This window comes from Chiroxiphia lanceolata, chromosome 8 (genome assembly GCF_009829145.1).
Source record: "Chiroxiphia lanceolata isolate bChiLan1 chromosome 8, bChiLan1.pri, whole genome shotgun sequence".
NCBI classification, from domain to species: Eukaryota; Metazoa; Chordata; class Aves; order Passeriformes; family Pipridae; genus Chiroxiphia; species Chiroxiphia lanceolata.
This window is the reverse complement of record NC_045644.1, coordinates 19,784,173-19,845,120: the sequence shown is the minus strand read 5'-3', so window position 1 is coordinate 19,845,120 and position 60,948 is coordinate 19,784,173. Positions and strand designations below refer to the sequence as shown.

At 46.8% G+C, this 60,948-nt stretch overlaps 2 protein-coding genes and 2 long non-coding RNA genes across 4 annotated transcripts in view; 2 read left to right on the top strand and 2 right to left on the bottom strand.

Moving 5' to 3' along the window:
- Positions 1–2,003: 2,003 nt before the first annotated feature.
- LOC116790301 lies at positions 2,004–6,501 on the bottom strand. Its single transcript, XR_004358306.1, has 4 exons — positions 6,392–6,501; positions 4,433–4,550; positions 2,815–2,878; positions 2,004–2,337 (listed from the first exon to the last, which is right to left on the bottom strand). It is a non-coding gene; the product is annotated as an uncharacterized LOC116790301 (long non-coding RNA).
- Positions 6,502–6,567: 66 nt separating this feature from the next.
- Positions 6,568–11,400, top strand: LOC116790306. Its single transcript, XR_004358307.1, has 3 exons — positions 6,568–6,618; positions 9,997–10,076; positions 11,137–11,400. It is a non-coding gene; the product is annotated as an uncharacterized LOC116790306 (long non-coding RNA).
- Positions 11,401–19,478: 8,078 nt separating this feature from the next.
- SCD (stearoyl-CoA desaturase) lies at positions 19,479–41,167 on the bottom strand. Its single transcript, XM_032694915.1, has 6 exons — positions 40,800–41,167; positions 36,756–37,041; positions 29,464–29,594; positions 25,876–26,081; positions 24,446–24,678; positions 19,479–23,228 (listed from the first exon to the last, which is right to left on the bottom strand). Exons 1-6 carry the CDS (start codon positions 40,824–40,826, stop codon positions 23,029–23,031), a joined length of 1,083 nt encoding a protein of 360 aa, XP_032550806.1. The 5' UTR covers positions 40,827–41,167; the 3' UTR covers positions 19,479–23,028.
- A 15,666-nt stretch (positions 41,168–56,833) lies between these two features.
- The window catches only part of PKD2L1 (polycystin 2 like 1, transient receptor potential cation channel), a 17,970-nt gene continuing 13,855 nt past the window's right edge, over positions 56,834–60,948 (top strand). The window contains exons 1-2 of the mRNA XM_032695534.1: positions 56,834–57,592; positions 60,283–60,396. Coding sequence (XP_032551425.1) covers positions 57,298–57,592; positions 60,283–60,396 — 409 coding nt within the window. The 5' untranslated portion in view covers positions 56,834–57,297. The remainder of the gene's footprint in view (positions 57,593–60,282; positions 60,397–60,948) is intronic.

Here is a 60,948-nt window from a genome sequence, read left to right as displayed (position 1 = left end):
CCAGGTCAGTTTGCCCAGCTCTAGTGCAGAGAGACTAACTGGTTTGGAATCTCTTTTGTGAGGTTGACAGGAGGAGGTTTAGCCGAGGGATTTACGCAACCCTGTGATCTTTTCCATCTCTAATTTGCTATGCAGTCTAATGACCGTGCAGCGGCACCTGGAGCCCTGAATTACCCTGTGATTGTCCCTCTGACGAGCCAGCCCGCTGTGTCAAAGCCAGCAGATGGTGCTCCCAGCTTGGCCTGCAGCCGGGCTGAGGCTCAGTGCTGCCGCAGAAGAGCATCCTCGGATCGCAGGGGTTCAGGGAAATACTTCTGTGCTGGACATGAACATGTCCAGCGCAGACAACAGGATCTATAGGGGATCCAAGCTTAAAAGGTGTCCTTTCCTCCTCTCTGCTTATCAAGACCAAGTATCTTGAGGCCTCAGCGTGGGCAAAGTCCAAAAATTATTCTGACTGGCTGTGTTCACAGTAGTGGTGTGGAGCTGCTAGTGGCTGTGCCCGTGGGTGGAGGACAGCAGCACCCCGGTGTGAGTTCTCTGCTGCAGAGTGCCACAGGGCAGCCACCACTGGCGTGCACACTTCCCACAGACCAGCACCATGGCAGCTGATGAGTCTTCTACCAACACCTGGCCTTAGCTCAGGAAGGATCAGATGCTCATCAACTCTCAGCAGGGAGATGGATGTAAAGCCATCAGCAGTATGAACAGTCTGTATCCACACACAAGTCCTCAGACAAACGCCAAGGTCTGGGACGCACAAATCTGTCTCAGCTCTTTGCCCTACAACAGCAATAAAAACTGCTCTAGGATGAGTCCAGTGAGGTCCTTCCTCTTTGCCTACAGATGACTATCATGACTAACCTTCTGCATTTACCTGCAATGAGTCAGACCTGCAAAATCGTTAGACTGGCTTGAAAATAATACACAGCGCGAGCTATTTGTGTCCAAGCCTTTAAGGTACTCTTGGGGCTTGTTTCTTCTGGAAATGGTAGGGCTGGGAACATGCTGTTCTCTCTCATAAAAGGCAAGCTGACAGTCTTGGACTCTGAACAACTGGACTTTCCAATGAACACCCAATTGTCAAAAGGCTTGCCAGAAATTACAGGAGGTAGCGAGGCCGAGCAGGCACGTAGAACCTCTCTGTGTTGACCAAGACTTGCTGAGTGTGGGTCCTGGCTGTTTGCCTGAGAGAACTCAGATGTTCAGAGTTCGTACATTAAAATATGGGATCTTTTTTGCTCTGTCCTTGGCCAAGAACTTCTCTTGGCCTTCAGTGTAATACTTGTTGCTACTCTTCACTTTGGGAGTGGCTGCATTTTAGTGGTGAGCATCAGATCAGCCCATGGGGTGTGGTGGCCCCCAGCAAACTGTAAGGAAAGATGAATAATTTCCCAATAAAACCCAGGGTGCGGGATCTGGCTCTGGCTCCAGCATTCCCCAATGTCATGTGCACTGACTGGGACCATCTCTTTTGCCAGAATAGTCAGATAGTCCCAATAAATGGTGGTGATGATGAGCTTGGAGGCTGAATGACGGCCAAGATGAAGAAAGCTCCAAGATGGTCAGGATAAACTGGCACCACAAAATCTATCATGTAAGTGCCATTGTTGTCAGGGCCACTACCCAGCTTTCTGTCAAAATCTTAAGCATGAAGCACTTTTATTGATGGCTGTTGTAAAAATATTGCAGGCACACAGTTGTTGGCCAACAAGTGTCCCAAGAAACCAGCATAAATAATAAAGCATCACTTTTGTTGGCCTGTTGGGGACAAGCCCCTTGGCTTTCATTCTGCCAGCCAGGACAAGGTTTCATCACTGATGAGGGCCACCACAAAGAGGTTCTTTATTGAAGCGCAACACTCTCTGGAGATGTTTCTTTTCCAGTCTAATGGACAGATATTTTGGTTACAGGCTAAGAGCATGACCTGTGTACCAAGCAAGATTTTCCCTGAGTCCTAAAAATCAGATCCAGAGGGTGAAGGAAAGAGAATTGTGGCTAGAAATAATAAACCTTTTCTGAGTGCCACCATTGATTCACAGGTAGGAAAGATGGCTTCATGCTGGTCAGGTGCTGCTGAGGGGAGTCAATGCATGGTGACAAACTTGGTTCTGGCCAGTTACATTCATTTGCCATAGCTGACAGCAGTCAAGTTTGCTTTGTATGAATGTTTTACAAAGTCTTCCTTATCTCACCTCCATCACTGCAGCATCCCAGGACATGGTCTACTGCAACCTCTCAGTACACTTACGATGTGTCAGCTGTTGACTAGAGGCTGGTAACTGAGGCTTGCCCAGATCCAAACAGCAAAATGTTATCTCACGTGGTACATCTGAGCTGAAAACAGACCAGAGAACAGCCTGCTATTAGGGAGAGGAAGAGGGAGCTGAGGGTACCCATACAATATATCACAGCTGAAAAGGGGGGTACCCTACAGTAGAAAGTGCAAGAACATCCTGGTTTCTGGCCAGAGGTTGCCGGGTGCTGAGACCTCATACACTGGGATGGCACCACCTCAGGAGCAAAAGAGGATCCTGTATGAAGTCAGCTCTTCCCAAGCATTGGTGTTTATATGGGGACCTGTATCTGGTGTCAGAATGAAAATCAGCAGCAAAGTTTGCACTGGTTTTACGTTAACAAATGCAAAGTAGGAATGAGCCCTATGTTTAGAGGACAAAGCAGGTGTTGCCACACCAAGAGAGAAGGGGGCAAAAACCCCAACCACCACCACATTAGAAGAAACTAATGTTCATATTTATCCATCATTGGGTGGTATTTTCTGGAATGATGTACTTTAGATAGCTTTATCCTTACCTGTTGCCACTGTGAAAGATGTGCTAACTCTCAGACTTTGTGTTGTCCGATTACATCGCAGTACCTGTTTGGAGACAGAGTCCAACCCTTCCTCTCCACATTTGTCAGAAATATGGCAACACGGGTCAGACCTCGGGCCATCAGGGTGACCAAAGAGGAATCTGTAATGCACTGTGGTACTGCAGGCACCAACCTCCGACCCCTTGCCCCTGCAGTTCCCCGTCCGACTGAGGGATGGCAACGCTGCCTCAGCTCTTACTTCATCTAATAATGCACACAGTGCACTTTGTGAAGGGATTTTTTCATTAGCACCACAGGGTGTACTGGTAGATGATTGCATATGACAGGAGTCATTCTTACAGCCACGGTCCACTTGCTGTTGCTACGTCCGAAGCCTTGCATGCAGCTGCTGGAACAGCCCTTACCCGCCCATGGATTGTAACCAGAGAAAGAACAGAATGTCCTCAGAAATTACGCGTGGCTTGTTTCTGGGATGCCTTTTATTATGAGCATTTACAGACTGTGTCAGTCATTGGTAGGTGGTTATGCTCAGAGGAGATAACAGATCCCACCCAGGACACCGGCTCTTGTAATTCCAGCTTAGTCTTTGATCATGGATAAATTATTCCTCTTTCACATGCTTCTGTCTCCTTCCCCATTCAAGTGTCTACTTAGACTGTAAGATTTTCGAGACAGTGGGTGTATCCTAGCGTGCAGATACAGAATGTAGTTATAGATACTGTATAGCATCCAGAACAATGCAGCCCTTGATCTTGATGGCAGCCTTCATGTGTTATCTTAATAGAAGCATCAAAGTCTATATATGAAATAGTTTACTCGAACAATCCTTTGGCCATACTGACTCCAGATCAGACCTGTGACAAGAACTGACAGAGGAAAATGTATGTACATAAAACCATTCTGTATGTTTGGAATGACTGAAGATCATCTGGGTTCTGCATGGAGGTGACTGTCCTCCAAGTGGCAGCACTGCACCTTAGACACAATGTGTGTGCCATCTCCACAGCCTGCTAGAAGCTTTCTTCTGTGTAGGAAAAAGAAGTCAATTCCAGGTCTTGGATCCCAAAGGGCAATCTTTTAGCAACTGTAGTGTTGCTCTGCAGGTGGCAACTCTTTAAAGGCTCGACTAATACCACACTGGCACAAGAGAATCAACTGATTACCTCCATTACAGAGGGAGACTCTTGACCCATCCGAAGAGGGAGCAAAAACCAAAGACTTGAGGAGACTGGACCCTCCAGCCATCCAGTCCCTTTTCCATTTTTAACCACCCACTGGAAACACCACAGGAGGTAGAAGGCATCAGTTCTTAAGGAAAACTCCCTTTTGACTAAAAATTCTCAAAAAGGACATTTTAAACAGGAGGTTTTGACCAGGAGTAATGTGAGGACCACTAATACTGCTCGACTGCCGCTAAGGGATTGAACTTCCCTTCTTGTGCGGCAGAAGAGCAGACACCACTGTGCACCTCACCTCCAAGCTTACATCTTCCAGCTTTGCTGGGCTGCAAGGAGCAGATCTGTGTGCAGCCTCTACCAAAGAGAGCCTATTTCATTGGCATACTTCCTCTCTTCATCAAGACATCTGTCAGTCTGACGTGGTGGTGTTTTTCACTGTGCTTCTTCAGGCCAGATTTGCGTCTTATGTCTCCTCTGCCCCAGCTTGGCAGACCCACATCCACACTGTGCAGGATCTTTCTGGCAACACTGGGCATCCTGGAGCAACAGTGAACCTCTGTTAGTCATTTGCCAGCCACTTTCTAATCCAAGCCTTGCTATTTTTATCCAGTTCAGATTTCTTCATTCCTTTAATAAATATATAATGTGGCAATCTACCAAATGTCTGGCCAAAGGCAGAGCAGTTTGCAATCGTTTCTGGCCCTACTGCCAGAAAACAACTAACTAATCAAATGACATCTTGTTTGCTAAGTTGACCCCAGTAGCAAAGTCTCCTCTCAGAGGAAGGATCTGGATATCAGGACTCTGTCAGTATTTCCACACAACTGGGGGTGTCTCCACCTTTTCTCCCAAATCAACTACATTAATGATGTAGTAGAGGAGAATTCAGCAGTATCCTATCATGCCCACCCAAACACCAAAGGAGCAAGTGATCTATGTGTCACAAGGAAGACTGTAGGTCCTCCAGTAAAATCACTCAGTCTTCTAACATTTCTACCCTTGATGACCCAACAAATAAGGACACATGGCAGTGTCCACTGCCATGTCCTCTTGTGACCTCAGCCCCAGTGTGTCTTAGACGTGGTACCTCTCATTGAAAGCTGAGTGACTCTTTTGGTTTGGACCACCAGCAGATACTGTTAAGTCTTCATCTGAGCTGAGTAAAAGCACACACATTCAAAATGTGCTAAGCGCTATAATAACAGGGAGAAGGTGACCTCAAATATGTTGTTTGTACCATCAGCTAAATGCTAATTTGGAGCTGCTCTCCCTCCCACTTTGCTGGTTTATCTTGACAGAACAAAAGCTAGAATTCCCAAAGAACTAGCAATTACTAGCAAGTTTCCAAGGGTAGAACTCAAAATAATCTAAGGAAAAAAAACCTGGTCATTAAATCTCTGATTTCCAGGAAAAAAACCCAGACCCCTGATCTCTGAAAAGCGTGTTCTTCACAGTATCTTTGGCAGGATTTCCAAAATCACCTGCATATATAAACCTTGGTCTGGGTGACCTCTATGCAAGGCTAAGATGGTGGATCATTCTCTTATGCTCAGTCAAATGTATGAATAAATTTCTTTCAGGCATAGTTAGGGTCTCAGCCTATGCATTTGGGAGATTTTGTAGTGAAATTAGCACAAGGTCATAACTTCTCTGTTGAGGAAAGTTGTACCTGCTCCCCCTTCCAGATGGGGAGATTTGTGGGGAGTAGAGGGTAGCTGAGCAGTGGGACTTTCCTATAAAAGGAGCCCGCTGGGACAAGAACTTCTGGAAGGTTATTTGGGGGATGTGAGTATATAGGGTGTTGATGATGTGTACTAGGGGAATGATGGGCTGCAGCAAAACTGTAGTGCAGGTTTAGAGATTAAGCCTCAGAAATTCTGCTTGCAGTTTAGGCCATTGTTTAAGGCTGGTAAAGCAGCTGCTAGAGAAAAGGGGAAGCAGAGGGAAACTGCTTATTATAACTGGTACTGTGTAGAGGATGGGGAGCAAAGTAGTGCATGGTCTGCTCTTGGGGAGGAAAGCATACTTTGTTGAATAGAGACTTATCTTTTTTACTTCTCTGTTGTGTCTGTCCATTTCCTGTAATTAGGTATGTTCTGGGTACTAAAGGGAAGATTTTGGCTCTGATACTGGGAACCTGAAGCAACCCTGAGGCTCCAGAGCCTGTGTTTCTGACAGTTTAGAGTGCCCTGCTGTTGAAGAAAGCAGTGCCCTTGTCCATGGCCTTACATGTAATGATGGCTTGTGAAAGTCTCTCTTCTGATGATGACATGGCAGCCTGACCTCCCATGTGACATTTTTCTGCTCATTGCTGGAATATCATCAAGGTCTAGAATCTTATGAATTAGTTCTGGGGACACGGTTGCTATTTTAAGTACCTTTGTACCCTCTTCTAGAGGCATAGGAAAGCTTTGTTTTTCAGGTCTCTGAACATCTTAATAGTTGATTTGAAGGCTCTTCCCAATGCCAGAGCAGGTCTGCTGTGGGATCCCTTTGGCCAAGTCAGGAATATCTCAGCTGATGACCTCACAGATAATGGAGTGGAGGGTCAGAGTCTCAGAAGTGTCATCTGAGGTGCTGGAGACTGAGGCCATCCTTTGATGAGGTCTGTCCCTGAGCTGTTATCTTGGTTGGGTGATGTCAGCCTTAGGGGGTGTTTGTGTGCTGGCAGTGCCTGGTGAGGACATTTCACTTAAGTAACCCCTTGCTCCTCACATGTCAGTGAGTATGGGTTGTGCATCGACCAGTCCTTTGCCTGGCATCAGTCTTATCTAAAGTTTACTGTTCTCGGGTTTCTGTGGTCAGCCAAAGATTCAGAAACTCTCTGGTGCTTGCAGACAAACAGAAAATCTGGCACTTTTTTTTAGCGTGACCATGTCCCTGCAGTGGTTGACAGGATGTCCTGTCTGAGGGAAAATTACAGATGTTTGATCTTCAAACAGTATCCATAGGGACTCCTACTAGATCTGAACAGCTATCATATGTCCTCTGATACCAAAAAGCAGATCCTAGCTGAAAGGCTTCCAGTGGCTGTATCCTCTGTTGTTTCATCACTAAGCAAATAAACTAGTTGCAAACCTTTTTATTACACGTTGTGAAATTTTTAAAGGCTTTTTTGGTCTGAAATTTACTTTTTTCTTCATCTGCAAAAAGATCTTAAGGAAGAATGTAGAATCAAATAGGCTGTGGGATGGTTCAAAACCAATTGCTTTGCCAAGCCTCTGGCCATCTGGGATAGGTCCAACTTTTCCTTTAATGGATGCAGCAGTATCACAAGCTGCAGCAGGGGTTTGTTGCATAAGACTCAGTGTGATGGAGATTAGTCCTTCTTGTGAAGAAAGAAGAAGACATGACTGAGGTTGCTCACTGATTAATGGCAAAGTGGGAATAAGTATCCAAACGTCTTGTACAGTTCATGTTTTATACATAAGGTTAAAAAAAGCATATTTTTTTAATCTTCGTGAATCTAACTGAGGGAAAGGGGAATTGTAAATTTCTACTTCATTGATGGAGAAGTTGATATGCTCATCTTGTTGCATACAGAGCCAGACCAGAGACACTTCTCTGAGGGCAGGGAATGGATGCCACTGGAATTTAACTTGAGTAGGTGTATAAATTACCTCATACACATTCCCTCGCCCACTCCATCTGCACTGTAAGTCATTCAAGTCCTAAAGTGATGGGATTTAATCTTAAGGTTCTTGTTGGCTCCTCTCTGGCATGTCTGACAATACAGACTTGGAGAACTCTCACTTGATACCCTAAGGCTTTTTAAATGCCACAAGAGGTGGCATCTGTTTGGGTTGCTGGTAGCAGCAGTTTGAAAGCTTTAGAGGGCACTGGAGCCATGCAATCAGTCACCCTACTTGATGGTGCACAGAAGTAAAGGTATGTTGCTTTCTGAAGTAGGAAGGTTTCTTTTTGAAGTGTGGGGATTTGACAGTGCTTTGACACTGGTTCAGAGCTAAAGGAGTTCCTTTAGCTCAACAGGTGCTGACACTCCACAGGCTTTCCTTGAAGTCTGAGGTAGAGGTGGAAGTATCAAAGCTAAGCAAAGTTTTCAGGACTATCTCAGCAGGACTGATGTCATCCGTGTTTCGTGCAGATGAAAGAGAAAAGAGGAAAAAAGGAAAGCAAGCTTTGAGAATACTGAGTAAAAATTCATGACTAATATCATTAAAGCATAGCTGAGCCAGCTCACTTTCCCCCATTCCTCGATCACCCAATTTGGCTTCTTTTACTTGAGCACTAATCAAATCCAACAGCAGTAGGCAATGTGGGGGCTCAGAAGGTCCCACAGCTTGAGGGACCTTCTTTTGTTCTCGAAGTGTGGCACCGGGCACAAAAGCAAAGCGTTTCATTGTCTGCCTGTGCAGGCAGGTGACAGCAGGAAGTCAGCTGCTGATTGCAAATGTTTGCTGACCGCAGCTTGCCGGGAGTGCCGGCTCTGGCTGCCTGCACCCAGAAAGCTCTCTAAGCCAGGACCTCATCAGTGAGGACAATGAGGGGGGGAGGGGATTGGGGGGGGGAGAAACACTGGAAAAGCTCTGCTCCTTATCTTTAATATGATGTTGCTGGTATCAGTGTGCTGGTATCGAAGGAGATACTGGAGACAATAGGAATATGCTCATCAAACAGGAAATTTTGGCTGAATAGTGTTTCATCTGGGCATGTGTAAGTGCCGTGCTCATGCACACACAGAGGTCAGGTGTGCATGAGGAATTTCAGTGATCAAGCTGAAACAACACCAGAAAAATCTGGAAGGATATTTCGTCTGTCAAAAACCTTTGTTTCTTTAGTTTAATCATTCCTGTCATGTTTAGGACAGATAGTTTTGAAAATACAACCTAATGGCAAGAGATTGCATTTGATTCTCAGCTTTGCCGCAAATGCTCTGGGCTGCCTCTTGCAAGGCAGCTCTGTGCCTGCATCTGTATATGGGGGTTTTGCATCTTGGGTTATAAACTCTCTTCAGGGTAGGAGCTGCAAGATTGTGTGATCTGCTCAAACCTTTCAGCACTTCCATGGAAGAGTGAGGTTGTTGGTAGTATTAAAAATAGAGGTCCAGATATAATATGACTGTTGTTCTATAGGGCTCAAAGCAGCTGTTGCTGGCTGTGGTTAGTCAGAGGATACTTTTGGTCTGACTCAATAAAGCTAGTTTTGTTGCAATAGTTACTAAAACAACCTCACATTCTTTTTATAGATGGAGAAATCTGGCTGTTCCTTAATAGGAGGTACAAACTTGACAGCCCTGGAGAGGTGGAAATGCAGGTTACCTGGAGGCAGAATAAGGGGGAGGCTTACAAGGTAAAATGTTGTGGGTCTCATTTATTTGCAACACTTGCTACTTTTCTGCATTAGAAGTGCTGAGTTTGCATCTCTGTACCTCTGTGGCAGCCACAAGGCATTGCCTATGGTGATGCTTCAATAAAACAGCAGACTTGAGCAATGCCCCATGTCTGTAAAGTGACCAAGTGGCAGAATTGGGTCTGCCAGTTCGTGGACCCCAGCCATCCATTGAAGCATGCACCGGAGACAATGTGTAGGTGGTGGAGCAGAAAGCACTTAGCTGGCTCTTACATAGGACCTTCTCCCTTTGAACAGATCTTGCCCTTACAAACACGCACATAGTTCCTGTCAAGTACCTCCCCAGAGCTGAATTTCACTGAATTTCCTATAGCACATTTCAGAAGGAGGGGCTTTCCACAAACCGTTTCATGGCTGTCCTAGCTGGGTCTGCAGGTGCCACCATGAAGAAGTATGAGTAGTGTGCTGTCTTTAGCATGTTTTTCCCAAACAAGTGGAATAAATTCCTTTTTCCTTTTTACAGAATACTGTTCAGGGAAAACACAGTTTACAACTGCTATTTCTTAAAATATCTTTTATTCATTAGCTGCTGTTGTTAATAGAATCAAGGTGTTATTAGTAAAAACAGGTAACTATTCACATAACACACCAGTCATTCACACTTGCTCACTAGCTGGAGCAGCTGTTAGAAGGCCAACCCCAATGTGCACACTCGGAAGCAGAAGATCATCCTGGTGCACCACTGCTCTCTAGGTAGGTCTTTAGAAATTCCTTCAGAAGGCACTTTGTTTCACCACCTGTATACATAACTCCATATTCTTAATCTGCATAGAGCAGCCACTGCCCTCCTGCGTGTGACCCAAGTTATACAACCCATTGCAGATGCTAATGTGTGCTGACAGCCTTGTACACCATTAAACCCTGGTGGTCTAAGTTGATCATTTCTTGCAAATTCATCAGAATTACTTATTTCCAAAGACTGTCAGGCCCTGGGAAACTTTCACATAATATCTTAGCATATATCTATCTTGACTTTGGCCTGTGATGTTTTCTGGTCACTATTTCTCCATCTGAATCTACAGAAACATATAGAACTTAAACACACAAACTTGTTCAAAGGCGTCTTTTATGATACCAGGAAATGGTACTTTACTGGGGTGGTGGAAGGTGTATGTCCTCTGCAGAACACGATATTGTGGCATGAGGTGGGCTTGAATTCATGGGGAATAAGCTGGAGGGATATCAGTACTTGGGCACACTGATACTGTCATCTCTACAGGAGCTGACATCTATCTACTCCAACTGTTTTAACAGCCTGTATGCAACAAAGAAAGGCTCCTGCCACAGCCCCTTGTGTTTTGCAGACTACTTGGGGTCCCCACCCTTCCTTTGCTGTTCCTTGGACCTCTTCACCCTTTAGAGATATATATAAACATATAAGAAGTCCAGGTAAACCACTACATGGAATTGAATCTGGACACGCAGATGTTTTTCCCCAGCTCTCATACCTCGAGCAATGACCTCCTCTGACTGCTGTGTTGCAATGCCCAGCCCGACTGCTGGTGAAGAATAGAGTTCCTTGTAGACACTAGAAGGGTAATGAGGAGCAGTGTAACTTTGTGGCACCCAGCAGACAGCAATTTACATCTCTGCCCTATATGGAAACTTAGCAGAGTGGGATGCCCCAAGCTTTCAAACCAGGAGAGAGCTCTCTGGGATCTTTGCCATATGTCATATGGTGCTGGTTACTCGTGAATGGGTTTGCTTGGGGCTTTCCTATACGTGTGGTTAATGAAAGAGTCTGCTCCTTCAGCAGGTCTCAGTCTGGTTCCTTTCTGAGCAGCACTGGCTCAGACTAGTGGCTTTACTAGTGCTCTTGGTTGGCTTTCCCTGGTCTTGCCCAGATGAGTCTTGGTCTCCAGCTGCAGAAAGAGGAAACACCATTTCTGGCTGCACAGCAAGGGTTTCCAAAGAAGTCTGGGCTGTAGTTGATGTGTAAGCCTGGCAAGCCTGAATGTAACGCCAGCCAGTAAGCCTGGAGAAAGGAGTGTATCATCTTAGGAGTCCACAGTGGGAGAAAGGGGTAAGTATTCTGAAACTCTTCCTAAATCCAGCCTTGCCTTTTCCCCTTCATTGAGTCTGCCCCCTGAAGAAGCTCCTGTCCTGAGCAGCCAAAGTGTCTGGGAATGAGGGCTGGGTAAAGGGGCACCGTAACAGAGAAGTCTGTGGGCTCCTGATCACCATTATATAAACCCTTCCCTACTGCAGGATTACTCTGATCTTGTTCCCCACCTTACTAGGAGTGCTGACTTTCAGTGTAGCTGCAGCAGACAGAGAGGACCCTGTTGGTCTGATCTGCCAGCAGCCTGATGCTCTGATCCACATTACAGTCAGTAGCTGGGGAACCAGGATGCACAGGGGGGATCTGACTAGTGTAACCAAGGAAACAGGAGGAGTCAGCTTTTTAGGATGAACGAAAATGGAGAAACACTCTGAATGAATAACTTCTTTCACCACATAACATGGTGGAGAAAACTGAGAGGATTGTGTTGCTGTGCTTGACAACTAACTGTGTAGATATTACCTGTAGAGGTGAGCTCAGCAGGTGTGTAGGTCAGACATTGCATGCTGGCATTTTCTGTTAGGTTTCAACAGCATTCAGAAGTCCTACATGGAATTATAAATCTAAAACAGGCAGTAGTTTGTGGTTCATATGATAAAAAGTATAAACCAGCAGGAAAATGTGAAAAGGCCATGCTGACATGTCAGTGAAGAAGAGTCACTAGCTGTGGATTTAAGTGCTAAGTGAAGTGCTACAGGTTGTTTCATAAAGCCGAGTTTCTTATCCAGCTTAGTACAGAGCTGTCATTTGGGAACCCAGAGGCACGTGCAGCCCTTACTGATAGACCATGCTCTGCATTGACTTTACTGGGGGTTTGCAGTGCCAAGTGCCTTTTCTCTTCTTTTCTATTTGTTTGCCAGTGTGATAGACACCCTGCTAGCCCTGGCAAATAAACCATTTATCTGTCATGCCCTTAACTGGAATTAGCTCCCACCCCATTTCCCTGCTGCCTCAGTTGAGCAGCTCCTCAGCAGCCAGGTTATTTCTCAGCCTCTGCTGCCTGTTTCTTGGCGATGGCACTCTCATAATCACTATCTTGCAGTAAGAACACTCCTGTGTCAGTGTCCCTATCTACCCCAACAGGAAGAGCTGCCTAACTCTGTCCTCTCAGCCATGGAAAAACTATTTGCAAATACATGAGGAAGGAGGCACTTTTTCAGTAGTTATAAATCTGAGCTTTTACTGGTAGGTGCTTTATCTATGCTACCTAATCTAGAGTGTCTCAGTACTTTTCACTGAGGGGAGGAGTTAGTATCTTTACACTAATTCACTTTCTAAGTGAGCACTGCTCTCTTTTACTGCTGCACTGTGGACCTCTTATGACCCGGAATGCATTCTTTCTACCCAGTAGCCTTTTACAGAAGTGAAGTCAGTGCATTTAATAGGCTAATGTGCTCTGAAGTGGGGTTTGTGTTAAAGATGCTATGCCTGATCCCAGACTGACCTTATAAATAATTAAGATTTGATACACCTTGAGCAGTCCTATGCATTTAAACATTGGCAGTAAACAGCAAGCACATTTATAAGCATGTGTGGTACTACCCTTTGTGCTAGAGCTGATGCCATGAGGCCAAGAAAGCTCTCCACCCTATCTTGGGGACCAGAGAAGGTCAGAGGCTATTGGCACTTACACCACACACTCTGCCCAAGCAAACATTTGAGTTGGAAGTGTCTGTATGTGCTGGCCATATGGGAGGAAGGTGTATCTTAATGGTGCAACTAAAGGGCAGAGGCTGAGCTCAGAGTTTGCCTGTGCCCCAGCTCAGTGACTGTGCTGCTGGGTGGCAGAGCAGGGCTGGGCAGGAGATGAAGAAGGGTTTCTCCAGCTGAATGGAAATCTGTCACAGCACGACACATACTGTGGCTGAATGAAAGTAACTCATCAGGGCAGGGAAAATTCAACTGAACTGGTTACTGACAAAATATGTCGAGCAATTAGTGATCCTTGCAGTATGTCCTGTACCTGCTCAGGTAAAAGAAGGAGATGACAGTAAACATGCTGTTAAGAAATGAAATGTGTCCAGTTCCAATGGCAGAAGCATTTATTATCAGTCTGTGCAGTTCTGTTAGCTCAAGACATCCAGATAAAGATGCAGGCATAGAACAAGCTAGGAGAGCTGCACCTCAACTCATCAATCATTCAAAAGCATTATGTATTTAAATCTGCAATCTGAACTAATTTGAATCTCTTGAGAGACAAACCTGTGCATGCACCTCCTGGAAGAGGGTGCTTTAGTTTCAGTGCTTCAGTGTCTCTCATTGTACAGGAGTTTGGTTATGGCAAGGGTTTCTGCAGTAGCAAAGGATGGGATACTATGGTTTTCCTCAAAGATTGAGGGATGGCTGAAGACCTGCCTTGTGAACTTCACAGAAACAGGAATGGCTGAAGTCTAAATAAAGCAGTAAGATGGAAGATTTCTAAGATGGCTGTTTGTGTTATAAGATCCCTAACCATGCTCTGGCTTCCCTGTGCTAGATGTGGAACATGAAGTCTTCTATCCACAGAGCACAGCAGAAAACCTGTGAAGGAGGAAAGCAGCATCTGGCCAGATTCCCGGAGGATTAAGAAGCCTGCACAGCATCACATAAGAAGCCAACAGCAGAACCAAAGAAATTCATTAGTAGTGATTTGGACTCCAGGCTGGCCCAGCCCAATGGGTATAAAATTGCATCATCCTTGTGACTGGCTAAATTCCACTGAGGGGGCCACTTGCCAGCAGAAAATGTGGTCATCATAATTGAAACATTGCCTGAAACCAGAAATATCATCTTAGAAGAGAAAAAAATGTTCTGGCTGTTTTAAAATGTTCTGGTTTGGGCATTTTCAAAATGAAATGCTTCTATGTGTTGCTCGGAGAAGACGTCTCAGCTGTGTCTGTGCGCAAAGGTAGTGATCATGTGGAAGGGATATATTATGTGGAAGGGAAGGAGTAGAATCAAAGACAGAGGAAAGCAAACACTGTTAAGGCTGAAAAAGAGAACTGCCTCATGAATAATCAGCCACACAAGAAAGCTGGGAGATCACAGCTTTTTGTCTGTTTTCAGAAAAATCCAAAAAGTTTGTAAAGTTTTTCCTTTAATTTTTCACTTTTCTGAGTCCAAATGAAAGCTAGTTGTGAAACAAATATTTCCATTTTTGATGCTCCTCTATTAAAACTTCTTATGCTCTGCCTGCATGTGACTCAGCTTAACTGGAATTGGAGAGACTAGAGACAAAGAAAAATCTTACAAATGCAGAAAATAAATCCCACACAAATATTAAAATAATGCTAGTGCATTGTTACTAACTGTTCTAAAGAGCTTTGATATTTCCTGAAAACTCTCATGTGTCTGCAGTGTATCCCACGGCATCAATCCCAGCATGTTATGTGGTCATTAGTCCAAAGAACACATTCATTTATGAGTTTGAGATGGGCTTGTTATTCAAGATGGCATACTCAGTTATGAGCTTTATTCCCAATGATTCAATATTTACTGTGTGCTGTCAAACATCTTGACAGTTTGATGGCTGACCTTCTCAGAGGCTTGGAGTATTAAAAACAAAGCCTGGTGAAGAGAACTGGAAGATCTGGAAGGAATGGCATGGAGGAGTAGGAGTGCTGCTTCCAAAGCTGGGTAGGATCTTGGGGCTGTGATTCCAGCCCTCTGTGTCCTATGCTGCAACAGAGGCCATCACAAGAGCAGAATTCAGAGCAGGGTAACTACTGGCAACTATTCCTCATCCTGCTGTACCTGCCTGACATGTCATATTTTCCATCAGTGGCAACCAGAGAGGCTGTTGACAGAGAGCTTACAAGCTGTTTGAGGCTGTTTGAGGTCTGCTCCACTCAGGCCTGTGCCCACAGATCTTTTGTGTTTTTGTGTTAGAGGGCACATCTCTGCTTTTACTGTCTGGTTATAGACTTAGTTTACTGTGAGGCTCCCTTAACGCTTGGTGAACCTGTTGGTGCTGTCTGCTGCCATGACGTCCTATGGAAACAATTTCCAGAAGTTTATCACCTCCACTATGAAAAAATAAAAGTGCTCTTATATGTCAAGTGCACCTAAAAATTTCCAGTTTCAAATTTCCAGTAGTTCTGGGGGCATTTTGAACCCCCTTAGCTTCAAAGTAGGAAGCTTACTCTCAGACTGAAGCCACCCGATGACATGTTTCTCACTGTGAGCACTCAGAGCCCATGCTTAGAATTGAGAGCTCTCCTCATTAAAATCCAGGTGTGGAACTCACTGCACCAAACTCATGATCTAGAAGACAGGCATCCAGAAACCAGTCCAGGTGACAGTATATAGAAGTTTACAAATGCACCACCAGCAGATGATTCACTCTCTTCTAAAACAGGTATCTCAGATTACTGCTGTGAGTCACTGTGGGAACCGCCTCCCTGTCTCCCTTGACTGGAGGATGCTTATTTAACCAGAGTGGATTTCATACTTGTTTAAAATTGCTGAAGTTAGTTGAAACCTGCCCCCACCATCTTTGCCCTGTGAAAAGAGATACCTGAATTCTAAATCATCTTATAAGACTTTTGGCTGAAGGGGGATAGTGGGCAGGTGAGTGTAGGGCAGCCTGATGCTTCATCACCTCTTTGAGGTGAGAAAACATCTTGGCCTCAGTCATGGTCTTTAAAATTAATTATCTTGGTTTTATGATGATGCACTTACCAATGCTCACCCAAGAATAATGTATCAAAACATAGTTTCTTTGGGATTCAGGATCAGGGCAAATCTATCTTAGGTGACAAAATGGTAGTAAAATGTGTGATATTTGAATCACCAGTATTCAATTAGACATCTAAAAAAGACAAGGAAGAAGAGCAATATTATGATTGCATAAGTCTCCTCCTGTTTTGCATGTTAAAAATCACATGGCAGGAGTTACCCGAATTGTATGATTAGCTTAGAAACCTTTAATTTTATATAACTGTATAAATGTGACAGAATGTCAGACATCTCTGTAGATGAAGGAAGAAGTATTTAGGATAATTTTTTCAAGATGACAACTTCACTTAGTCAGCATATAAAGTGCCTGAAGGTCACAGGCATTTCCAAAAGGGATAGGCATTTCTTCTATTTGAGTGATAAAGACCAGAGTTTCGCAAAAAGCTATTTTAGGAAAACTAAAAAAAAAAAAAAAGTAAAACAAGCAGCTGCATTTGTTACAAAGCCAAAGTGGCGTGTAAGAGCTGTCGTCACCATGGTTTCTATTATGAAATACTATTTGTTCTGCAAAGTGCTGTATCTTTCCATGCAGTTTTAAAAAATAATAAAAGACACAGTTTTACAAGTTGCTTTTTTCAGTTAAGAATTTCAAGTGAGGACTAGATTGTTTTTATGTAATGCCAACTTTATATAGAGTCGCAGAATGACAAGATTACAACGTAGCTAAAATTTATATGGGTGAAAATCGTATTTTCAAGCCTCACTCCCAAGTATAGTCCTTTATGATTGATATCAGTGTGTTGTTTATGTATGTTATGTGTACATATTTCCGTGTTGACTATGTGTGTCTACACACATACCGAATTACAATTTTTTTTTTTTTTTGCGTCCTGGGTTTCTTTTATACTTTTATACAACAGTCTTTTTAAAGCTAAAACCGGAGCTCATTTTTAAACGCAAGTTGAAGTGCTCGCATTTCCCACGACTCCGGCATCTGACGCTTTTTTCAGAAAGTCCAAAGGCGGGCTGGGGCATGGGACGGGAACGGGGCCGGGCCGGGGCCGGGCGGCGCGGCGGGATTGGCCCGGCTCAGTCAGGCGCCGTGGGCTGTTGTACACACGCGGTGCGGGCCGGGGTGACCGGCAGTAACCCCCGGGGAAGCCCAGCCCACTGCGGGTGTTCCCCTCCATCCAGGCCGTGCACCGTCAGCCGGTTGTGGCCGTGGCGGGGCGGGGGCTGGGGCTCAGGGCGCAGGGCTCCGTTCTCCCCCGAGGGAGGGGCACGGCCGGGCACGGCCTCCCCGGCCACAGCCCGGGGACACCTCGCCCTCCGGGGGGATGTGCTGCTCCCGCAGCCCCGCTGCTGGCCGTGGCAGCCATGGCCGGAGCGCTGCCCACCGCGGCTGCCCAGGAGAAGAGGTCTGTCAGGGGCTGAGGCGAGTCGGCCGTGCATTCAGCAAATGCCACCCCATCTGTCCGTCTGCTGTACAGGGTTGCTGTGGTGCCATCTCCTCCACGTGCTCTCCTAGGACTTTGTTCGCTCCCCACAGCCTTCCTGGAGTCCTGGCCCCTCACAAAGGGTCAGCAGCAGCTGCTGTTTTCTCACTGTGGTGGGAGCCTATGGCTCAGTGCAGGGCTGGTACTCAGCCCTGCTCCTGAGCAGCTCCTGGTGGGACTCTCTAGGACACCCTCCCTGGTCCTCTCCCAGGGTCCTGGGCTGAATACGATGGGCTGCTCACAGATGTGGTCACTGCATCTCAGCTCTGGGGAGAGGATTGCAGCTAGAACCTTGTCTCCCCTAAAGACCACACTGGTATCTTCTGCATGTTGTGTTCAGAGCGAGAAGATGCAGCAAACCCTCCCCTGACAGCGTGCAGCCCTCCCTGCTGTCCCTCCCTTGGGTCTGAACAAGTAGGCACTTGTTTGCCTGTCCTCTCCTACCCAGCAGAGCTGGCTGGTGTATTAACTCTTTCATTCCTTCTCCTTCCCTGGTGGGTGGGAAACCTTGAGAGGAGCAAAGTTGGTGTGCACTGGAATTGCAACCCAAATTCACAGATTACATAGGAAATATGTAGTTATTTACTGGGAATAATAATGCGTGAAACACTTCCAGGCAATGAACTAAAAATGCTGAGCTGGCACTGCTGAAGGGCTTGATAGGATTAGAAAACGTATTTTGGGCAGGGGATTTAGTAAGAGTCTTTAACGAAGAGGGAGAGGCCGAGATTGGAGTTGCACTTATGAAATCCAGGCAGAGGGATCGTTAACTTTATTTTTAGGTTTGGCTGAATAATCATGAGGTTTGAAGATTTGCCTTTTGTTTCACTTGTTTTAGGAGGGCCTGTGCTGACATAGCTGGGATCAAAAGCACACCAATTATCAGAAGCAACACCTCTCTGTCACTTTCGGAGATGTACTTCTGTGACCAGCTGATGAGAGGAGCATTTAGTTTACTTTTTCCCACAACTCAGAGCAGCCACACATCAAATTGGTTGGGCTGGTCATACACCTCCATTGGGAGGAACACAGCTGCTGGAAGAGCCTTGACCTTCCTCTGGAGTAACCCTCTTCTCCCTCCCTCGATCCTACGCTCTCCCCGGTGCTTCAGTTTGCAGTGCACTGGCTCTGGTCTTCCCACCCAAAGGCCTTCCAGCAGCAGTAGCTGCAGCTGGAAACCAAAGTGTGGGCCTGTTTTGCCAAGGAATTCAGAATGCCAGCTGCAAGGGTCCAGTGGTGCCAGCGAATGCGAGCTGGACCAGGGATCCCTGTGTGCTGCGGGTGGCAAAGTTGCCACAAACAAGGCCATCCCCTCTGCCCGCTCGTGCATGGAGCAGGCTGGTGACATGTGGACATGGCCTTATTCGCCACTCTGATTGGATGTTTAAAGGTGTTTGGGTGAGCAGGGAAGCTACTATCAATTAAAGTGAGATTTGGTCAGGGGATTTCCCCCTTCGCCTTTCACTTCCCTCCAGCTGCAAAAGGGGTGGGGAGAGCACAGATGCGCTCTCTCGCATAAGGAAAATTCCCCTCACTGAGGTTGACGAACCCGCCTGACGGGAGAGCGGCTCCCGGTATTACGTGTTGTGCTGCATGTGTATCCACCAGCCGCAAGGCCCTGGCAAGGGGCCCCAGCATGAATTAACCTGCAGTAACCCCGGGCGCAGGGGCAGCCTTGGCGGGGTGTGCCTGCCTGGCCTGTGCTGGAGTATGAAAGCCATTATAATCCACTCATTCATGGTGCTTAAAGAGCCAGAGTTTTTTTTCCTGCTTCTCCTGGAAGGGAGGAAGGTTTGGAAAGAGTAAGGCACAGCATTCCCCATTCTGATGGACATTGTGTGCTTTACCAAGCCCAGCCCACCGTGTCATCAGTCCAGCAAGTTTTAAAGTAACATTTATCATTTTTATTATGAACAAATAAAATTTCAGATCAGCACAACCAGATGTCTGTTTCCATATTAGTAGAAATTATTTCAAAAATTTTTTTTTCTTTTCCAGTACACAAAACAGAGATACTACTATGCAGAAATCCCTAAGCTGTGAAAAATCGTATCCTACTCACATTTCAACAGTGACAGAGCTTAGACAATGTGCAGATTCAACTTTCCAATCCTTCCCTGATCATCCAACACTTGGACATCTGCTCTTCACAATACCAGCGGGGCTGGGACTGGTTTTGGAAAACAAACCAGTCCATGCTTCTGCCAGCAGTGGTGTGTGTGGTACTTCCTCTGCTTGGCTGATCACGAGCGAGCCTCACCACACCTCTGGGTGGCAGGGCATAACTCCCTGTTACAGATATGGAAACTGAGGCACAGAGAGTTTTTAAGTGACTTTGTCCCAAATCACGCAGTGAACGAGTTGCTAAACTGGAAACAGGTCCCAGATGCTTTAGCTGCGAGGTCCCACTGCTGCATTCTCTGCTTCCACCTTTCACAGACTCATTTAAGCTAAACATACAGACAATGCGTCCAGGATACAAACATGCCACCAAAAATATATATATATATTTATAGGTGTGTGTATATATATATATATATATATCTCAAACAAAATTCTAATTGAAGTGTTGTATCTGTTTCTTAATCTAACAAAAATTCTAACTCAAATACATTCAAAATCACCTGCACCCACAGTTCAATGTAGGCAATTAAATAATTAAGAAACCCCTCAAATGTTCATAATTCAGGAAAAAAAAATACGGCAAATAGCTGTCAATACTTCTATGTATATTAAAGAAAGATTTAAGGCACCCAGAGATATTTGCCAATCTACCTTTAAAGTGACTGGACAAACACCAGGACTGTTTGGTTACTGCTCCTCAATTTCCACTCTAATTCCAGAATCTGGACCCAAATCAGCACTTGAAATTTGAAAGGAACCCTTGATGTCAAGCCCTGCTTCTCTGCTGAGAGGATGTGAAATATTGCAGTATTTCACAGCATGCATCTCTACTGTAGGGTATATCACTCTACACCTTAAGGGCACCAGGAGCAAGGAAGTCATTCTCCCCTTCTCCCCTCCCCACACCCCTTTCAAATTACTGACTGTAGCAAATTCATCCTCTCTAGGGACTTCCACGAGTTCAGAGGGGTTTAGTCTAGAGTGAAGTTAGCCCGCAATTACAGAGCTAACAGTGTTTCTCTCTTTTTGGAAGGCTTTTTCTTTTTTTTTTTAATGATAGGATACAGTTCTAACCACAACCTCCTTTGCCCCAGCTAGCACCCAGGCAGTCAAGAGCCTCAGAGCAGTAAGGACACTGTTTCCTGAAACCAGGAGCTGAAGGACTCTCTGCTCCGTTTCTCCTTGTTCCTCTTGACTAAAGTCCACATTGCTCCAGATGGCTCAAAACCTTGAAGGGTCCCATAGCTGAGCAATAACAAGGTCATGGTGGTGGCAGGGAGGGGAAGGTGAGGAGAAGGACTTATTTTCTGAGTAACAAGTGTGTTCTTGTTAAGGAGAACATCACAGAGCTGTCCTGGCTCCTGGTGAGTTTCACAGCAGCAGAAGGAGGCAAAGCTGCAGAGATTCGCTCCCATGAAGCGTCCCTGGCTGCTACGTGGCAGAGCTGAGGCAAGGAAGTTGGCATCCACTCCATCTCTGCCCTCCCTGGCCTGCCTGAATAAGGGAGATGCTGCAAACCCCACTCCAATATCACTTCATTCTGGCTACCTCTTGTGCTTTCCTCCAGCTCCGATTGATGCATTTAAGCAACAAAAACAATACTATTGCTACAACCACTACTACTACTAAAAATTAATAACTGGGAGAGTTAAGGGGGGAAAAAAGCACATTCAGCCCAGTGAGGGGCTTGAGGCCATGACATTCTGAACCTAACTGACCGCCTGAACTCAAGCTGGTCTCTGAAACTTGCAGGAAACAACACCCGCATGGACTTTTTTCCCCAGCACACGCTGCAGCTGCGTGCCCACATCGGCTCAGTGATGTAACTGACCTTTCTACAGGCTCAGCCGCCCTCACTGCCTGTCTCGCTGGCGAGGGAGCGAGGTGCCAAGGTGGCTCGCCAAGGGGGCTGGGAGGCAAGATAAGGAATTAACAAGGAACTGTTTTTGCCTCTCCTTCCCACTCCCTCTGAGCAGCAGGGAATGGCAAACCAACACAGTGGACTCTGGGCTGGAAAGGCCGGAGGTAGCTCACACTGGCAACTTCCTTGAGCCTCCTGTGCCACCTGGCCCCACATTGGTGTTTCTCAGGCACTTGTTGAGTGGAGCCCCCAAGGATGAAAAGACCTGCTCCTGTGGACACACTCACTCCTCCCTGCACTTGCAGGTGCTCCCTTGTCCTGTCCCTGTGCCCAGCACAGGATGTGGATCTGCAGGGCAGGCATGCACATCTGCCTGCCACCCAGCAGGGACCCTGTTCCTCCAACACACAAAGCAGCTTAACTCAGAGGTGGAGCTTTGGTTTACATCCTTCTCCCCCTCTCCATTTTGGCAAAGTCCTATTTGCCAGCAAAAATCTCAGCAGTAGAGGTGAACAAAACCACTCCAGGCTGGTGCCACCCCTTGGCAGCCAGTGGCACACCCCTCCATCTGCCCTCCTCTTCACTGTGGCTCTCCAAAAAGGCCATGGAGCCCAGAGCCATGCTCTACCTTCAGTCCCTTGTGGCACAGGACACAGTGGGTAGTGCAGGGAGGGAGGCTGTGACACCAGAGGGAATAGGAATTAAGGCCACCAGCACTCTCTCTCCAGTGCCCACTGCTGCTACCACATCCCCCACCGCTAGTGAATCTGGCTGGAGCTCTGAAAGAGTTTGGGCACTGCTCCCTCCCCATCCAAAGGGGCTATGTGGTGGGGAGCAGGAGAGAACACTTCCAAAGAGATGTATTGGAAAGAGACAACTCTCTTTCTGATGGCAAGAGAAGGGGATGGGGCTGCTTTTCCCAAGGAACCATGTTTAGCCACATCACGTCAGTCAGCAGCCCTTGAGAAAGGAGGAGGGACAGAGGCAGGAATTTTGGGGGGAAGGTGGTGGGGAGAGGGTCACTGACTTTGGCTCAACTCTTCATCTGGCTGGTACAGCTTCCCTTAACTAAATGGCACGTAGCCAGCTGCAATGGACCTCCCCAGGCCACTTCCTACCAGCTTCTCTGCCAGGGAGAGACTGGGACAATGTAAAGCAGGTTAGAGGGGCTGGAGAGAAAAAACAGAAAGGAAAAGGAGGGAAGGGAAGGGGTGGCCTTGCGTTATAAAGGCAGAGTCCTAGATCTTAAATACATCACGTAAAATACAGTGTGGGAGGGGGGCGTTAAAACTCATTATCTTAAGCAAACTGGTAGCATTATTCAGTAGTTAGTAAACAGAACATTAAACCTTTGTCCAGCGTGTTTGGAGGGGTCAGGAAGGGAGAAAGGGAGAAAAAAGGAGGAAGGAGAGGTGTGGATGTGTGTGTGTGAAAGGGAGCAGGAACTCAGCCACTCTTGTGACTCCCATCTCCAGTCCGCATTTTCCGAGCCAGAATGACCTCCTTGGAGACCTTCTTGCGATCGCTGGCCAGCCCCAGGAGGCACATGAGGTCGATGAAGGCTGTGGTTAAGTTGAACCGCCAGCCAAACTCACTGGTGGAGTAGTCGTAAGGGAAGGTGTGGTGGTAGTTGTGGAAGCCTTCTCCTGAAAAACATGACCAGGGAGAGGATGCTGCAAAGCTCTAGGTGACGAACCCTTTATCTTGGCCCAAAGCACCACATTCCTGTAACAGGCTGTGGATTGAGTCCAGGCTCCTCTCTCCTCTCAGCCCAGTTTTACCTTTCTACAATCTACCCCATCTCATCTGGGCATGATCCAGCATGCCAGATCTGTCCCAAATGAGGCAATGACAGTTATAGAGAATTTTTGGTACTTTTTGGAAAAACAAGTCTGTGGCAAGGAACTGAGAAAAGTCTGGCTCCCCGACTGTACCAAAACACCAGGAGAATCCTAGTGGCTTTTCCCCTGCCACCATGAGAAATCTTCTAGAACTGGTTTAGAATCTACCAGCTAGACCAGCAGCAAGTCCCCAACAAAACAGGCCAATCAATATTCCTCCGACACTGGCAGTCCTAATGCCAAATCCAAAGGGCATTTCCAGATGAGAAAAATGCAGACCCTCTTCTACTAAGCAAATCTACCCCAGTCAGCCACCACCTGCTCCGGACACTGTCAACACTGGCTTCAGCACTCACCCCGTCAAAGATATTGCCTCGACTCCTGCTCCTACCCCCTGACTCTCTGCAGTTCAAATCCCTCCCTACTAAAAGTCCATGAGCAGATCCTTCAGTGGTGGAAATCAGTGAAGCCCCAGTGACATACAGTGATGCAAACCAGCTGAGGATTTGGGCTTGTGAGAACAGATAAGGGCAAATGCTGATCCTGGGATGTTCTTTCCTAGGTCTTCAAAACTTCAGGAACACATGAGATCATCTAGATTGTCTCATCCTCAAGTAGTCCTGAAATCACCAGGTACCCTGAGAACATGCCAAAATGTGCATCTGCTGGTTTTCAAGTTGACAAATCTCAGACAGATGTGCAGTGACTGCAGCACACATTTTTCAGTCTGGTGAATTTGGCAGAAAGACCTTGGAGCAGGCTAAATAAAATATTGGCATTCAGATAAGAAGGTGCTAACTGTAGCAGAGTCCTTTCCTGCCTGGAGAGAGTCTGGTGGGAGCTGATAACCCCACTGCCCTTATGTACTCACTGGCCAGCTTGGGAAACACATCCAGATGCAGAGGCTGGAAGGGGAAATGGAGACACCTGGATTCACAGAAATTCCTAGAAGCAGTTGCAGCCCCGAGGGGCAGTCCCTGCTCTACAGACCACCCACAGCAAAAGACAGATGCTGAACGTACCTAGGGCCCCCAAGCTGACCAGGGGATTCTCCCGTGGGTTGATGTTCTGATCATACGGCCGGTTGCCGAACATGTGAGCAGCACTGTTCACTAGCCAAGTGGCATTGAGCCCTACGGTGTAGCGCAAGATGGCTGGAATGAAGAAGCTGATGACGATGGATTCATCCCAGAAGTACCAGGGCACTACAGTAGGCAGCGTGAAACACAGCAACACCACTGAGGGCTTGTAGTATCTGGAAAGGAAGGGACCAGGAGAAAGGTGTTCAGTGGCAGAGACAGGACAGGAAGGGCTGATTCAGTCCTCCATTTGGAGGATTCATGTTCAGCTATATAGGGAAAATCAAATGCAGAAATGCCTCACTCCTGAGCCTTGTATCTCTTGCCCTGGATGCGCAGAAGCCATGCCTGGAGACTCCCAAGTCCTAACATCAGGCAAAAAACTCAAAATAAATCCTGTTCTCCTCACACATGAACAAAACAATGTCCCCATCACCATAACTCTGGACACCAGCTGCTGCTTTTGGCCTCATCTTTCATTTGCTTCTCAGCTAAGTTGTCCCCATAAAGGCAACCCCAGAATCCCCGACCTTCCACAGTCCCACAGAAGGTCCATTCTCTGGTTCTGGCCCAGCGCTGAAACTCCTCTTGCAGACTTGGCCCTGCCTATCAATACACCCCACCAACAAGTACAAGCAAAGGGCACTTGCACCATCAAACAGATGAGGATGTGGGCTCTCTCATACTAGAAGGACAAGAGTAGAGGAAGCTGAACCACTCTGATGACCCACAAGAAAAATCAGTCTGGAACTGAACTAGGAACCTCCTGATTTAAGTTGGTTACTATATGGGTTCAGTCTTCCATCCCTGCAGCCCTGGTGACAGGCTTCCCTCCTAGACAGCTGAGAGACACTCCATCCAAGAGGCACCAGTGAATCAATACTCTCCTTCCTGGTTACTGCCCCTCTCACATCAACTCTTCTTTCACCATACTGTTTCCAGAAGACTGATGGAAGAGGGGAACAGACATGGCCTGGAAGGTGTACAACATCATCGCTAAGGATGGCTTTAGAGGCACCCACGTGTGGGCTCTGGGCCGGCCAAAGCAGCAGCTGGCCTGTGGGGCAAGCAAGAGTGGATGTGCTTCACAGTGGGAAGCTCAGCCCACTGCTGGCAAGATGCTACGGGGTAGGCAGAGAGAGGGGTGTAGGAGGGCTAGTGATAGCACTAGCTTCTAAATACTTCCTATAGGACAGGCACAGCTCATTTCTCACAGTTCATCCCACAGCAAAGCCTTGGGCATCCTGAAGAGTCACATTTCTCACATGATGCCTTCAATCCCCTCATGATCCATCAAAGGCATTTGGGGTCGCCAGCCAATTTGTGGGGTCCATCCCACATGGCTCCGCACTCGGGCTGGCCCCACCGCTCACCTGCGCTGGAACATCACCACTTTGTCAGCCTTTATGTCGCTCAGGTCCAGCTTCTGGCCCTTCTCGATGACGTCCGGGTGCTTGCGCACCAGCAGCCACCCAATGTGGGAGAAGAAGAACCCCCGCATGGCATTGTGCGGGTCCGCATCCGTCTCGGAGAACTTGTGATGGACACGGTGGTCTCGGACCCACTCATAGATGTCATTCTGCAAGGCAACAGGAGTGAAAACTTAGGGCCAGGGTTGGAGATGTTCCCTTCAACTTACAAAAAGGCCTAAAACATTTAGATGCCTAAATCCTATTGACCCGAACTCAGTCATGTGGAGTTCAGTTCGTCATGACCAAACTCGGTCAAGACCGTAACATCAGTCATATTGTCTTTCGTTAGGGTTTGGGGTTTCTAGCCTTTAAAACAAAGGTTGGGTCTTCTTTGTTCTACCACTCCAACTTTCTCTGAAGCCCTAGTGCTCTCATGGGCTGTCTCCTCTCTGCTTTTCAATTGGCTACTTCAGACTTTGGTTTGCACATCACCCACAGCATCACCAGCTCTGATTGATTCCCCACCCCTGCAGCAGCCAGCCCTCATTGGATGGTCAGTGTTCCTCCCTCACATGCTCAGCCCCTATTGTCTCTTGTCCTTATCCCTACACAGTGCCAGCTGGAACTGATTGACCTGCCCCTTCCCTTCACCTGACATTTTCCATAGGTCATCCTGCCTTGCTTTTCCTGGGATTGCCAAATCAGATGTTTAACTTGGGGATTCTGCCTCTAGTTGGGTTTTCTACCTGCAAGACCTGGCAGCTGCAGCACAGCAAAAGGGGGGTGAGGGTTTTTTTAACCTTTTTTTTTTACATTGGAAATCAAACAGTCTTAACATTAAGGCCCCTCTTTAGAAAGAGAACAAGCACACCATTTCAATGGCATTTCTCAAAAATACCTCTCTTCAGCCCCATAACTGTTCCATTTAAGCAGCAAAATCAATACAGTTTGGAAAACATCAACACTGTTATCATTTGTATTAAGAAATGATTGTTTTGGCCAGTTTTAAGAATAGATTTTAGTAAGCCTGTGATCATTCCTTTGTATCAAGATTTAGAGGAGCTTAAAGCCATGTGTTACACCATCCTAGAAAACATGAAACAGAGATACAAGCATGCCTCTATTACCTGTATTACACAAGAGACTCCTTAATCTCCTGAGTACATAGGACTTTTCCTGAAAACACTTTGAAGGTAAGGAAATGGCATAACCATCCCTATTTCTTGCTTCGAAAGACTAAGGGACTTGTCCACACAGGGAGCCGGTAGCAGAAACACAACTCCTCAAATCCCTCTCAAATGTTGTAATCACTCCTCCTTCAACTGAGATAAAATGATTTACCTGCAGGCCATGCAAGAAAGCAGTGATAGACACGGGCCAGGATTAAACTCTCACTTGTTTCCAAATACTGGGAACTACTGTCTTCTTTCCAGCCAAATCCACCTCCAAGTATCACCAGCCCTCACTGGTGTCAGCCAGAGCTTGGTCATTCAGTGATCCCCCAGAAGAGGGAGGCCCAGCTGCCCTCCTTATGTAATAAGCAGACAAACTCAACCAATACCTATGCTGGAAGTGTTTCACCTGTGACCAAAATGTCTCTTTCACATTCCAGACCCTACACAGCATCACATAACATGAGAAAGCCCAGCCCGAAAGCTGACAGACAACTTGGGTTTGCACATACGGGAAGGTTTTCCCTATCTTGCTGGAGGCAGGAGGCACAAATTTGGAAAGAGATCATGTACCACAGCTGGAGCAGTTTCACCTCATCCACCACAAATCAGGAGTCTCAAAGCTGAAAAATGAGTATCTTGACCCAAACTCTGGCACATTAACTTTTCTACAGATCTTATGTTGGGGTCACCTCTAGCTGTAACCTGAACGAAAATTATGACTTTCTGAGAACAGCAAGCAAAGCCAAGGAGAATGCCTTCTTCCTTGGGAGTTTCCAGCTACAGGCTATAACCAGGAGAGCTTTTGCTGTGCAGCTGCCAGGTCTTGTGGGTAGAAAACCCAACTAGAGGCAGAATCCCCAAATTCTCTGAAATTACAAGCCACAGGTCTCTGAGCAGCCAACAGGTCTGAAGGACCTAAGATAAGATAGTCTATAGACTTCCCTGACCTTAAAAGTTACTGATCTTCTCTTCTGCCATAACAGGAGTGAGATAAATTCAATATAAACCTTCTCTTGATCTCATTGAAAGTAACTATTAAAAAAAAAAATCCATGGGGAATGGTACTGAATTTTCAATAAAACTTTGGATTAGGTCCTATTGAAGCTGAAATATTTGTCTGTCTCTCATCTTTGTCTATTCCTATCCCCTACAGCAATAGCTCAGCAAATTCTTTCCCCCTCTGCCCTATAACCCTGTGAAAGATGGTCTTTGTACAGGACTAGCCAATACACAGCAACCCATCCTGTTGCCTTGCTGAATGCTGGACCACTAGCTGGAATGAGCAGCTTGGTCCTTCCTCTTCCGCATAAAAGACTCTAGTTTGGTACTAACAGAGAAGAAACTCAATGGTGTTTTAGGAAGTTTTTCAAGGTAAAAAAAAAAAAACATCCCCACCCTGTTCTGATTACATGTAATGAAGTTATATCCTCTGGAGTATTACTTAAGGGCAGAGCATTTATATTTCTCTGTTCACTTTCTTCTAGCAGAAAGTGCTGCACTCTGCCACCCTCCCAAGTACTTCTCACAGACAATCAAGCCTGTATGAAATCCTTTCAGTACAGTTGGAGGATGGAGTGTTGTTAGGGCTGCCTCACAGCTGAGAGACTACCAGGATTTTCTCTGCCATGCCAATCTGGGTTTTCACTCTGACTTCTACGGATTTCCAGTTTTGTTTGCTTTGTGGACTGTGAAGTGCCCTCACAGTGGTTAAGCAATATCCTCATGTTATTGCTCTCTGATAGGCAAGGCAATATCCCAAGGTGCTTAACAGCTGCCTGCAGTCACTTGTGCCACTCTGAATGGGCCCAACCCTTCTCTCCTTAAAATATCACTGACGTGGGACAACTCTCTGGAAGCCAGTGGTGTGACTTATAACATGATTATTCCTAAATATCACTCTTCTGAATCAGAGAAACATCCCCCTAAACTGCATAATCTCAACAAGTTCTTGGTATTCATGCAGCAGCAAATTTTACAGCCTGGCTCCCTGGGCTTTGCAGATATTTTCCCCCTTTTCAGCCACACATCAAGAGGAGAGTGAGGCAACACCAGGAGAACACTTGGTGCAAGCACAGGGAGACCACACCTTGAGGGAAAGGTACATTCCTGCTTTGGAGAGCTTTCCTATCCCTAGTCTTGGCCAATAGTCCTCTCCCCACTGGGTTCATCTCAGAGTCAACCTCTGACAGGACAAGGTAAAGACAATGAGACAGACTCTAGCACTGCAGCATTAGATAGAAAGGGCAGGCTTTTTCCTAACAGGAGGTAGTTAGGAGAGAGGAACCTCTTAATCAGATTGTGTCCCACATCTGAGACAGAAATTCATGGGAGCACTTCCTTCTGAGGACCAGTGGCACACTGAGGAAGTTCTTACTTGGAAGGCCATGGAGTTTGCAATAGTCAGGAAGATCCGCAGGGGCAGTGTGGCTTTGTAGGACCGATGACTCCAGAGGCGGTGAGATCCAGCTGTGATTCCCAGAGCACTCAGCAGGAAACACAGAACAGCTAGAGAGGAAAAGAAAGTATGGAGCAGTTAGAGCAAATCACCCTTCAGCAAAGTTTCAGGCAGAGCAACACAAAGGCAGGTTGTCCCTCAAAGCTGTATAAACAAGAGAGGAATTCATGGAAAGCACAGATTGGGGCTATAAAACTCAATGTGAGAATGCCCAAGCTAACACAGATATCCTAAACAGTGTGGGGCAAATCACCTCTTCATCTCTGACATCCAAGGAAGCTCCCCCTTAGAAGCCTTGCCACAAGGGTTGGTTCTTCAGCAGAGTGCCATCTGTCAGGGTGCAGGGTAGTCAAAATTGTATAAAGTAGCTGCTTCCATAAAGCCCTATGGTAAAAAAGCTGCAGTCTAAGAGGGAATAACTTCCCCTTTCCTCTCACCCTAATCCAGGCTTTTGTTTTCCTGTCTTACCACTCCTCAGTAAATCTCTTTTGCATTATTTTCACCTAGAAATGGTAGATGATCTTACCATTCTTCAGGGGGACAGCTCAAGCCCAGTTTAGGCTTCTCTTCTACTCCCTTTCTGAGCAAAAGCTGGCTAGGAAAAGATCTAACCTAGCATTCCAGTAAAACCTGGGCTTCACCTTCAGCTCCACCACTGACTTAAAATCTGCCCAGAGGCTCCCATTCCCAGGGTCTTTTTAATTCCCGCCCCCCTCCCCCCCCCAATTCCTGGAGCTTTTACAGAAGGAAACTCCAAGGCCAACAACTCATTGCAAATCGTGCCTGTGGCAGAGGCAGACATTGCTGGGCTCAGCTGAGCTTTGAGACTACTTCATGTGTTCCTTCTCCACACAGGGCAGAAGGAATTCCTTGCCTCTCTGGCAGCTAGCAAAAAACCACAGCCCTCTCCCAATATGTCATGTGTTCATATCTGCCTTGATCTGTGTGTCCCTGCTTGTCCTCCTGGAACCTCCAACATCTGATCCTAGAACTAAAATGGAGAAAAGGCCACTAGGAAGCTAGGGTAAGAAGAAAATTGGTTCTGAAAATTAACTCTTCCTCTAGGAAGGAAGGGTCAGGAAGTCTGGCAGAAAGACAGAGAGCAATCAACAGGCAGTTTGCCCTGCAGGCTCAGACACAAAGAAGGAAGGGTGAGCATCTGCGAATAGGTTAATTGATCCACCTTCAGACCCCTGCGGGAAGAGATGCCTTCTTACCAGTTCCCCAGGGGAAACTCCTTCCTTGGTATAAACCTGCAGATTTCAGCCAATTGCGTCAATCATGAAAAGAGTTCCTTATTCTTACACGAAAGCCCATGGATAGGAATTGCTGGTATGCTTGACAATACCACTCAGTCCTACCAAATGGCTGTAATCAAGCTTATTTTGAACTAGAAAACTAGATACTCTGTCAGAAACTTGTCTGGAATCAGAGATCTGAGAGGTGTGCAAGGCTCTGCCCTGTTCTTTCCTTCAAAGTAATCCAGGCTATTTCCTATCATCTTCCTTCTGTCACCTCCTTTTTGTTTTTCTACATTCCCAGCCTAATCTCTTATCCACTAAAAGCCCGCCTCAGCTGATTTAACTTCCTCTTCTGGTCCCTTAAACTTGCCCAAACCCTTTTCACTCCCATCCTGCTGCACCACCTTCCCCTGCACCACCTTCCCTGTCTGCTAATCTGTCTGTGACTCCCCATCTTCATCTTCTCCCATGGTTTCCCTGCCTGCAGTGCAAGCCTTGAACCAGCACCCCTCTGCCTCATGTCTCCCAGCACCTCTGCGGTCTCTCAGAAGAGCCAAGCACTCACTGGTCATAGATGATTTACAGGGCATGAAGAGGGATGAAAATGCATGCAAATGCAGCAGGATCCAGCCTTTGCAAGACACAACAGAGCTGAGCAAAGCTCACAAAGTTGTCCAAACCTGGAAGGGGAAAAGGGAAGGATGCTGAAACAGGGCATCTGGTTCAGGTCTCCCTTTGGCCTTGCTCGTAAGACCTTGAAGGTCTTACCCAGTTCCAGGATGCTGACTTGAAAGTTATTAACCAAATCATGGCCAGTTACCTGTTAATTTTAGATTTTAAGACTCATTTTAAATCAGTCCCTATCACCACAGACACCACCAGACAGACAGTCCATGAAAAACAACATCACCTTGCAATGGATGTGTGGGAGCAGCTTGCTAGGGAAAGAGCTCATCTGTCCAGGCAAGCAGGCCCCATGGATTAATGGTGCACTGGGGACAGAAATGTGATCTTTCATGATCTTCAATAGCACAAGAAAGTAAATGCCAGGTTAGGTGAGTAGAGGCCCTATTGATAACCCTGACTTTTCAGCTTTCCCTGCCTAGCGAACCCTCACATGCTGACTGGGAATTTTTTTGGTAAAAGAGGCCTCTGGAAAGATGACTCTGGCTGAGGACTGTTGTATTTAAGCTTTGCAGGAAGGAAGCTCATTTGTATCTCTTTTATACAGGCAGTTCTCAGAATTTGCCTGTGGATATCCCTGCTGGGAAAAGATGACATCAGCAACAAAGATGTTATCAGCAAGCACAAGGAATCACCAAAGAGATGTGGGGACATCAGCAGACCCAAAATGCAGACAACCCAGTACTTGCTTTTGGGTAGCCTTGCCTGGAAGCTTCTGTCAAAAATTTGAAAGAGTACCCACTGCTTTCAGATGCTCTGGTATAGGAGAGTCCCAGCCTTCATCCAAAGCCCATGTACCTCAGTGGCTCATGCTGACTTCTCTTGGAGCTACGTCCCAGGTTGCTACAAAGGTCACAACTCTCTAATTATAATCCTCTGATGTCTGGCCTCTTGCCCATATACAGAAGCTGTAGTTTATCTACGGGTCAGACACTTTCTGTGGGAAAGGAGCTGATTCTCAGTCTATGCATACAAGGCACCAGCCCCACAGAGACCCAAACCCTACTTGGAGACAATTAGCTCCATCAGCCATCCCTAGGAGATGTTGTGACAATGACAGGATATAGACAGTAAAATTGAAAAGCCTTGTGGAATACAGAAGAATTCAGCACCCTAATGATTCAGAGGGTTCATCCCTGCAAACAGGTACAGTGATGACCGTTGCATAGTCAGGGAATCAACATCTCACAGGGAAGAAGAAAAACTCCAAGATCATCCACTGGGAATTCAATTGGAAAGATAGTAGAGAAGGTGAAGTAAAGTAGCACAGATTTTCAGCACAGCTGCCCTGTGATGCTGCCCCAGACTGAAGGACTTAGGGAGTCCTTCAGCTGAGGATTCAGTCATCTTCCACACCATGCTTTGAACTATACCAGATCCAAAAGATTGTCAACTCACAGGTGATATTCCCAGTGACCCATTCAATTGGAATACAAAGAATTATGACCACTGGCAGTAATAAGCACTCAGTGCTACAAAAATTAAACACAAAACATTCCAGATTCAGTCACGTCTATGACTCACTAGCCTTTACCTCTTTAAGACCCAGATTCAGACCCCAAGTTATGATGGGAAGCCAGGAATGTGCTAAAAGCATTGTCACCTGCAGTCAACACCAAGGATGTTTACATGAAGAGGTGTTCCTGCTCAAGCAAGTGTCCTTGGGCTCCTTGCTGTTCAGTTCCTGCTAGCCAGGTGAGTCCTGCTATCCTCAGGAGGAAGACGCCAGGAGCAATGAAACATGCAGGCTGTGTAAGGGGAACAGTGTTTAGGACGAGCAGTAGGAGCTGCTGTCACTGAAACCTAACTTCCTTGCCACACTTGGAGGAGAAGCACGCCAGCTGCTAGTTAAGCCTTGGAGAGAATACTAAGCGGAAAGGTGTTGCCAGCAGTAGTCTTGATAGGAAAGTATCAAAAAAACTGTAAACACTTTCCTGGGCACATTCCTGGGGGTAGTATTGGCTGAGATTTTCAGGGTGTCAGAATTGCCTAAATTATCCAGCAAGATTCACCTTGGTCCAAAGATGATACAGCAGCAACAAAAAATGGTATCAACCCATGTTTCTAGCACTGCTGGCACTTCAGGGAACTGAGGGGTTGGCAGAGCACCATGTCGAGAGGAACCATCACTGTTTTACAGACACTGTTTCCCAGGCCAACAAGGGTTAAAACAAATGTTGTCAGTCTGCTGCACCCAAGGGCTAAGAAGGCTACCCACAAATCACATTTCCAAGGGAAGATCTGAGCAATTAGAGAAGAAACTGCATCCTGCCCTTTCAGACTCAGTCTCTTTGCCATTTGGTAAATGACGTAAAATCTGCCCATGATCCTTGAAAAGACTGCGCAAGACTTTGACAAGTGCAGTGGAGAAGGCAATATATAAAAGGGAACCTAGCTAGAAAGCCAGTGCTGGAAAGGCTCGGAGAGCTCTTGATATGGTGAGCTCTCACCTGATCAACAACCCGAGCTCATTCTGGGAAGCTCTGTACCAGAAAGAGATCAGGGGATACAATGCACACAGCAACGCAGAACAGCAAACAATGATGAAGGCAGGGCTGGAGAGCTTGAGAGACAAAGAGGAATTAGCACATAGGGAAATGAAAACAAAAGAGAACAGTCACCAATATAACTGGTTTCAGAGGGACAGGAACATCAAGGCGATGGTGGCCTGGATGAAGTGGATATAAGCAGGGGATTTCTCCTTAGAATATAGAAGGTAGACGAGCTACCAGGCACCACAGCTGCCTGTTGCATCAAACAGAGAACATCTGGGGCCATGTTAATTTTGTATTATATGTACACAGCCTAAGGAAGGATTGATCTGAAAAACAAACAAAGAAACAAGCAAAGACCCCAGCAGCTCCAGAACTACCACATGTAGAGGTGCTCTGCCATGAGACCATGGTGTACTGCCAGGAGCAACATAAGTCTCTGCTGTGCTATCCTTGTGTGCAAAATGGGAACTATAGTCCCCTCCTTGCTACCAGAAGGTGCTGGGAAAATAACAGCAAGTCACTGACATGACAGCCACAGATGCCTTATATGTGCTAAAGAAAGATATGAGCTGAGAAAAGGGCAATGCAAGAAGCAAAGAGCCTTGTGGAGAAGGTAGACCTGTAGAGGATCCCAGTTCCAGACAGCAGTGGAGGAGAATGGACTATAGGGGAACCTAGACTCAGCTGCAAGGTGCCATGAAGGGTGGTCCTTTCCCAGAACAGTGGTGCAGGACAGGAAGCTTTGTGCAGCTACTCCAGCTTTGGTAAGGCAGAATGCACCTTCTGCCAGTCCAGAACAGTGCAGTTCCTTCAAGCCCACTGTCCTTCTCCCATTCCCACAGCATGTCACTCCAGAAGACACCAAGGAATCTCACAGTGCCTCACAGTGGCAGGAGATTAACTGACACTTAACATCAGAGTTGACTGAGCAAGGAGAGCAGGAAGGACTGACATCAGATAAAAAATTAGGAAGATTCACATGAAATGCCATGGGATGCCATACAGACATCCCAAAGAGGCATGTGGTTGCCTCAGAGACCATTTTGGGGTAGGGTGGGACTTAGCAGGATGCAAACCAGCATTAACCTTCTGGATGAAGATGCTCAAGCCCACTTAAGTGACCCAAGGGAACTCAAAGGACAAGAGTTGGATGGATTTGGAAATCATAGTGCATCTCAGCAGCTTGAAATGAAACCAGTAAGCTCACTTTTTCCTTCCTGCTTGCCCCAATGCTCCAATGCCCTGAGTGTATTTGACTGGGGTCGGAAGACCAAGACTGACAGCTCAGTGAGTGAGAGAAGCCAGCAGTTCTTGCCTAGCCTGTGGCTGAGAGTTCAGGGATAAAACACACAGAACAGGACCAAGAGCCCTGAAATGCTCCTTCAAGGTTGTTCTGAGGCTGCATGTTCTGCCCAACCCTGCCAGTCCAGGTACAAATGCAGCCTGTCAGGTTTTCACAAGGGAAAGGCCCAGCATTTTCACAATGCCCCCCTGAAAGGCCATGCTGGCTGCATCAGTGCTTCTGCTTTTGCAAATGCTGTAGCTAAACTCTGACTGTGGCCTCCAGTGATGTTATCCCCCCCAGGTCTCTGCCTGTGAGAGGCTGATAAGGTCCAGGAGGAAGAGTCAGGAAGACACCCAGGAAGCCATCTCCTTCCCGGCTCAGTAGTAATGCTCATTGCACACAACCACAAGAGGACCCTCTTTGAGAGCATGGCAGACCAGGTGGATCACGCCAGGTCCCATCCACAGCCAGGCTGGTCAGGAAGCTGCTCCCAGCCGAGCACTTTGCAGGAGTACCACTGAAAACAAAAGCCACGTCAGCCAGGTCTCAAATTAGACTGTTGCTTTTCGTTTCAGGATGCTGTATTTCACAGGGAGGCAAGGGGCTGGATGCAATCTCTCAGCCTCTCCATTGGGAGCTGTTTGGCTTCTGGACTCCTCCAAGGGTCCACACAAAGGCTCGTGGAAAGCGAGGCTCCCCTGCAGTGTGGGCCCTAAGCCCAGATGTCTTTCAAGCAGTCAATGGAGAAGTTTGGTTCCTACCCAGGGCAAGGTCTCTGAGAAAGTGGAGCTTTGCCTAGCTACCTTCTGCTGGGTTGTGCTTTCCACTGGAATTTGCTGCCTGGAGAGATGCTTATTTATTTTTTGAAAGTTGTCAAGCTTAGTTCCGGGATGATGGCGGCTAATCTGTGCTTTTTTAAGAATGATAAAAGATCTGAGCTTCAGACTTAATTCTTGACTTTTATCTTTGGCACAATTGTATTTTTTATCTTTCCCCTCACACACATATGACAACTCTGCAGCATTTACCCTCCCCTGGTACGGACGGGAATGGTTGTCATTTCTGGACAGCAGTCTTATGGCTAATGGTGCCCTATACCTTGCCTCCCCAGCCACCCCTTAAAGTGCTCTTGCTAGAATCTTTCTTCCTAACTTTCTGGGATTGTTACAGTAGTCCATCAAACATTTTCTGTGCTTCACCCCGGAAGTGGCTGCACATTCAGGTGTGGGCTACTTCCAAGCCTAATGTCAGTGAGTCAGGTTTGTTCTTTGAGAAGCCAAGACAAATCCCTGCCAAATCCTTCCCTCTCATGTATGACCTTACAAGAGAGACTAGCAAGCCCTTCCACATCTTGCTACGAAGCTGGCTGAATAGCTTCTTCTAACAGAAGACCTCTGCTTCCTTCTTTCTCATCCCCAAGTCTGTGGGCCTGGAGGAAAAAAACAATGCCACCCAATGGATTTGGGGTTTGTGGATGCCAAGAAACAGATAGAGGAATGTGCTTACCCCATGCCAATGTCTGGATCTTTGCAGATGGTATCAGCGTCAACGCGAATATGGCCCCCAGGTGCAGCAGGCTCATGAGGATGATATTCCTCCAGACGTATCGCAGGGGGGGCTTGGGGCCCTCTTTCTCCCGGTAGGTCTCATCAAAGAGGTCATCTATCATGCCCCGATCTCCTGCCAAGTCCTCATGGTTGAGTAAGTTCTTCTCCACAACGGCGTTCCCATTCCTGGTCACCCGGGAGGTGACGGTGCCAACAGCAGTGGTGCTGGAAGTGGAGGAGAACTCCTTGGAGAGGTGACAGTACATATTTTCAAGAAAGGAAAAAGAGGAAACAAAACAAGAAGTTGGTGGTTACCAATGCAAGAAAGAGAGACACAAGCATCTAGGCTGGCAGTGTGAAGACATAGCCGGTAGTTTCTCTGGAAAGCTGCATTCTTCCAGCTGAGCCCTTGGCACCAAGAAGGCCCTGCTCTGGCCACAGGGGTCATGGCCTTAGAGGGCAGGGGCCTGGTCTTTCTGGTGAGAGGAGGTGAATGGCAGATAGGGTGCAGAAAGTTAAGAAAAACACTTGAAAGCCAGTCTCTTTTCCACCAGTGGCTTTGGTGAGATCATTTGCAGACTGCAAGGATTTTCACTTTCTTTCAGTTTGATGAGTGGGCGTTTTCAGGTGGGTTTGTGGTCTGGGCTTGTGCATAACCAGACAACAATAAAGGAAATCTTATGAACGAACAAAGAGATGGGAGAGAAATATGGTCAGAAACAATTTTATAATAAATCATTTGGCTGCTCAATATCCTGCCTCTTTGGGTCACCCCGCTAGGGATCATGAGGGGAACATCAGGAAGACCCACAGGAGGATTCCTCTGGGGTACCTCCTTATCTCCCTGCCTCACCTTCCAGGCTGGGACGTGGCAAGGCCAACAAGCTTGGAGATCAGTGGATGGAAGCAGTTAGGTGAGGTGCTTCCAGTTAGACCTATAACTCCTTATCCCATGCCTGCTGCTAAGCTTCTTATCCTTTTCCGCTTCCCACCCACAGGCAAACTGAGGCACAGGAAGACAGTCCTCTGAGCCACGGCCATCAGCATGCAGAGAGGAAGTTTTAAGCAGCAAGTTGGCTCAGCTCAGCTCCTGGCTTCCTTCTGTAACTCTGACACAACATTCCCTTTGCACACGCTTGTTTGCCCTGGCTGAGTGACAGCCTGCCGGATCAGGCATGCATGACGAAAGGAGCAGGCAGGACTGACCCTAATGAGACAGGTCACTGAACTCTGAATCACCAATTCCCATCTCCATCATGACAGCCGCGTGCTTGCTGGTACTCGCAGCCCTTTGTCAGGCCTGAGCCCAGGTGCCCAACAGGGCTCAACTCTGGGGGTGCCAAGCATGTGGGATGCAAGTGGTGTGTCCCTCACACATCGCCCCCATCCCCTTGCCTCCTGGGAACCTGCCTGAAAGACACATCCCTCTGCTGCCTGCACTGCTGCTTCCAAGTGTGAAGGGGCACTAAAGGTCAGCCAGCAGGAATAGGAAAGCTGAGACTGCAGGAGGGAGCATGGTCAAGCCGGGAAAGCTTTTCCATTAGAAATCTATCCTGAATTAACAGCAGATTCTCACCCAGGCACCTCGTATTTGTAGAAGAGCACCATTCTGCCATAGCCTAGTTTCCTGAGGGAGGCATTAAAATCAGGCCAGGCAGCTTACGTGGCCACCCCAACTCCTCCCTTTCCCAAGGGTAGAAACTAGAGGGTTACAGACATACCTTCCGATGGGGAGGAGCTGGCAAGGCTGACAGATTCCCCACATTTGGGAAGTAAAATGATCCCTATAGAGGGAGCACTTTAAGTTTTTCCTTCTGGAATCAAAGGTTAGAAAGGAAAAAACCTGGACACAAATTATCCTGCTGCTTTCACTGAACCCAGGCAAGCTGCTGAACTTAGGACCTGCTCCTCTGCATCCTGTCTATAGGCTGTCTCTGCCTGCTTTCCTACTTAATATTTTGAGGTATGATACTCTCAGATACTGGAGAATTTAGTGAGCCAAAAAAAAGCCATGAGAAATGGCTTCTAATCCACAGATTAGGCAAGGAAAAGTCCTGCCCATTCCAAAGTGTTAAGATATTCTCATTTGGCATTTTGGCAGAAAGGTACAATTTTCTTTCTTGGCTGCAAGATAATCTACCAAAAAGACCTAAGACTTGTCTATGCAAGAAAAATTCCCAACAGAGATTTAGTGGTATAATTAGACGGGTAACACTCCCCATATGGACATGCTGCTTCCAGAGTAAGAATGTGGGGTTGGAGCTGCATTTTTCTCATCCATGATAGCTCATGTCACTGTCAAAGTTACACAGGGGCAGAGTAGGACAAGGGAGAGTGCAAAGAAAACAGCAGAGAGGAAAAAAACCTCTTCTTCCAGAGTTGTAGTAGCCACATGAGGAATTTAACCAGCATACCTATGCTGCTGGAATTACACTGGTATAATGAAACTGGTGATTTCTCACATGTAAACTAACCTTGAAACAGAAGGGCCATAAAGTAGCTTTGAAACAGCTCCACCGTTACAGACTTGGTGGGAGGAGCATGGGGGGACGAGGGAGGGTGAGAAGGCAGCTGTTTAGGTAGAAACGGGGGAAATGAAGAGGAAAGAAAGAAGATTTTTATCCCCTTATGGCCATAGTGGCTCCTGTGGCTCCTGCTGAGGCAAATGGAATGGAGATTGATCTGGGCTCTAGGGCTGAGAGAGGGAAGAGACCAGCTAAATCATTTTCATGAGCTCCCCCTCATTTCTGAGTGACTTTGCAGCTCTCATCTGCAGAACAGATGTGTTTCCCCATCTACACCCCCACACCCCCAGCACTGAACATGCCATAGGTAATCCTGGCACCCAGCCAGCTTATACAACCAACTGCAGCTCAAAGGCTCCACGCTGGGTACAGCATAGGGGCCCCAGGGCATTGAATCTTGGGTCCAGTATATTTGAATATGCCCAACATAACCCAAGGACAGGATTCTTTCCAGCCTCCAGGATATGACCCAAAATACATGCCAAAACCATGAAACATGGTCTGACCACACTGCCCTTGACATCCACTTTGGGAGTGGAGAGGAGTAAAGTTCTTTACATCACAGCATCCCTGGAAGGTCATGGCACCTACACAAAAGGACCAGGGGAGACCTTGCGTGCTGGCAAAAGGGAAAGAGCAGGGCTGTGATTTACCTCCACTTCTCAGCATTGGCAGAAGGGGGAAGGATAAAAAGGTGAGCACAGAAACACCAGAATCAAGTCCTTGCTTCCCCTTGGGCAAAGGGTGACTGCCGGAGGGGGCAAAAATAAAAATTAAATTCTTTAAAGGTCCAACAGCTCTGTGCATCATCCTGGTGTCAGGCTGTTATTCAGATCTTCTTCTGCCAAAAATGGGCAGTCTCCCCATTGTATGCTTGCTTGGCTCAGGCAATGCAGACACAGTCATTCATTTCATCTGGGCAGCCAGCTGCTTTCACCTTGCGTCTGTCCTAGAGACGCTCCCTGCTGCAATATTGGGCTTAAAAATGCTGTGAGTGAAACCCCTTTCTTATTAAAAAGAAAATTAATTAAGAAAACAAAAAAAATTACAGTCCTATCGTTGCCAAAACCCCCACGACCTCTTGGCACAAAAGACTCTCTTGAGCAGCCCTTACAATCCTGCTTCGATGAGTGTTTTCAAGATAAACCTGTATTTTTTGCTCAGTCTACCCGAGGGCACAGGATCCAGGGAGATAATCTCAGAGGCGGATGTCTCTGCTTCACCCGTGGGCTCCCCGTGAGGCTTGGGTGATGCCTTAAGTTAGCCCTGAATACCTTCCCCTCGCGACTGAGAAGCGATGCAGAGGGGACACACGCGCACACGTGTGCAGACGTGTGTGTGTGCACGCACAGACACGCGTGGGTGCCCTGGCCGTTTTTCCCAAGACGGCAGCAGCGCAGCGCTGCCGGAGCCGCGGAGACGAAGGAGGAAGGGGCGAAGGGAAGACAAAGCACCCGCAGCCCCGGTGCCCCGCTTACCTCCTCCTGCAGCAAGTGCGCAGGCATGGGGCGGCCCTGTCTCTGCTCCTCGGCAGCGGTTCGCGAGCGCAGGTCCCCGGCGGTGGCGGCGGCGGGAGGCTGCCTCTTGTCGGCTCCTCGCCCGGCGAGCTGTGCGGCTCGGGGAGGCGGGTGCGGAGGTATTTAAGCGGGGCTGCTGGCTCGGCGGCTGGTGGGGTTGGGCTCTGCGCGCCCCGGCCTCTCGGTGACCCCCTGCCCGGGATGGGATGCGCGGGGTCAGCGCGGAGGGCGGCGAGTCGCGGCGGGGACCCGGCTCTCGGCGTACCCGGGGGGGGAGGCGGGGCGGAGCCGGCCCGGGGGCGGGAGGGAGGAAGGATGCTGAGGAAGAGGAGGATGACGAGGGCCAGGCTCTCTCATGATGCCTGGCTGCTTTTTTCCTTTTTTTTTTTTCTTTCCTTTTTTTTTTTTTTTCCCTTCCTCCCCCTCGCGAGCTGATTGGTTGCGGGAAATTTGGTGCCACCTCGGCTTGTCCTCGCCATTGGCTGCCCGCAATCTGCTGTTCGCTCCCCGCGGCGCGCACTCTGCGCGCTGCGCTCCGCGCACGGCCCCGTGCCCCGCTCCGCGCCCGCCGCGGGGAGCGCCGGGGGTGCTGCGGCTCCCGAACCCCCCTCCGCCGTCCCGGGGGCTGCCTCTAATGGAATAACAGGCGCCCGAGGGCTGAGGGATGTCAGGGAGCGGCGGAGTCGCCCCGCTCCCCTTCACCAGCTGGCCGCGACGGGGGAAGAAGGGGCTTCAGTATGAAACATCTGCTGTGTGTTGGGGGTCTGTCTGGGAGCATTCTGCTCGTATATGTGTGTATATAAATCATACGTTTCTGCAAAGAAAAGCCCCCCACAACTTATACCCGAATAATCATGTATATCTGTGTGTTTATCCCGATATGCAAGAACAGTCTGGGAAAAGTTGGTTGTAACGTTTTAAAAAGAATCCTGTCCGTTGTCCCCCAGAAAACAGTGCCTTCAGCAGAGGACGGAAGGAAAAGGGAGCAGCTCAGTTTGCCATCAGCTATTTTCCATAAAAACCTCCTCACTAGCCAGTAAGGCTAGCAATATCCAAACCCTATCCAAAATCCAAGCTCTATTCAAAATTCAAGCTCTATCCCATGGAGACCTTCACTGCTAAAAGTGAAAAAGAGGGCCCTTACAAATCAGATCTTGCCGGTGGTGGCAGAGCCTGGAGGCAGCCCTCCTAATTCCACCACGTGATCACCGTGCCAGGCACCCTCAGCCATTTAGCACCAAGGCTGAGGGTACCCTAATGCCATCACCCTGGCCAGAACCTGTTATAGCTCCTTCCCACACCCAGTAGCATGTCCCATGTTCAGTCTCAGCCCCCCGCTGACACGTGAGTCATTTTGAGAGTGGAACAGGGATGTGAAAAGGCATTTTGAAGTGTGCCCATATCCCCTGACACATATCCTGTCCAGCAGCCCTCCTGCAGTGATGGAACTAATCACACGAAGTACAGACAGATAACCAAGATCTTGCAGCAGAGTCCATCCCTGGGCTGATCCTGCTCAGACATAGGGTGGCTGATTCAGTGGCAGCTGTCAAAAGTGAGCTGCATTGTAATCACTGGAAGGGAAAAGTGACAATGAAAAATAACAGTAGCGCCTTTGTTCTCCAGATTTAGAGGTGCTCAGAAAAGGAGGAAAGTATGTCTCTCCTTTTTCATTTCACTGTGATGGATGAACAGGTCTGTGAGGAGTAGGTATTTAAATTTTACATCAGGATCTCAAGTCGTGCCTACTTTCTGAGACACAGTATTAAAACAGAGAGCCCACATAAGAAGATGTTCCTAGATGGTGAAAGCTAACATGAGTCAGGGAGGGACTTTTAACCCTCCCTTTTAAGACTCTCCATTAAATGTTTGGTTAACAACACTGAGGTTTAGTAAACACTGAGGAGAAATGATGTTTTAATTAAAGATTCTACCTCCTTTCTACATGAGTGTTGAAAGAAATATAAACTGAGCTAAAAACTACCCTAAGGAAATCCGACTCCTGCTATTTCCAAAAGAAAACCAGAAAGGAAAGAAATGAAAAAGAAGAAAGTGATACTTGTTAATTTTAGAAAGGTCATCTCCAGCTTATGCCACGTGGGGAAAATAATCTCAATGCCATGAACCTGGGGGAGACCTGGCAATGCTACTGGTGGGTAACAAGGAGGCTTTGGAGCATTTGAGGTTTGCAGTTTTGTGAATACTCAGACCCAGCAGAGCCCTTTCCTTTCCCACTGGTTTCTTTCCTCAGATATGGAGTGAGACTAAGAGGGAACAGACAGAGCAGCTAGACTTTACTATCCTCTAAAATTAACACCATCTCTGGCTGCTCCCTCACAACAGGAATAAGTTTTCTGAATATTCCCCTACCAAGTTATTCTGGGGGGTGACCATCACATATTTTTGTTATATAGAGGAAGAGATAGATCTTGACCATTGCCAGGGCTGTGCTCACCTGGCAGGTTTCAAGTCTTATGTGCTAAGCATAAGCTCTGAGAAGGGCCCTTCGCAGCTTGGCCAGCTTCTCCAGCTGCCATTTTGATCACCTTTGGAACACGTTAAAGCTCCTGAATGTGGCCACAAGGTTCAGGCATTGATATTTTGACAAGATGCAAAGAGTGTTTTGCTTTCCCGATGTTTAAATTGCAGTAGGTCAAGCCTTGCATGTCAAAAGGCTTTCTGGTCCTTTGTGGGCTGAAGGCTTGGCCATATCCAGCTCCCTCCTGTGGAGAGCTGCTGGCCAGGCCAGCAGCCTGCACCCTGCACACCTCTGGCCCCCACCACCCAGCCCTGCCCATCTGAGTCTCAGCTGCAGACTTCTGCCTCAGCTCTACTGCTCAAGGCTTGAGACAAAAGGGGGCATCACTGGGCAGCCCAGGTGGGGAAACACAGCAATACAGCTTAAACTGGGTTTTTCCTGCTCTAGTTGGTATCTTTCCAGATAGGCCTTTCCCTCCTTCCAGGGAGAGCTGCCCAGCTGAGCCTTCTGCAGAATTACATCGCTGGTGGAGTACACCAACAGTGCTTCATGAAGATTGCACTTCAGCCATCGTCCTCAGGAAACTGATTCAATTCTTCTGCATCTGGTGACTGCTGCCCAAGGTCATGGTCTTTCACAAATGAGCTGATGCAATGCCAGGGCCATGGTGCAGGGCAGTGATGAGCAGAGCCATGTCATGGGCAGCACAGGCCATGAACTTGAGCAAGGGATTTCTTTAGAAATACATGGTTTAATGTAAGATTATTTCCACCTTCCTGAGAAGCTCTCCCCACAGATTCATGACCCCACTGGGGCACTGGGCTAGTGAAAAGTGCTTGCAGAGTACTTTCTGTCAGAGAGTCTCACAGTTTTTTATAAAGGTTGAGGAAAAAGGGCCACAAAGCAGCAGTGGCGTTCATTACAAGATACTATCTGTATGCACATATGAGAAAGAACAGAAAGAATTGTCATAGACCTGTCCTGGGATGCACTAACAACCCTGATTTTGCTACCACAGTGCCAGGATGCAGAAGTAAAGCATCAAGGCTAAAGCTAAGGACTTTTTACCATAACATGTTCCTTCCTATTCTCCCCTCAAAAAAAAAAAAAAAAAAAAAAAAAAAAAAGGCACTGCTTTTTCACATGGCAGTAAGTTTTGCAAGGGGATTTCATCTGGTGTTGACATCTTGGAAATTTTAGTGGATATCCTCAGTTACCCCCTTCAAAACTGTTGAAAAAGCTACACACACAAAAAAAGGTTGCTGCAAGGACTTTGCAAGGTTTGTTTTATGTTGTTTGTTTGTCTTCTTTAACAACATTCCCTGTCTCCCACTTTTTCTTCTATTTCACAACTGGAAGTTGAAAACAAGAAGAGGAGACTGAAGTAATGAGGGAATAAGCTGAAAACTGGGGAAAGACGTGAACTCTATGCATTCTCCTCTGCCAAAAGTAAAGGTTTGCAGAAATTTTCCTAGGATTATTTCCTGCATCTCTTGCATTGTTTTCCTGAAGAAGTATGAAGCAATTCCAGCTTTAGAGTTTTTTCTAGGGTACAAGAATCATGCCATGGGCTTTTCACCCGAGGAGAAGTGCAGAGGTGGCCTTCTGTTCTTTCACCAATGCTTTCTTTCCTCTTAACCTCATAAAGAACCTGCTCTTCAAAGGCATCAAGCCCACTTTGCAGAGCAGGTGAACATTGGTATCATTCCCCACCACTGCCAGTGGTTTCATAGGTTAATGGTACCCCTGGTTTTGACAGGTTGACTTCTGGGCACAGCTACGTGTTGCAGAGAAATGAGGTGGTGGCCCTTGGCTACAGAATGAGTTAGGACAGGACCTGGCTCAGACTACGAAGTTCCAAATTAATGCCTGCTTGAAAGGTGATGGCAGCATATCTTTCTGGATTGTCAGTCTCAGGAGTTCAGGTGCCAGAGATCAGATGCCAGCTCATGGGGTCACCACCCTGGTTTAATGTTATTTTCTCTCCCATACTTTCTTCTGGAATCTGGTGACCCTGTGTTATATTTTCACAGGAGAGGTAGCAAATGGCTTTCCTTTTTGAAATGGAAAGCTAAGAATCATTTAGTCACCTGACTCCAGATACTGCCACTTGAGGAGTCTGATATCATGTCATTTACCAAAAATGCTATTTATGGTTATAAGAACTGGCAGCACCCTGGTCACTCGCTTGCTTTCTATCATGTTCCCCTCCCCCTCTCCCTTAAAACATCATCTGTTGTTCCATAAATTCAACGGTTCCTACAAACTCCTGAAGATACCTCACTTTTAAAGCATGGCTAAGTTCAGTGTGAGTTACCTGGGCTCTTCAGTTAACAGTTGTTGGGAGTTCCCAGAAGAGTGGCAGTGGCCAAACCTCCAGCTGTATTTCCACAACTGGCCTGGGAAGGGCAAAGGCTGAAGGAAGAAGCTGATGCTTACCTTGCCACCCTCCTGCTGCTGAGTGGGAAATGTGGGATTAAGGGAGGCAATGAGGTAGCAATCACTGGTGTGTCATTGGCTAGGGTTAGAAGAGAAAGCAGATGCAAACAGAGTGATAGGCCATGCCTCCAGGCTGTGACAAAGATGGCTAAATTCCCTGCCATTGATGAGAGTATCAGCACCAAAATAATCTTATCAGCATCAGGAATTAGGCTGATAACATGCTGGTGACGGGGATAGGGTGCTTATCTCTGCACTTTGCCCCGTTCCTTGCTGTCTGACCCAATGCCAGACACCCTGCCCACCCTCCTCCCCTCCTGTTACCCCAAGCAGGCTTTGCTCCCAGTCCTCGGGCTGCCAGCAGCAAGAACCCAGCCGGTATTGTCTAAACAGGGCCATACAATGGGCAGCATTGTTGACACTGGATTTTTGCCCTCATTGAAGATGACCTCACAGCCCACCCCTTGGCCACTTCAGCCAGCCCCTCGGGACTGTGAGGCTGTCTTTTGAACTCGGGTAAATAAATTGGGAGAGGAGGGGGAGAAAGGGATGGGGACCAGAGGAACACAGCAGTCTTTGTGTTGCCACCCTCTCTTCAGCACTGGTGCTCTCTGGTATCCTTCTACCCACATCAGATATGGCAGGCCAGGTGCCAAGGAGCCGGCATGCCGAGTGTCCATCCCCACCCTGCATTCTCTGGACAGTGGCACCCCCTGCAGTTCTACAGCCTCCCTGCTTCTGGTTGCAGTCTGCTCTGCTCGTCTCAGCTGTCCTTTCTCCTCCTCCAGGCCCACTGTGCCTTCCTTCCCACACCTGCAATCCACACCTCCTTGACCCTCTCTTCACGCTGAGACCATCCTCTCAGGTATCCCATCCCCTGCTGCCTGCACCGTGGAAGCACTGAGCAGGGACCTGCAGAAATGCCACCTCCAAGTGACAGATCTTCTGATGCAGCTTAGGTGGCGTGGGCATTGCCACAGTGTCTCCTGCTCCATGGTGCCACTCGGGCTTAGATGCAGCTAACACATCTAAGATGCCCACTGCACATAAGGGTGGATCTCCATCTGTGTGGGGAAAGAGGTGATGCTGCAGGCTGTAAGCATGAGCCCTGGGGACACATTGCCACATAGTCAGCACAGGGGAAAATTGCAGCACCAGGGAAGGACGAGGGTACGTCCAAGGTCAATTTGCAGCTGCCTCTGTTGGGCAGAGCACAGTGTCCCATGCCACTGTTTATCCTCTTATTGTATGTGCTCTGCATCATTGCTTTCTACCCTGCAACATCAGCCTGAGCTCCAACGTTTAGGAGAACAAATGTAGTTTCCCAAAGTTAAAAATAACCTGGGGTCTAGAGATAGGGGAGATATTTCCCTTTCACGCTGCTGGCTAAAACCTAGATAGGTATTCTCCTTCTGGAGATGTTTCTGATAGATTTCTGTTAGGGGAAGCAGGCAAAACCCAGCAGGGAGAAACTGGTGGGGTTGCCCTGCGAATGCATACGTGCTGCTGGTATAAGAATCAGGAAGGATAAAGGAGAATATTGCTGGACCCTCATCTCAACCTTCCTGACTCTAGGCTTATCAGTGGCACACGAAGAAAAACCTCAAAGATGGCACGTGCCTCTCCCTGTCTGGTGCTTCAACTTTGCCTACATCCATGCCTCAGTCCCTTTCAAAGGGAATGTTTTCTTTTCTCTTGGGCAACAGGACTAGAGCAGAGAGTTTTTGTATACCTCCAGAAGCCAGCATCGCTTTTCCTCTTTTCCCTCTTTACTTATCCCAGTGAAGAGCTGTATGTTGTGAATTGCATTTTGGATGGTTTTTTGGGGTTTTTTCCCACAGAACAGGGATGGTATGGTGTTCCTGTCCTTTGTCTAAGTCCATTCACAACTGAAAATCCTTCAAGATTCCTACCTGAGTAGAGTGCATCCCATCATGGTGGGTGGGCTGCAGCAATGTGCATGGTTGGCCATCTAAAGGACATTTGGAGTCCTTAAGGAGAAATGTCCTACAAGCTGTTACATTTCTAGCCAGGAACATTTTTAGGTCTTCTTGCTTGCTCCCTTACCTGCCTGCCTGGTTTTGCTGCCTTTCCAGGTCTTTAAAGAACCTGTCTACCCTGTCTCCTCTAAAGAATGGAGCTGGAAACACACTCTTCTCTCTCTGGGTCTACTTCCTCACCTAGAGTAAAGGGCTGCTAGTTTTGGTGGTAAAATACCCTTTGTTAACCTGGTGTTTGTGTTTCAAGTGCTAATAGAGGGAGAGATCTGTTCCAAGCGTAAAAGAAATCCTGGGAGGTAACACTGAAGTAACCCTGAAGCCCAATATCATCTGCTCTTAGCTATTTCTGTTACCTTTTTAGTGTCATCATTTTGTCTCCTCTAAGTCTTGTGGCAGTACTAACATAGAAGTCTCATTCAAAAAGTCAATCTGCAGAGGCTTCTTACGAAGTCAGGTCCTCATGGCACTGGGGAGGTGCAGCAGATGATCTCCCACCACATGTATTCACACAGCAGGCATTTGGTGTGTTTTGGAAGGTATGTGTTTTCCTTCATCCAAGCTGTGTTTGGGGGGATCATGTTTGCAGAGGATTTCAGTATAAGCTTCAAGAACAACCAGAGTTGGCACGAAAATGACATCAACCTTCTCTGATTGATAATGCCAGCTGATTTTATTCACAAGTCTTTGAGAAAAGAAAGTCAGGTAAGGGTGAAGTAGCAGAATTGTATGGCTTTTGGTATAGAGTTATATGGCATTACCACAGCTGTTCTTATCCTCCTAATTTTACCTAGGAGAGGATGGTTATAAAGGTTTTGGGGACCTAGGCTAAGAGCACTCACTTTCAGTCTGAAGGTTGCTGGAATGACTCTGGGATCCATACGGGCAGTACAGCTGCTTTGAATTTCCCTGCTGATACACATGAGGAACGATAGACCAAGCTTCTTCCTTCTGTAGACTGTACTAGAGTAGGTAGAGAGGAAAATGTGTTGGAGGTCACCCTGCTTAAATTTCCAATAAGATCTTGGCTGAACCAAATAATAGGATGCAATTCTCTAGACAAGTACAAAGTTCTAGCTTGAGTGGCAGTCAACTGTCCAAACCTATACTGGGAGAGTGACTTGGTGAGACAGCAGTTTTGCAGATAAGAGTCTGGGAGCAATAGTGAAGCATGTGCTCACAATGTCACACTACTGCAAGCAGAGCAAGTTGTAGATGTGGAAACAGTGGCATAGGAAGGACACATGGAGTAACTGCCTGGTTCTGTTTGGCACTGGGAACACCCTAGGTCTGAGGTTCTGCTTTGTTTGTCCATTGTGCCATTCTACTTTTTAAAAAGCCTGCTGCCTCTGCGGTGTGCCTTGGGAATAACAATTATGAAAAAAGATTTGCATATAAAAAATTAGCATTTTTTGCATATAAAACTTGAAGAGCCTCCCTGAACAGAAAAAATATCACACAGGGAGAATTCAGGCAAACTTCCCCTGTCCTGCACCAGCAAAGTTTTGGTTGCACATGTGACACTCAGCTGTGCAGCTTGGGGGGGTGAATGCAGGATGGCACCTTTCAAACCGTTACCAAGCAACTGCAATGTCTTCCCCCCAGCAGTGCCCCGCCCAATCACACAGTGTGTAATATGCTGAGAGCACCTCACAGGTACTCCAGGACCTCAACTAATATGCCTGAATGCTAGGATAGAATGAGTCTGGAAAGCACGGGGACACAGATAGCAGCTAATTGGTGTGCAAGTACTCAACATTGCCAGTGACTGGTAGGGTCCACTCCTACTTCACCACCACTTTTTTAATCACTCAAGTATATCCTTAAAGAACTGTCTCAGTCAGGTGAATGGTTCATCCCTGAATATCAAGAACATGCAGCATTTAATCCCCAAACTAATGCCAGCCTCTGGGTTTTCAAATGGCCACCTGAGCCTTTCTTGTCTTGTCCTCCTACCTATAAAATGTAAACTTTGTGGATTATTTGGAATGACATGGTCAGGTATACGTAGAGAAAAATAAGTAGTGTGCAGCATGGGACTGTGCAGGTTGAATGGATATAATTGCACTGCAGAAAATGAGCTTCATCTAAACCATGGCTTGGTTAGAGAAAAACGGTGAACAAAGGTAGAAATGTGGTGAATCATTTGTAGCTCCTGAGGAATTTGCCCCTATGCTCTCTAGGCAGGACTTGGCCAGCACGCACTCCCTAAAAACCAGTGGAGTGAGCCCAGGATGTGCTAGAGTAGAACTAGGGCACCTCTTTGGTGTCCAGAGGATCCCTGCCTTGGTTTGCAACGATGTCAGGACTCCTTGTTTTGCATTTCCTCTCTAGGGCTCACAGCTGGATCTCAGGAGGTGCCAGGCCTTCAGATGCAGGGATTAAGCTCTTCCTCTGGTACTGCTGGATGTAGCAGGAACATTTCTTTCATTCCTGTGTACAGGATATCTCCTCTTCAGCATATGGGTGTTAGTTTGAGTCTTAGCCATGGACTAAGGGAAAAACAGCACCAAAATGTCAGCTGCTGACATTTGACAACTGCTAGGGAAGGGCGAGAGGGTATCAGCAGGTATCAGAGATGCTTGATGTTTTGCTCTGGATGACCCTGATCTAAGAGTGACTCATTGCTAAAATTTGCTCCAGGCATGACAGGAACTGGCAGGGTGAGTTCCCTGTCCAGCAATGAGTTACATGACAGTTAACCAGTGCTGAGGATTTAAGTTTTAACTGCTAATCCAGTTTTATACCCCCAGCCCCACCCCTTGGACTTTCCCTAAATTATTCTGCGTCGGATATGTGCATTTCCTGCCCCTGCCAGGAGGCCCTGAGAGGTGGGAGTGTTCCCAAGGTCAACATGCAATGATTAAACTGAAGAGCCTGGCAACATTCAGCAGGTGGCTCTGTGGCATGTGCCCGCCACTCATGCTATGGCATGTACATGATATGCGGGGAGCAGTAACTTGCCAGAAAAAGCTTTCCCAGGTGGAATAAATTGCATTCCCTTAATCCCAAACACCTGTACTGGTCCTCAGGCAGGATTGACAACTGAGTGCTCTACCGAGCTCTCAGAAAGGACTGGCTGCCTCTCTCCTGGTTGGTGGATATTTCTGCTGTTCTGTCCTGACAATGACGAGATGGGTCTTGTTGGGGTTGTGCTGGCTCTGCCCATATTGTCATTGTTAACCAAGGTGACAGGGAGTAATTGACTGAGTTTGATAGAGGACAGCCCCAATCTGGTATGCAAGGTGAGTGCTGGTGAGATTTGGATTTCCAGTGTTTGTTGCTGCTGGGGAATGCGGTCCCAGGCAGAAGAGCCAGCTGAGGAGGGGGCCGTGCAGGCAGGAAGGACCAGCTGCATGAAGGTGCCATGGCAGCCGTCCTGCACTGCCTGGCCCAGGAGCTGCAGCCGGACCCAAGCTGGCAGTGCCAGAGCATTGCTCAGTAAGCTCTCAAAGCTGGGGCTGTGGCAGCAGGGCAGCGGAGGTCGCGGTGCGGAGTCGGATGGGAAATGTGCTCAGCGGTGGGCAGGCACCACGCCCTCGGAGAGTGAGCAGATTTGGGAACTATCCAGAAGGGAGTGAGGGAAATGGGAAAGAATGCGAGGTGTGTGCTTAGCCTGATGGAGGCGGTCGGTGGCAGCCAGCGGGGAAGAGAAGGGAGCCGAGGGGGCCGGGCCGGGCGGTGCCGGGGCTGCCCCCGCGGCGGAGCGCGGCTGCCACCGCCCGGCCGGGGCCGGGAGAGCCCGCGGCAGGCGGGGAAACAGGAACGCCGATCTGGTCCACGGGCTCCCGCAGGGTGGCCGAAGTCCAGTAAAGCGTAGAAGGCTGAGACTGCAGTCCTTGAAGCATCCCACGGGTCGCAGCTGCAGAATTTCCTCCCCAGCTGGCGACGGGCAAGTCTGAGGTTGGCTGGACTGCCGTCGCTGAGATGTTTGGACACGATCCTCATGGGATTCATCCAGAAAGTCAGAAAAGGTCAATGATGTTCCCAGTGAGCTTTCCCAAACATGGTAGCCCTGTACCATTTTGTTGCCAAGAGCCACATGCTACAAAATTCCCAGGGAGCTGCCCAGCAAATCTAGGTGGTCACAATAGTGAGTTTAAGAGCTTTATCAAACTCATAAGCACATAATTGGTGAGTAGAGGAAAAGAACTTGAGTATAAATAATAGCTAATGAAACCACACAATGTTTCATTGCAAGATTTAATGTGAATAAACTGAAAAGGGCACAGGCCATATCTACGTTTCAGAGATTAAATGCTTAAAGTGCTGGTGTCTCTAAAAGTGGGAACACCAGCAGGAATACAAATTCAAGAGGAGGGAAACAATTTCATAACAGAGACCTTCTTTTACTGGTCTCCCACTATTACAAGAGAATTATAAATTCTTCTCCTGTTCTTTTCATTATAAATTATGATATTCCATCAGGAAGCTGGATGTAGCAATGCTATCTTCCATCATGCTTTCTTCTGTTAACAAAGCTGATTGAAACTTCCGTCTCATCTGTCATATCTGATGCTTCCTGTTATTTTTCCCTATGTGTCGGCCTGTGTATTAATGCAACGTTCCCCAGTTTAGGCCTGTACTGTCTCATGAGTTGCTTTTCTTCAATTACCTCTTCCTACTTCTGTAGATTCAAACTGTTCCTTACACCACCTTGTCACAGAAGCATATTGAGTGCTATTAGGGAAGACATTTTTCGGAATAAATGAATGAGGTATTGATTTCTTGGATTAAGACCTCTTCCTGTTGGGGTTGACTATAAAAAGACAGCGTGTATCTGTCAGGAACCCTGTGGGATGGAAACCTAGAGGTCTTCCTTGCTCAGCTCTCTTTGCCTGCCATGGAAGACTCAGCTGGTTTCTTTGCCTCTGTGCCTGCTTTCATTTTCTTCATATTCACTTTTCATCATTTTGTATTCGTATAACCTGTAAGTCCCCTAAGGGAACAGGTTATGCAGAGGCTAAGGACTACTGGAAAGGTCTTTATGGTACAATTAATTTCTCTAGTTGTATAACACTGATTCTTTACCTTGTGCATAGAGATACTGAAGGAAAACAGCAGTGGTCTGTCTGAATAGTCAGTGATTAGGGCGAAGGGTTCAGAGGAACAGGCTTTCAAACAGGTGTTTAAAAAGTCAGACAGTGCCCTTTCAGGAGCAAACCAAAATGATGAACTTTCCTTCCTCTTGTCACACTTATTCAACACAAGCTTGGAACCTGCTGTATTCTCACAGGTATTATGCAGAGACTCCCTTGCATCTGGCAGATAGCTGGATTGGGGAAAAAAGTCTGAGTCCTGCTTTGTCTTTGCAGAGACAGTGACAGGTGTTTGCTTGTGATATGCTGTGGGACACAGGCTGTGTGTATGTCTCTCTCTTCTTACTGGTGGTGCTAAATCTGGGTTAAAGGAGCAGCCTGTATCCAAACACCCTGCCACTGGCACTGACGGCAGCCCAGCCTATGAGAAGCAGCTCTTTGAGCACCTTGAAGGAAGCAGCCTGACTCTCTTGACAAGTGTGGATCACCTCTGGGAGTGATCTGCAGGTTGGTTGCCACCCCAGGGCTGGTTGCATTGCATAGGAGGAAGTACCTTTTGCTTTCAAGCCAGGACTCTTTGAGCACTTATGCCTTTTTAGGTGTGGTGCTCACCTGGGCATTCATCCCTGCCCACAGCGTTTCAAAGAGAGACTTTGTCTCAATAATGCCGTACTAGGTAGGCCCAGCCAGTTCCTAGGAGCACAAGGCATGCTTGCTGCTTGTGTGTGTGTGTGGTAGAATGCACACACATGCATATGCACATCTGTGTGTATTGCAATGAAGATTTAAGAAAACAACACCCTGCAGAATGACAGTAAAGGTTATTCATAATCAAAATTGTATAAACTGATCAAGAAAATTTAGTTCTATATTCTGAAAAGAGGAAAAATTACCATTATGCTGTGAAGGACCTGATAACTTTCCTCTATACCCACTTCTTTCTGCTCAGCTGGAGTTGCACATGCACATTCCCTGTGAGTTTGCAATCAGCCAGTGAAATCCCCACTGAGGGTCTCTGCACAGGTACATGAATGCAATATGTTAGGAAATATGTAAGTGTTAGTAAACATGTACTTCAGCAAATGTTTATGGAAACTTACTATTAAGTTGTACAACATGGTAACATGTTTCTATAGCTCAATTTCAATCCTTTGCTCTCTCTCCACCTTCTCCTCCTCAGATAGATTTATCTTGATGGATTGGAGACATGTAGGGGTGCTTACTGATGCAGTTCCTGCATCTTGGTTGCAGATAGTAACTTTCACCTTTTGTGCTGATTCCTAATGAGTCCCTCAAGAGATGATTGGACACCTTAGCATCTGAACATTCTTAGAATAAGAATGGTATCAAGCAATTCAAATGTAGATAAAATACACCTTTTTGGAAAAAAAAAGAGGCAGAGAAGACTTTGTCAAATGAAAAGTAATGGAAGCATGTATATTTTAATACACTGTGCTGGGAAAATTTTCAAAATGCAGCATAAACAGCTTACTCAGCACCAAGGTACTCTGCTTGGAAGTCTATTTTTTTCTTCTCATGTTTAACAGTTGATTAGTGCTGTCACCACCACTTTTCTGTTCTCTTCCCCTGATGCAATTCACAGGGATAACCACCATCTCTAGCTCAATTCACATTGCCTGGAAGTGGAAACCAAATGCTTTTGTTGATGAGAACCTGCTGAAAATGGATTATTGCAAAGAGAATGAACATAGCACCCTAAGTAAGAAGGTATGGATATAGAATCATTTATCCATGGCTGTGTCTTTTTTTGTTTTATTTTCAGCAAAGAGTGACTATAGTTCCCCTCAGGGCCACATCAGTAGTGGCTGGTGAGCTCCTGGAGAGGCTATCCTTTTGGGTCTGGTGAGTGAACTCACCTTCAGTGTCTCAACAAGTGACTGCTCTTTATTAACTGATGGAACTTTTTACTAACCGTGAAATCTAAATGCTTTGAAGTTCTAATTCAGTGTTTGATAGTGCTTTGGGGAGGAATTTATTAACTCTTTGGTGCTCTCTGCTCCTTACACTAAGGATTTAAGTGTGGGATATTGTCTAACAGTATGTGTATTTGGCAGATTGACAGATAAACTTCTGTGGCTGTGCTCCTTTGTCTTATCCTAACATGCTGAATCCCATTGTGATAGTGGTTTCTGATTTTAGAAATGGTCTTCCTGTGTACCTCTGAAAGGTTTCTTCTAGACCTGCTGCAAAATGGATCTCAACAAAGACAGAAAAAAGAAGAATGGAGAAGTTCTGTTGGCTGCTTTTCACAAGAATGAAAGGTTGGTGAATAAGGCCCAAGACACTGGAAGGAAAAAAAGATGCTATCAGACATACATCATTCCTTAGCCAGCAAAGAGTGGTGCTCCACAGGGTTTTACGTCAAGCACCATAGAGAGCAACACATAGCATGGTGACCTATGAGGTCCTAAAGTTTGGATTATATTCTCACCCAGCTGACCTATCTCCCTGCCCTATCTAATGTGGAATGAGGCAGCTTCCTCTGTAAATGCATATCCTGCCTCCTAGCAAGGAAGTGCTTGTGCCATTTCCAAACCAGATAGACAATTTAAGTCCCATCTCGATTCCTGTCCAAAACTAAAGCATGCATTAACAGTAAGGTTCAAATTTATCAGCTGAAAAGGAGCTTTACAGACCTGCATAAATGAATGAGTCACCCCACACTGCCTGCAAAGCATTGCATATGTTTCCTTAATTATAGAGTGCTCTTGGTTCTACCTTGTGTTAGGCTCTTCAAAATCAGGTGACACAGAACATGTCCTGTCCTCTGGGCTAGGTGGGTGTCTCGGTCTTTCAATATAGAAGGTCAGTGTCCCCCTCTCACCACCTGCTCTGTACCCTAGCCAGCAAGAAGGCAGATCTGCAATGTACTGAGTCCTGAAGGATAGGATGTGATGTGGTGCTGTGCTGCAGGCAGCAATGTTCCTGCAAAGCAGCAGCTCTGCACCATAAGCCATGCTACCTGTGCATGGGCAGGGACGTCTGTTGTACAGTCCTAGCAGTGCAACTGGATGTCTGGCCTTTCACTGAGGTCTCATTCCTTAGTGTTCCTGCTGCTTGAGAGCCCTGAAAATGCTTTCCGTCCATTCAACTCTCTGATTCCATTCCACTGCTCTCATTTTGCTAGGGAGCAGTGAAACACAACAGGCCCTAATAATACCAAGTTCAGTCAAAGGATCCAGCCCAGACCTCCAGTGATCTTCCAAGCAGCTGCTGCCTTCTTAGTGACCTGTGCCAAGTTAGGTCTTGTCTCACTATTGTTCGAGCAGCTGCTTAGTGCCATCATCAGGGAGGGGACATCTCTCCACATCCCCACTGGCCTGGCAACATCACCTGTATGATCATATAGTCCAGAGAAAACATCCTGGCTTGTACCTTTGAGCCCTGTGGTCATCTACAGGTGCAAGAGCCACGTTGCTTCCCTAGGTAATCTCAGAAAAAGTGCAACCCTCAGTACCCATGGAGAGGCACCTCTTCCGAATTATATATTCAGACTTGAGGAAGGACCTGGCTCAGGTCCTTCCTATACATTCTTTTATAGTCTCATGACCAAGACAAGTGTGTCATTCCAGGGTTAAGCCCTGGGACCCTCCAGTGTACAGTCACAGGCCTTCAGCACCTGTGGTGCCTGGGGCAACTACTTGCTGCTGGCCAGGGGCAAGTTGAATGCAGGCAACTCCCAGCTGTTATTATTGCCAGTTTTGCCTGGTGTAATCCTGTTTTGTTGTTTTGGGTTTTTTTTAAAATCAGGCTTGCCTCAGGGCCAGTAGGCACTGCATGGCTTATGGAAATTCTGCAAAAGCAGAAGATTCCAGCCCCTTGTTTCCAAAACGAACACTACATTTACCCCCGTTTTTCATTCCTGCTTTTACAGTGACATAACAAAGATGCTCCGCGCCGCCGCTCACGGGAAGCGCTTCTGCTCTTCGGCGCTTCGCTGAAACTTTGTGAGTGCCCCCACGCCGAGCAAAGGCTCCCGTCTGGCCCCTCTCCTCACGGAGCTCGCACGGGGTCCCACCGCCGCTTCCAGCCGGAGCTTCCCCTGGAACTGCCCCGGGCTGCAGCAGCCTGAGGGGTCCAGCTACATCCCAGCCGCCTCCTCCCCCTTCCAACCCTCCATCCTCAGGGGCCGGCCTTTAAGCAGCCTCTTCTCACGACGGCATCTAAGTCTGTTATCGCCTTTACGAAACAGAGAATGACTCCTGGACTTGTCGGTGTTCCCACGGCTCCTGGGATAATAAGGCTGACAGTGGTTCCTAACAACGGGTAGTGCCACCCCTCTGATCGGTGTCAGCAGCTGAGCAGATATAAAAGAGAGGATGCTTGCTGTCTGTGGGGAGCTGCTGGTGTGCCCTCTCCTGGTTGCTGAGGCAGACAAGCTGTTTGGCATTCACTGATTATCTCTGTTACCTTACGATTCCAGCTTGGGCAGGCAATCTTCACAATTCCAGTTAAAAAAATACTTCTGCTGGCAGTGACTAGTCATGAATTCGTCTCGCCTAAACAACAGAGCTGAGAGCCACTTTAGAGCATCAGAGGAGCATGAACTGGAGACAGTGGGGAAGAAAGCTTGGGACAATCCTGTCTACAATGGCTCTCCTTCTACCTCCTTGAAGATTCAAACCATCTACAACCCCAAGTCTACCCTGGAAAATCCCTATGAGAACTTTGAAGAGGTTGGGAATCCACTGCCCTACCAGGAAGAACAGAGCAAAGCTGTGGATGGGAAGACAAGTCCTTTCCTCAAGTGCTTCTTCTACATCTTCAGAGGCATAAGAGGTAAAGCTCTGACATCCCACTAGAAAGGATTTATTAGCCCTCAGAAAGAACAATCGTATGGGGGATGAGAGAAGGGATGCAGAAGGTAGAAACCTCATAGTGTCTGTGTAGCCTAGGGCCCTGCTCAACACACAGTAGCATTACTCCAGAGATCACGTTTGGCTGACCTGGAAGGAGCATTCTCATTCCCTGTGCCTGACTATAGCTTCACAGTTTGTCCTGTTACCTTTACTACAAGGTCGGAGACTTAGTGATGTGCTCAGGGTTTTGCAGTGAATCTGAGCTTTGGACAGAGCTGAGATATTCGGAATTCCCAGGAGTCATCACTGTGGTGATAAGACCATTCTGTATATGTGTGCATTTTCTAGACAGTGGTATGGCTCCTGTGTTACAGTAACTTAAGAACTGATAGAAATATCTACCAGAGAAAATCTAGCACTGACAGGACTGAAATGCAGGGGATTACAGGAATGTATCAAACAATGCTTTTCTTGAAGACAGTTGAAAGAAAGAGGTGCTGTTTTCCAGTTTAAAAAGCAAAGGGGAATGAAATATTATGTAGACTTAATCAGAGACAATCAAAACTCTGGGAGCAAGATAAGTCTCCTCTAAGTATTTGAGGGCAAGAGCATTATTTGAACAGTTTCTTACAGAAAGCATAAAATCCTAATATTGTAAAAACAGGGAAGATAGACCAAGAAACTGTTTCTTGTGAAAATTACATTTTCTTGCCAGTGTGGCTTTTCTTGTTTTCTTCCTGACTTGGAATGTAAGAACCTTTCACAGAGCTGTAACCACTAACAGTACATGTGAGTGAATAACAGTATAGCTTGGTCCTGATTTGCACAGCCCCTCTATGATCAATACTTATTTGTCATTGTCATTACAGTCTAACACTATCTATTCACATGCAGTCAGAGCTGAGGCTTTAGAGGTTTCTCCTGGCTGAGGAACGGTGCTGGGTGGGCTTGGTGGGTAATTACAGATTTCCTAAAGAAATAGCTGAAAACAAACCTCAAGTGATACAGTATTACAATTTCTGGATGCAATCTGAAAGGGTACTGGACTAGCCTCATGGCTCTTCAGGTATCATTTTGGGCAACTCTCTGAACCGAGTTTTCAGGGATATTTGAGTGTCACTGAATTTAGATGTTCCAAGTACACTTCTGTTCTCGAAGCAAAGAAAGTCTGTGCCTCTGCTTCAAACATATAGAAAGTAAGGTTTCTCTGCCTCATGGGGAAAAAAACCAAACCAAACCTGTTAAAAGATTGTGATGTAGTCATATCTGAGGATGAAGGTTGTCATTTAAATATGACCTGAACGGATGGGTGAGTTGTTTCCACTTGTTTTTCTGCATTGTGGAGATTCCTGTAGATGACAGGACACTCTCTCCTTCACAGCAGTTAATCCAGATCTTCTTCAGGCTGTTATTTCTGTTGCTGGTCTGGATTGTCCAGAACAGGCTACTAGTTGTCTGCCCAGGAGTGATGGCAGATTCTGGAACAGTCACTACGGTAGTTGACGGTGCAAAAAGCTCTCTGATCTGCTGAGATGCCAAAGACCTGTCAAAATGACAGGAGTAAATGCATACAGACCACTAGATCACTTTTGCTTGCTCCAGAGAAACAAAAGCGGTTTCTGATCTGCAAGAACTGACTTCAAATGTGTGGCCTTTGATCAGCTTTGATCCTGGCTCGCAGGAAGATGATTGCTGCATACAACTGGGGGTAAGTATCAGGGCTGAGCTCTCTAGGAGCTGCAGAAAGCAGCAACACTATGGATATTATCGACATGGCTTCTATCACTAGGCTTTCAATTGGAAGTTCTTATGCCTTTCAACTTCAGGAGCATTCCAGAAATCACAACAAAAAGCCATTTCAAAAAGAACAAACAAATACACTAATGGTATCAGGCGGTTCATCAAACCCAAAATATCAAGGCTTCTTTTAAAGGAAGTGTTTCTCTCTTATTGATCAATCCTGGTGACATTTAATGAGTTGCTTTGACTGTGGAAAGAAATAGGATCTCTAGTTGTTACAATTGGCATAGCTGTATTGGATTCAGTAGAACTCCATTGATAGATGTTCTAAAGCTAATTTGGCTCTAAATTTTATGCTGAAAATATTGAGTTGTGTTATGTGTGTGAGTCTTATGACCTACAAGAAAACTGCAAGAGTTTTTAGGTAAGCGAGGGACCTAATGGTTCAACGTGCACCGAAAGGACTAGTATCTGTAAAGCTAACATCAGATGCAGTTCTGCTACAGAAGTCCTAACAGAAGGTCAGCTGTTGGTACATGGGTGACTGAGTTGAAGTTTTATAGTTTCAAGAGACCTTGTGACAAATCTCTGCAAAGAGTAAGCTGAAAAACAGTCAGAAAAAGATCAGTCTGTAATGAGATCAAACAGAAAATTGGAGAGTGATTTAGCAAAAATAAAAAGCCAATATATTATAGTTTTGGTCAGCCCCAAATCTTTTATTCATGCTGGAATTGTTCTAGTTCTTCTTAGGGGTTATTTAACACATTTTTATAGGTCTTAGTCAAGTTTTGAAATGAAAAGTGGTTTGGCCTTAGAAAGTGTCAAAAATTCAACTCCCAGTGGAGTTCTTTGAGAGCAGGACTTCAGCTCCTCACATGGCCCTTGAGAATGGCCATCAAAATTCAACAGTCTCTTCTTTATACCCAACAGGTCTGTGGGGCACTACACTGACTGAGAACACAGCTGAAAACAGAGAGCTTTATGTGAAGACCACACTGCGAGAGCTGCTAGTCTATGTTGTGTTCTTGGTGGACATCTGTCTACGTAAGTAGCTGTCATGTCTCATAGGCATCCTTTCTGTGTGCAGTGTGAGGGGAATAATGTGAGATTTTATTATTAGTCTTCTTTGCTCTGCTGTAAATGTTAAATTTATTGTACGTGCATTCACTGCAGCAGGAGGTTGTGTTATTAACCTATAGAATAGATTAATAACTCTACACAGAAGTAAAATTACTGACCATTGCTAATTGATAATGGTTAGATTTAAGCAGTATTTTCTGATTCACATTATCAGTTCTAGCCATTGACACCACAGTCCTGGGAGAATCTGCTCAAGGTTTTTAATTAGTTTCACAGCAAATGTTCAAGACCCAGAGAGCAGCTCCAGAAACTTCCTGACATCAAAGATACAGAGGTCAGAGAGATCTTCCCCTCTGAGACTGCAGGGGTGGCTGTGGTGATAAAGCAGATAGCAGCTCTCACTGTTATTCTTGGGTGAATTTAATGTGTCCCTGTACTGAATGCTAATGCTAATTGACTTTGTGTAGATAGAACAATGGCTGTTTGGTTTTGGGAAGGTTCATTCATTATCACAAA

What these genes read in the sequence shown, in the direction of transcription:
- SCD (XM_032694915.1), bottom strand. Translation starts at nt 40,826, where the DNA reads ATGCCTGCGCACTTGCTGCAGGAGGAG. An exon ending in CGCACTTGCTGCAGGAGGAG is followed by an intron (nt 37,042 to 40,799) that starts GTAAGCGGGGCA and finishes CACCTCTCCAAG; the next exon opens with GAGTTCTCCTCCACTTCCAG. An exon ending in GGTCAGCTTGGGGGCCCTAG is followed by an intron (nt 23,229 to 24,445) that starts GTACGTTCAGCA and finishes CATGTTTTTCAG; the next exon opens with GAGAAGGCTTCCACAACTAC.